The 72,089-nt window shown below is 38.9% G+C and overlaps 1 protein-coding gene and 1 pseudogene across 9 annotated transcripts; both read right to left on the reverse strand.

Annotated features, from left to right (window-relative positions):
- Window positions 1-2,910: 2,910 nt before the first annotated feature.
- Window positions 2,911-60,092, reverse strand: CMKLR2 (chemerin chemokine-like receptor 2). 9 transcript variants are annotated; one of them, XM_049887953.1, is made up of 6 exons: window positions 59,961-60,092; window positions 57,048-57,200; window positions 42,868-42,922; window positions 18,065-18,137; window positions 14,496-14,663; window positions 2,911-5,946 (listed from the first exon to the last, which is right to left on the reverse strand). In XM_049887953.1, exons 5-6 carry the CDS (start codon window positions 14,657-14,659, stop codon window positions 4,851-4,853), a joined length of 1,260 nt encoding a protein of 419 aa, XP_049743910.1. In that variant the 5' UTR covers window positions 14,660-14,663; window positions 18,065-18,137; window positions 42,868-42,922; window positions 57,048-57,200; window positions 59,961-60,092; the 3' UTR covers window positions 2,911-4,850. The 9 variants fall into 9 exon arrangements, with proteins under 9 accessions (XP_049743910.1, XP_049743909.1, XP_049743914.1 ...); XM_049887952.1 differs by lacking the exon at window positions 42,868-42,922; XM_049887957.1 differs by lacking the exon at window positions 14,496-14,663.
- Window positions 60,093-67,699: 7,607 nt separating this feature from the next.
- On the reverse strand, window positions 67,700-68,319 carry LOC126078453 (60S ribosomal protein L13-like; annotated as a pseudogene).
- Window positions 68,320-72,089: the final 3,770 nt, after the last annotated feature.

Here is a 72,089-nt window from a genome sequence, read left to right on the forward strand (position 1 = left end):
TTTGACGACTTCCAGTTTCTCTAGATCCATACTTGGTACCTTTCATGGTTCAGTTATTAATGGATGTTTGCAGATGTTTCTTCTCATTTTGAGTTGTTTTGGTTTGGTTCTCTTATTCTTACCATGAGATTTTTACATTCATCCAAGAGGAGGAAGTTACCTATCATTTACTGAGCAACTACTATGTCAGGAAGTGCCAGGTATTGCATTGAATAAATGTAATATCAAACCATTTACACCAGCCAGGGACTCCTTTATGTGCATTAACCCATTTAGTTTTCACAGTAACACTATGTGGCAGGAACTACTATTGTTATCACCATTTTACTGATGAGTGAAACTGAGGTCTAGAAAGTTGAATTAACTTGCCCTATGTCACAGACCCAGGGTGGGTTGGAGCTGTGATTCATATTGGCATCCTGCTCTGGAGCTCGACATCTGACCTCCTCTAACTTCATGAAGTGAGAGAATAATCAAGATCAACAGCCGAAGGCTGATTCCTATGAGGTGGAGGTCAAAGATATTTCCACCCTTCAACCTTTTCACTAATCCTGACATTGGCCATCCCTCACGCGGTACTCTCTACTTCTCTGCTGTGTTCGATAATTTGTTGCAATGGCCACACAAAACTCGCACACAATATTCATGCTTATGGGTTTTTTTGGAGGAAGTAACAGGTTACAATTCCGGATCAGGAATGATTCAGGATACAGTTCTTGGCCAGGACAGTTTTTTTTTCAGCTGTGCTGGTAGGCAGTCCACTCCATCAGCTCCTGGGCCCCTTGGGCTGGCCTCAGGCAAGTGTTTCAAGTGTTACAAAGCTCTTCAGCTCCACTGATAAAATGCACAGGGGCATCCCACTCTGCCAGGAAGCCTCCTGCCAGAAGACACTCAGCTCTCTTGCTCTGTGGGCCATAGCTACCTTGCTCCATGGGCTGGGAAGCCCATTGTGCCATCTTGAGCTCCTTTCCTTGTTCTGCTACCATCGTTTCTCTGCCACTGCTTCTTGCTGTCTCTCACTGTCTCCAGTGTTACAGCTCCCTCGCTCTCTGTCTCCTGGGTCTAGGAGGTTCTCAGTACAGGGACCCTGGGTCCAATGGACACACTCCAATCCTGGTTCTTCTTGGTGGTAATAAGGATCCCCTTTCTACCTCTGGGGTGGATTGTTTTAAGCCTAGCAAGATGGTAAAACTTACTAATCCTTTCATTAATGTTCTGTGCACCTTATTTGCATGGTCCCACCCCTACAAGAATGCAGTGCACTTTATTTACATTATTAGCAATCCCCTTGGTGGGCCTTAAGCACCTTATTTGCATAGTCCTAATCATTTGGTGGGAGTTACAAGATCTCGCTATAAAAGCAATCTTTGGCACTGCAATAATCTTCACCAGTAAATCCATGAGGTAGCTACTATTTCCACGTTTTACACATGAGGACACTGAAGCAAAGCCACATTGGCCCAAAGCCAGGAAAGCTGAAATTCAAACCCAGATCTCACCAGCTAAACTGAGATTATCCCTGACAGCATGTGATCTTTCCTGAAGAGAAGATTAGCATTTTTCACCTTTGCATTTTCCACAGCACCTTGCACAGCACCTTGAACACAGTACGTAATTAATAATGATTTGTGAATGTAGGAAGGTGAAAAGGAATAAACTGCTTCTGCTTTGGCTGTGTTGGACTTTATGGACTGTACTCTGCTAAAGCACAAGTTGATCACAGAGAGATTTTTAAAAATTCATGTTCATAGTAGGAAAAAGAAACAATGAAGATATAAAAAAAGAATACAAACACCTTAATTTTGTCACCAACAGATAATCTCTGTTAACATTTTGTTGTATCCATTCTAGTCTTTATGTATAGGAGCGGGGGAGCTTTTGAGCCTATGTAGCCCTGAGAACAACCTTCCTTGAAGGCTGGTTGGGAGACTATCTCATAGTCAACACATTTACTCTCCATTATGATATAAGACCCTAATTTTTTGGCTTAAAGGAAAATTTAAATGTCAGCTATTTCTCACAGGTAGAAATTATCTTAAATTTCAGTAGGAAGAATTTAAATTAGATTATTTTGTTGAAGTTCTGGGATATCACTTCTCCTAGCCTTTAGAGAGATTGTGGAATTTACAATTTTATAAACAACATGGGCATAGTTAGGATAGGAATGGTTTAGAAGAAGCCCACCTGACTACAAGAAGCATGGGAAGCTTTTGATAGAAGAAAAAGAGAAGTTAAGAAAACTAGAGAGCCTACACTTAGCGCTGTATGTTAAATCACTTCAAGAAAAACAATTTGCTTTTTGAATTGTCCTTAGAGTCTCAGATATTTTAAGACATGCAAAATAATGTAAACCCAGGAATTTCATGTCAGAAATTGGCATCTATTAATCTAAAATCTAATGTGTCATAAGAGTTCTTCAGTTAGGACTCCTGAGTCATTAGGCAAATAGTTTATCGGCACTTTAATTACTTTAGAACTCTCTTTGAGTGAAGTTGGCTCTGAATCAGATATTGTCCTCATTTCTGATTTCTTAATACTGATTGAAAGTGTCTTAACACTCCACACTAATATTAGCAACAAGAAAAAGCCCCTATTGATTATATCCATTTGGTCTTCAGCCGCTTCAGGTTGGAACTACTGAGATGGCTACTGGGAAGACAATTTCTTTAAAAGTATTAATATATGAGGTCAGAGTTCATATTTGTTTCTTCTGGCAAAATGAATACAGGCAAGCAAGTGGTTTCTTTCACCAGCATAGGTACTTTGTGTTTAGAATAGTTTAGAATGTGTTTAGAATTGTAACATATGAATGATAGAACATGAGGTCTCCAAGGGCACTCACAATTACTTAGAACACTGTATTAGTTTCCTAGGGCTGCTGTAACAAAATACGACAAACAGAATGGCTTACAAGAACATAAATTTATTGTCTTACAGTTCTGAAGGCTAGGAGTCTAAAATCAGGCTGTTGACCTTCTGAGGTCTCTGAGAGAGAATCTGTTTCATGCTGCCCTCCTAGCTTCTGAAGATGGCCAGCAATCCTTGGCGTTTCCTGGCTTGTAGATTTATCTTCACATGGCTGTTGTCTTGCTGTCTCTCTGTACCTTCTTTTTTATAAGGACACCAGTCATATAGGATTAAGATCCACCCTATTCCAGTGTGACCTCAAATTAACTTAACTGATAACATCTTCGAAGACTCTATTTCCATAATGGATCACATTCACATATCTTTTTTGGGGGACACAAGTCAATCCATAATGGCCACCGGTCCTTATCCTATAGCAGAGGAAAAGTAAGCCTGGAAAAGAATCATCACTTGCTTAGGCCATAGCTATTTTAGGGGCAGAGTCAAGACCATAATCCAGGTCTCCTGGTCCCAAGTCTAGAGTTTCTCAAAACATGGTATGTGTGCTATCAGTGGAAGAGGAGATGTTGTCAGTGGCACTGTATCTTATGCATCCCTCACAATATCTATCTTCTATGGTTCTGTATACCTCTTAAGTACTCATATTTGCTAGTGGGATAAATGCATAGAGGTCAAATACTATAATAGTTTAAAATGTAACAGATTTGCAGATTTACAGTCTAAAATGTAAAAGGTCACTAATTAAAAGTATACTTTTTTGGTCTTATGTTGAAAAAAAATGATGTTGAAGCATATATAATATAGGAATAGAAGGTAGAATGAGGTCACTACGTCATAAAACACTTTTTTTTAAAAAAAAAAGCATAATTCTGAGTGTGTTGGCCTATTACTTAGATGTTGGTGTTTTATGTTTATAGCAATCTTATATACACTTGGCACACACTTAGAATTTTCCAAAAACATTTGTATTTATAATGATACTGTGGAGGATTAAAATTTTTGACACTTTTCTCATTGAGAGGTGGAGTCCATTTTACCTCCCCTTGAATCTGAGTTCACCTGTGACTGCTTTGACCCGTAGAACTCAGTAAAAGTGACACCATGCTAGCATCGGGCCAAGTCTTTATGAGGAGTAGAAATTTCCACATTGGTCTTTTGTTGCTCTGAGCTGCTATATAAGAAATCTGACTACTCTGACATGCCATAATTAAAAAAGTAGTGTGGAGAGCAAAAGAAATTACACAAGAGGGAAGAGGAGGGGTGGAGAGGAAAAGGCAAAGGAGTGGAAGAGAAGGAAAGCAAGCTGCTCAGCCAGCCACCAGCTCTTCCAAACCTCAGCAGTGTGAGTCATCCCATCCAGTCTGGAGAGATGAACCTCCCCTCTGTACCTTATTTGAATTCCTGACCTTCAAAATTGTAAGATACAATAATAAATTTTTATTTTAAGCCATAAGGTTTTGGGGCAGTTTATTACATATAGATAACTGGAAAAGATGTTTTAAAATAATATAATCAACTGTAATTTTAATTCATAAATGCATATACATACGTTACATAAAATGAAGTATGCATGTGACATTTTAAGAATATGTAAAATAGATTACTTGTGCAAAATTAAAATGATCTTAAGCAAACATATTTTAACATTTTTGAAGCTAGTTAATCGTATCTTTGATATTAAGGTTTATGGCTTTTAAAAAGTTATCAAGATTAAAAAATTAATAACTGATACCTCTTCAACAGTGGTGATTAATCCAGTATGGTATAATTAGCAAGAATGACACAGATAATCTAAGTTGCAGAAAAAACAAATATGAAGAGCCTTCCTAAGTTTTATGTCTACACAAAAATGTGATGCTGATAAACTGAACAACAACAATAACAAAAGGTCATCTCTGTATCTTGAAACAAAATCTTATCTGAAAGTATCTGTTACGGGACTCACACAAAAGCCTTTCGTTGATTTGCAGAAAAATAATAACTCATTGGGCTGTTTCCATGAGACACAGGTTCTTGGTTTCAGAGCTCCTGACCTGTTCACTCACCGTGCCAGAACAGCTGACTTCCCACAGCGTATATTTCAGTATCTCAGCAACTGAGGCACGGAAACGAACTTGGAACTTCTTGCTAATTAGGACATAAAGGATGGGGTTCAAGCAACTGTTGAGGAATGCCAAACCAGTGGAGAGGGGGATTCCAGCCTGCAGCATCTGGGAGAAGTAGCTATTGTGGTGCATCATGAGCTCCCAAATGCTAAACAGGTGATAAGGAGTCCAGCAAATCAAAAAGGCTATGACCACCGCCAGCACCGTCCAGAAATGCTTACTGGAGATCAGGATGCTTCGCTTCTTGACCTGGAAGATGAGACATGAGTAGCAAATGCTCATTGTTATCAAAGGGAAGAGGTACCCAATAATAAATTTCATCCAAGTCAGAGCATGGTGCCTCATCAATCTGAGGTCAAGGTCATTCTCATGGAAATTATTATAGCAAAGAGTGTGGTTATGGAGCTCCACAGTGTCCCGGAAGTATAGGGCAGGGCCGCCAATCAGGGAAGCCAAAAACCAGACTAATATGATAACAATCACGGAGTTTTTCAGGGTTCTGTGCTGGTGAGACAAGGCAGGATGGACCAAGTGGACATAGCGGTCTAGGCTGATCACTGTCAGGAAGAAAACACTGGCAAACATGTTCAACTGAGCAATGAAGGAATTGGCCTTGCACAACCAGATGCCAAAGGGCCAGTGGAAATTCATGGCCACGTAGGAGATGTAGAGGGGCAGAAAGAGAACAAAGATGAAATCTGCAATGGCCAGATTGAGGAACCAGAGAGTAGCCACGGTCTTCTTCCACTTGAACCCTGTGAACCAAATGACAATGGCATTTCCTGGAATGCCCAGAACAAATGCTAAACAGTATAACCCCACGGAGATCCAATAAACTACTCCCAGGTGGACTTTCTCCTCCAATTCTGACTCTGGAAGGTAATATTCCATGGCGTAGGAATAGTTCTCAAATTCTTCAAATAATATTTCCTCCAGATCTTCCATGATCTTGCTATGTGGAGAATGAGGAAATCTATAGAAGCAGATTTTGCAAAGAAAGAAGAAATTAGAAAAAGAAAAGAAAAAGAACATAAATTCAGTGAGTGATAACGGACACGAGGACTTGATTTTATGAATCAGAAATAGTATATTTCTTGGTAGGACTTATGATTATGCTACAGATGTCCAAGTCTTGCGGGGCCTCAGTTTCACTCTGATGATCATTGTTAAAACTGTGAGAGCTCATTTTGGAAAAGTGTTCAGTAATTGCTAAATTAAAATGATTAATTTTACAGGTGCAATTCTTGTGTTCATAATGCTTATAGGGCTGACTAGAAAGAATCTAACATTTAACAAGCATTTAAGGTTCAAACTATGTATTATTATTTCATGAAGGATGCAAAACAAAACAGTTTCTGTGCTTGAGGAGCATGTAATCCAGCGATGATTAATATTTACACAGTGATGACTTCAAAATCTGTATCTCTAGCCCTAACTTCTTGGGCTCTAGACAAAGAGTTCCAACTGCTTCCTGGACCCATCTACTTGGATGTCACAGGCAATCACTGGAGATTTGACCCACTATCTTGCACCCAAGGATGCTTTGATTCTATTTCTACAAATAAAAACATGTGAATCAGAATTATATCAATGTGGATGGTTTTTCATCAAAAAGCTGTCTTGTAGCCTTTCCCCCCCTCTTACCAAGGCCAGTCTTTCTGGGTTAAGAAGACCTGAATGTCAGTTTTTCAATGAAAACAAATTTCATTGGGTGAAATTTGACTTCATCAATTTTATGTTGTATTAATTTTTTTTTTTATTAATTATTGCTATAGATAGTATTCAAAATCAGGTATAAAAAAGATAAATAGTTGTATTCCTCTCATTGGGTAATCAATAGGGCAAAGATGTAAAATTTGGGATAATATTTGGGCCACTATGAAGGGGCCAACACATCCTGTGTTGCTCACGGGCATCTCAAACTCAGCTCGACTAACACTGAATTCATCATCCTACCTGAAATCATTTGAGGACTCTGGTAGGGCATACATTAAAAAACAAAAACAATTTATTAGTTTCCTCCCAATCCCAGACCCAGCCAATTTCTTTTTGTTCTTCAGCATTCAGCTGAAATGCCACCTTTTCTTGAGAATGTTTTCTGACATCACCTTCCCTCAGACAATAATAATAAATTACAGCCAATGTTATTGCTAATTTGCCATGTGCCAGGAATATGTGATCTAATCTGATCCTCACAAAAATCTTATAAAGTAGGTAAGTACTATCATTATTTCCATATTACAAGAAAGGATACTGAAGTTTGGAAAAGCTTAGTGACTTTCTTAAGAACACATAACCTATAAATGTAGAGTCAGCATGTACACTCAGATCTGTTGGACCCAAAACCTGAGCTCTTAGCCACTATGACATTTCCCTCTTGGCTCAGTGGTTAAGAGCTTGGCTGCTAACCAAAAGATCGGCAGTTCAAATCTACCAGCTGCTCCTTGGAAATCGTATGGTACAGTTCTACTCTGTCCTACAGGGTTGCTATGAACTGGAATCAACTCGATGGCAATGGGTTTGGTTTTAGTTTTTGGTATAAAACACTATATTGTCATTGTTTTCTTTCTTCTTTTTCCAATTTCTCTCCTACCAGACTGTGAACTCCTTGAGAACAATGACTGTTATTTCTGTACCCCCAGTGCCTAGTACAATTCTCTTTTGTTGTTGTTGAGACTATACATAGCAAAATATACATCAATTCAACCATTTCTACATGTACAATTCAGTGACATTGATTACATTCTTTGAGGGCAGTCATTCTCACCCTCCTTTTCTGGGTTGTCCCTTCCCCATTAACATAAACTCAATGTCCCCTAAGGTTCCTATCTGATCTTTGGAGTTGCTGTTGTCACTTTAATCCCATATACATAGTTCTTAGAAGAGCATAATGCTCAAGGAAGACATTTCTTACTAGTTAAGCTAAACTACTCTTTGGTTTTAAGACTTCAGGGGATATTTTTGGTTTAACTTTTAAAGATCATCTCAGGACAATAGTTTCAAAGGTTCATCCAGCCCCCTTGGCACCAGAAAGTCTGAAGTCCACAAGAATTTGAAATCCTATTCTACATTTTCCCCTTGTTGATCAGGATTCTTCTATAGGATCTTTGATCAAATGTTTAGTAATGGTAGCCAGGCACCATTCAGTTCTTCTGGTCACATGGCAAAGGAGGCAGTTGTTCATGGAAGCAATTTTAGCCACACATTCCATATCCTCCTACTATTCCTGACTCTCCTTCCTCTGTTGCCTCAGGTGACAGAGACCAAGTGTTATGCCTTGGATGGCCTCTTACAAGCTTTTAAGATCCCAGGCACTACACAACGAACTATGAGGCAGAACAGAAGCACTAAACAGGTTATTAGGCTGATTATCTGGGATGTCCCAAGAAACCATGACCCTAAACCTCCAAATCAAGGAACCAAATCTCATGAGATTTTTGGTTAAACATAAGCAGCCTCAGCTTATGTTGCTGTTGTTGTATATATATCTATGACAAAACTTTTTCCAGTTCAGTGTTTTACAGGTATAGGACTTATTGACAGAAATTACAATAATCAACTGTGCAACCCTATCCTTAATCAATGCAATTTTCCCATCATTGTTAGCCTGTCTTTCCCCCCCACCCCCACCCTGGTAACCACCAATAAACGTTGTTTTCTCTGCATTTGCCTTTTTTTTTTGTCTTTTTATATAAGTGAGGTCATAAAATATTTATCTTTTTGTGATTCACTTATCTCACTCAGCATAACGTCCTAGTCCAATTCTTAACATATTACAGGTGTTTAACATATGTTTAAAAAATAACTGTCTCTGCTACTAATCCATTCAGAACCAAATATAATTTTAAAAGTCTCAAGTCAGAGCTTGTGAGTTCACCTCTAAGTCAGTGTTGCCACTAGCATCTCTCTGATCTTGACCCCATAGTTCTATCCCTGGGATTTTGCCTTGTTCTTTAGCATGTCCTACTGCAGTGACCAAGAACTAGCTTTTCTCTTGCTCTCCTATTTTTTCAGGCCTAGGACCTAATCCTACCCTCTCTGCTCCTGAAGGCTGATCCTCCCCATTGTAAAATCCTTTCCAGCCTAGTCCTAAATTCCTTGTCTTGGTTTTCTGCCTGCAAACTAGGACACCCTCACCTTCCTCCTGCCTGTGACCTGCTCTTTTAGGCTACTAGTAATTCTGAAGCCAAATGGCCCAGGTGGTTGTCTGAATCACTTTGCAAAACTCAAAGCAATAATAAGAAGGAATCTTATTCCCCAAGCACAGAACATCTCTAGAAGGTGCCTGTCTTAGGCTGGGTTCTCTAAAGAAGCAAAACCAGTAAATCATATATATATTTTATATATATATATATACACACACACCTATATATATCTCAAGTAAATGGCTCATGCAGTTGTAGAGGCTGTAATGCCCCAAGTCTGTGGGTCACAATAGAGGCTTCTACTGATTCACGTAGCCACAGGGGCTGGTGAACCCAAGACTGGAAGGTCGGAGAGCAGAGTTATTCACAGGCTGTGAAGATTGACAAATCCCAAGATTGGGAGGCAAGACCACAAGTAAGCTGCTACTTCAAGTCCCAAGAACTGGAGATCACATGAACAGGAGCCAGCTGCAGGATCCAGAACAAGCAAAAGCCCCTGAGCCCGGCCAGAATGTCTACCCACACTTGACGCAGGCCACATGCCCAAGGAAACACCCCTTCAATCGATTGGCTGCTCACAGTAGATCCCATCATGGGGGTGATCACATATCAGATCTCAACAGGGAAGTGAGGACAACATCACACCACTGCCAAAATGCTGAGAATCATGGCCAAGCCAAATTGACGCACAATCTTAACCATCACTGCGCCTAATTGTATAAAATCACTATCCTCATAAAAAGTCAGAGATGTCCTCCTTTCCGTGACAGAAACTGCTAGGCTGGCATGATCACAGGGCCTGCTGAAGGACACCGACCACTACTCTTTCATATTCTCTGTGGTAGAAGACAACCTTGAGGATGAATGATTTATCTGGACAGAATCCCTTCAGATAGGAAGTCCTGTACCTGAGAGGTTTCTGGTCTTGCAGAAACCGAATAAGTAGGTTAGATGAAAGGACAAGTTCAGAGGAGCATTGAGAAGGATCTTTAAGAGGAGGTGAATGGTGCCCAGCTAAATATTTAATGAGAAATATAAGCTAGGAATTCCGCTATGGTTTAGAACAGATGTTCTTAAGTGTGATGGTGATGGCAAGGGGTAGGAGTGGGTGGAGGAGAGAGAAAACTAAAGCAGAATTCAGCAACTTGTCCTACAAAGTCCTTGAGGAGATAAAGATAACACTTGAGGGCATATTTTTGTCTAATTACTATATCTTGTTTGTGTATTACCTTATAGTTTACAAGTGCCTCCATATTTAATTAAGTGTTTAAACCTCACTTAGACCCAACCAAGTATCTAGGGACCAACCCAGTGTTGGCAACCATCATTCCTGCCTGATCATTCATTCATTTGCCAAATTTTAAGTGCCTGTATTTGTCAGGCACTATTCTAGCTAATTGGGATTCTTCACTCAATAAGACAGACAAAGATTTCTTCCCTTGTGGACCTTATAGTCTAGCAGGAGGAGATAGACAACAAACAATGAACATAATAAAAAAGGAAATTACATAGTGCATTAAAAGGATGTAAGTACTATAGAAAAATGAAAATATAGAGCAGGATAAGGGGAACTGCGAGGTGGTTACAACTTTCAACAAAGCGTCAGGGAAGGAGTCATTGAGAAGGTGACAACTGCAAAGGCTTGAAGGAGGTAAGGGAGGTAGTCATGTGGATATTTCGGGGAAGAGCATTGCAGGCAGAGGCAACAGCCAGGGCAAAGGCCCTGGGGCAGGAGTGTGTCTGACATATTTCAGAAGCATAAAGGATGCCAGTATGTCTGAAATAGAAAGGGGAAGAGTAGAAGGGGAGAAGCTCAACAAAGTATGTGGGAGGTCAGATCATGCAGACCTTTGTAGGTCATTGAAGTACTTTGGCTTTTACTCTAAGGGAAATGGGAGGCCATTTAATGATTTTTGAGTGAGGAAAAAGGAAATCCGATTTATTATTATAGAGGGATTCCTCTGTCTGCTATGTTGAGAATAGACTGTTGCAGGAGTGGGGGTTGTAGAAGCAGGGAGACCAGTTAGGATACTATTGCAATAATTCCAGTTAGAGATGAGCATGACTTGGACCATGGTGGTAGCAGGGACGTGAGGAAAAGTGATTGGATTCTAAGTATATTTTGAAGATAGAACTAACAGTTTTCTTGATGGAATAAATGTGGGGTGTGAGAGAAAATGACCCCAGACTTTGGGGCCTTCTGAGCCAGAGTCCAGGCCCTCCACTATCTCATTTTCCTTCTCGTTGGCTAGAATATGGAAGCAGTCAAGAGCCATTTTGGATCACATGGGTGAGGGAAACATGGTATTTTCACATGACAGAAGAAACCTGGGCCCCTCATGACCTCATGGAGCAGTGCTTTCCTTCCTGCTCTGGTCCAACTCCTGAATTATAAAGAAAGAAAGAATTTCCCCCAAAGTCCTCTAAGGCTTTTGTTAAAGTAGCTGGACCTCTTTCTTAACTAGCCTGTCTAGGGCCTATCTTTAAGGACTACGGCAGAGTCCTGACAGTGGCCACTTCCTGTGACAAGATATTATAAGAAGCCTGAGGTAGGATCTACTGCTAACAATGGTCATGGCTTTCAGAAGCTTACTTCGAAGGAGAGAAGGAAGTTTTCCTTGGGGAGGATAGAAAGGGAAAGAAGCTGGCTCTGATGGTTAAGGTTGTGTGTCAACTTAGCTGATGTAATTTGGCAGTTATGTAACGATGTAGTCATTCTCTATCTTGGTTGTCTAGTACTGCTATAACAGAAATACCACAAGTGGATGGCTTCAACAAATAGAAGTTTATTCCCTTACAGTCTAGTAGGCTACATGTCCACATTCGGGGTGTCAGCTCCAGGGGAGGCCTTTCTCTTCTCTGTCAAATCTGGAGGAAGGTCCTTGTCATCAACCTCCTCCTGGTCTAGAAGCTTCTCAGCACAGGAACCTCGAGTCCAAAGGACTCGCTTTGCTCCTGGCACTGCTTTCTTGGTGGTATGAGGTCCCCCATGTCTCTCTGCTCGCTTCTCTCTTTTATATCTCAAAAGAGGTTAGAGACATGATCTAATCTTGTAGGTTGGGTCCTGCCTCATTAACAGAACTGCCTCTAATCCCATCTCATTAACATCAGAGAGATAGGATTTACAACACCTAGGAAAATCACATCAGATGACAAAATGGTGGACAATCACACAATACTGGGAATCATGGCCTAGCCAAATTGATACATACATTTTTTGGGGAACACAGTTCAACTCGTGACACCCTCCATGATGTGATCTGAAGTGATCAGCCAATCGGTTGTAAAGGGAGTTTCATGAGGGCTGTGGCCTGCATCCAATATATACATGGATGTCCTGGCAAAGCTCACTCACTTGCTCTGGATCCTGCATCTGGCTTATCATCATCTGTTCTCTGTTACTTGGGACTTGAGCCAGTGGCCTTCTGCACTGAAGGTCTGTCAAACTCTGCAGCCCATGAGCCAGTTCCCTGCAGTGTGACCTGCCAATCTTGGGTTCATCAGCCCCTGTAGCTTTGCAAGTCAGGAGGAGCCTCCAGCCTGACATCTAACCCAAGGACTTGGAACTTGCCAGCCTCTACAACTGCATGAGTCATTTCCTCGAGATAAATCTCTCTCCCTACATATATATTACATATATATACTTCACTCATTTTGCTTCTCTATAGAACCCAGCCTAAGACACTAATCGTGTGAAGGGAAACTGTCTTACCTAGCAAGGGAGAGGGAACTATTTAGGGGATAGCCTTTTTAACTGTGGAAACTGAGAATGAGGAAGTTTTTGCAATGGACCCTGGTAGAATTGAAGAGGTGCTGCTGGTAAGACTCATGCTTTCTAAAAAAATGGACAGACCTTGAGTCGTAATGTCATTAGATCGATACTGTTTACAATCAGTGGTTAAATTTCCTTTGCCCTTTTTTTCATAATGTAAATGCCCACGGGGTAGGAACTTTAATGGGTGAAACAGTCCAAGTTGGGGGACTGGTGTTTGGGTGAGCGGACAGCACTAGATTTGTCTTCACCAGACAACAGCTACTCATTTCTAGCCAATTGCTTCTATGTGGAAAATGAGGGCTTAGTGTTGCCAGAGCTTCTAGTTTTTGAAGGGTAGCTGGATATCTACATTTTTAATGTGAAACATTTCCAACTTTTAAAATACTGTTTTCAGACAAAACAGCTGTGGGCCACACCAGTGCATCTCCCAATTCGAGACCCCTGGGGCAGGCAGACTCTTAAATATCTTGAACTATTCAAGGACAAAAGAGGAAATTGTGCATAAAAATGGAAATAGAAACTCTGAGTCAGCCTTTTCAGAACAGTGAATGACTTTCTGCTTGTTCCCAGGGAGGCAACCATAAGATTTAACGCCACTCAGAAGTGTCTCCAGAGACCCTGGCTTCAACCTTCTCCTCAGATGACAAAGGAAACTGGCTAATAAAGAGTTGGGACACGGTCTACCAGTATCCCCAGAAAGGAATGCCATGGACAGGTCTCTGCCTTTACTGGGTTTCTGTTAAAGTTACAAGTAGCCTGGGTGGTGCAAGTGGTTTTGCCATTAGTCAGAATCAACTTGACAGCAATGAGCTTGTTTTTATTTTTTATTAGAGTTATAAAATATCAGTCCCAGGATCAGAACTATTCTCTGCAGCTGTGACGAAACTCCTGGTCCTTGAGAGGGAATGGTGAATTAGCCTTCTAATAAATGAACCTCATCTTGCTTTTTGCCATCTCTGCTTAGAAGGCCTCTATGTCCCCTGCTCATCATTGCTCTAATCCCTATAGCTTAGGTCTTTCAACTCCCACCTGTAAGATGTTTTCTGCCTCAAACTTGAACTCAAACATGTTCCTAGTTCAAAGTAGAACTTGGCAGTCATCCTGATCCATCATCCCACTTCTCTTCTTTCCCTGATTGGGGTAACTTGTTTATTGCCTTGTTCCTAGTCCTTGTTCCTGGGTTCTAGTCTTAGATTTCCATGCCTCTGGTTCTTTTCAGTCCTCTGGAGGCCCCTGACCTCTGTTACCACATCTCTATGACTGCTCACTTGCTCTCTCCCACTCTCCATGCTTCTGTGCTCCCACCTTGGTTACATCACTCATCCACTAACAGATGAGACAGCACCCTGACACCAATTCCTATTCCTTCTTACCGCCATAATCTTCAGCTGAGTGATTCTCAACCGAGGGCAATTTTGCTTCTCAGGGGACATTGGCAATGTCTGGAGACATTAGTTGTCACAGCTGGGAGAGATGGTGTTATTGGCAGAGGTCAGAGATGCTAAGTATCCTACAATGTGCAGGGCAACCCCTTACGACAAAGAATTATCCAGCCGAAAATGTCAATGGTGCCAAGATTAAAAAACCCCAGTCTACACATACCGAGCTCTGTGTGAACTCCTTTTTCCTATCTCCTGCTGCTGAATCTGCCCTTTTGCAGTGAGTACTCTCATTTTGGACTCCTGGCTTGGTCTGGTCTGGTCTATCCCATTACAAACCAATTGTGATTTATAGAGGTTGAAGACTGTTGGCCTGTAATGTTTCATTTGGCTGAAAAAGAATTCCAAATGTTTGATGTAGATACTAATATTTAAACATTGGAAGATTTTATAACAACATTCCAATTTTTGGCTTCTCTTGATAATCTACATTCTCTGTTAATAATGAGCCTGCATTTCCTATTTGTATTCATCTTTAGACAAGATATGTACTTTTCTGTTTGCCATAGTCCCTACCAGCCCCAAATTACTCATTTATGATTCTTGCCAAGATGCTCTAGGCACTGGTTTGCAACACTTGCTAAAACAGTGCCTTGAATATTGTAAGAAATACAATTATTGAACAGATAAAAACTGTACACATATTGAGAGAGAAAACAAATGAGGTGTGTGATAATGCAAGCTTTAAACATTATCTGCGATCTCAAAGTAAAAATATGGCCTACAAGGAAAGCTTACTGTCTTGTGCATTTCTGCTACTTAAATTTAAGGGCCTGTAGATATTTATCTTTTTAATCTTTTAAAAGATTGGTATTATGCTGTATAATCAATCATGTGGTATTATATCTGTTTATTCTTGATGGAATAGAATAGAAAGTGCAAAAAAAAAGATCTTGAAAGAAAATATGGAGAAATCTGTCCCTAGTTCCCTAGTTTAACCATGTGGATACACACACACACACACACACACACACACACTCCTACACACATATTTTTTGAGAGGTGATGGGAGAATGTGAATACTCAGAGGTGGAACTGGAAGAATTATGGGCAACGAAAGAAGTCTTGTTGAGCAGTAGCCAGAAAGGAAAATGGAGAGCAGGCAGGCATTAGGTCTTTAAACCCAGATTTAAAGGAAATATTGTCATCTATTAAACAGGCAGGGTTAAGCCCATCTTAGCTGGCAGCAACTTTCCACTGTGATATCCATATGGTTTTCTCACTTTGGAAATGCTTTGAAGAGCACGATAACAATGCCAGGATGAGGCTCTTGACTTTGACTGAAAAGAGAAAAAAGCTACTGCATTTGTCTTAAACCATATGTGCTGTTGAAAAGGAAATAAATAATAATGACAGAAATAAAGACTAATAAAGATCTACATGATCATAAAATCTTTGAGGAGCCACTTGAGTAACTTCCAAGCTTGCAGTGGTAATAAATAAGGTCCACCCAAGTCTGTTAGAAGTGTGTGAAAAATGCTTGGTGTGGAGTAAAACTCAGGGAACCATCCACGAGGTTAGTGGTTTGGTTCCCAAAGAATGTGAAGAGGCATATTTACTTTGGGGATTCAACTGCTGTGAGGACCCAAGTTATACTCCTGGGTTACATTTGCCCAGATGCTCTAATGACAAATGTCTAGTTCTAGAGCACAGGACTATTGTATTAAACAAATTGGTTTCTGACCTATTTAGATGTCAATAGATGGTAAAGCTGAAACTCCTTCTGAACAAATAAATTTCATTGCAAGAATTCTGCCAGAAAGTGTACTGACAAATAGTCTATAAAATCCAGATGATTTGGAGGAAAGATATCTGGTAGAAATATGTACCATTAAACTTTTAAATGTAGCTTTAAACGAGACTTGGCTATAGAGGGAAATGCTTTGTTCATCTACCTTGACAAAAACACAAAGATTTCTTCTGGCAGAACATTCGGTGAATGAAGAGAGGTTTCATCTCGTTCCATAATGTTGAGTTAGATGGGTTTTCACAGACTGTTGCAAAAATGTATACCTTCCAGAATCTTAAGAAAGCATAGGCTGCAACCTACATTGAACAGAGGGAAGGATTTGATGTTCCTGACCTTTGTCTATGTAGATCGCCTGTGTAGAGTTTCCCCGTAAAAATCAAACCAAACCAGTTACCTTCTAGTCAACTCCAACTCAGGGTGGCCCCATGTGTGTCGGGGTAGAACTATGCTCCACAGAGTTTTCAATGGTTATTACCTTTGGAAGTAGATCACCAGGCCTTTCTGCTGAAGTGCCTCTGGGTGAACTCAGTCCACCATCCTTTTTGTTAGTAGCCAAGCACTTAACCGTTTGCCGCATTCGGGGCCTCCAGGGTGTTCCCATACATCCTGGTTAAAAGAACTTAAGAGCAGAATATGTTTCCTGTGAAATCCATGACAGCCCCTGTAAGAACATGTATTCTGCCTTTGATTGGATGACAGGAATGAGTAGAAAGAATCAGTGGACATGAGAGAGAACTCTCTAGGGAAAGCACAGATCTGTGACCCAGCAAACATGTATGGTCAGCAAACTATTTTTCGAGGGCTGACTTCCTAGGAAAGAGAGATTGACCTAGTGTGTGTTTATGTGTGCATGCGGTTAATTAGGGCCATTGTTCAGTTTTTTTCCACTAACTTTCAAACGTAAACTATATACCCCACCCCAGAATGTATTCAAGATGTTTGGCACTAGTAGAATATTTTGCTGCCCTTTGGATGAACGATCTCTGCTTGGAAGGTGTTGAGGCACGGCAATGTTGTATAAAGATTTCCTGTTTATTCACTGAAGGGGAGCAAATGGGGATTTCAATTGAAACTGAAGGTTGGGAAGTGATATTGACAGTACCTGCTGGTTGGGAGATGGTAGCTTTCGTAGGAACAGTGATTATCAGATTGCACCCTCCCACTACAAATCTTGGAATAGCCCTAACCTTTAATAGAGAAGGCATCTTGCCCATCTGTAAGTCCCGTATCATTTATCAATTAATACCAGAATTCAGACAAATGACAATATTCCTTTGCTTACTAAGAAATATGAAAGTATTTTGGTTTGACTGGAGAAGCATCAATAGAAAAGGGAGTGGTGGAATGATGAAGACTTTTGAATGTTATTCTAAGGGTTTGGATTTTATTCCATTGCCAGTTGGGAGCAAGTAAAAATGTTTGTAGCAGGGAGTGGCATGATCAAATCTTTATTTTTGTAAAGGCACCTGGTAGCAGTCTGGGAGATGGATTGGAAAGGGATGAATATGGAAGCAAGGTGGTTATTTAGGAAACTATTGCCACAATCAAGTCAAAGACGGAAGATTCTTAGAACGGAGGTGACAGAGATGTATTTGAGAGACACTCATCTAGGAAATTAAAAGAATATAATCAACTAATCAGGAAGATGAGTCAAACTGAGTATAATCTTCACAATAGCTTCTTGATTGAGTTGGAATGGAAAAATCTACCTTGGACAGAAAATTTCACTAATTTTAGGCATACAAATATTTTATTCAGCTTCAAAGGCAGTGTGGTTGGGAGATAGAAAGAAAAATTTTCCTCCATTCAAACAAAACACACAATCTAATCAAGGGGAAATGAAATGATACCTATTATCACTATGCTGAGATTAAGCTCTTTTCATAAAAGGCATTTGTAGACTGATCTGTATGTCTAACCCACATGCTCCATTTGTACAGTTTGAGAAAGAGGACATATTTGGAAAGTCAATGCCTACTTACGTACTGGTTGTTGTAATGCTCCACCCAGAAGTTAGTGTCCCAACTTGTACAGTCTGTACGACTCTGTTGGTTGCTGGGAGTAAACAAACTGCATGATTAATCTTGGGTCAGAGAGAAACTTTTAGGCTTAAATTCTTCAAAAAACCTTAGGATAATTAACACATAGGTATAATTTAAGTATCAGGCAACACAGAGTAGTGGTCAATGGGCTATGGAATTAGACTGCCTGGCTTCAAATTCCAGTCCTACCTCTTTCTGGCTGTGTGATCTTGGGCAAATCACCTGCTTCCTTGAAACCTCAGTTTCCTCACTTGTAAAAATGGAGATGGTAATAGTACCTAACTCACAGGGTTGCTGTCATCACAAGAGAAAATCTTCAAAAAGTGGTTATCTCAGTGCCCAGTACATAAAGCATGCCCAATAAATGTAGCTTTGATTATGATCAGTGTTGGACTAAAATCAGTAGACCATGCAGGGAGGTGCAGGGAAAGTAGAAAGAGAGTGGGATTATTTTGAGTTACTTCAAGACAAGGATGAAAATATTTTAAGTAGAGATTGAAAAACATGTTTTGTTTTGTAGGCTTCATAGTTTTAAAAATATCTGAATCTGTATGGAGTTCACACATTGTTATTTGTCCGGACTTGGGAGGCATTTGAGTTGAGGTGTTCAGCTAATAAGATGGCACCCCAGTGTCTAGCCTCAAAATGCCAAGTTTATCTCCGTATCTAAGACTGGTGAGAAAATGGAATGCTGTATAGTACCATATTTCCTTTATCTCTCTCTTTTAAAAAGGCTATTTATTCACATTTGATTAAAGAACATAGTCTGGGTCTTTATCACACTTTTCTCCAAATTTTATCTGGTGTCTGGGAAAGAATCACTACCCTCAATGATGTAATGTTTTAAAGGCTTTGGTTATAGCAGAGAAAAATCTCCTAGTCAGTGTAACCCACCACCTGCCCAGTGGGAGAAAGATGTGGTAGTCTGCTTCCGTAAAGATTACAGTCTTGGAAACCTAATGAGCAGTTGTACTCTGTTCTATAGGGTCAGAATGAGTCAGACTCGATGGCAGTGGGTTTGGTTTTAGGTATGCAAATTAATTTCCCTGGGTGGTGCAAACAGTTAATGCAATTGGCTGCTAACCAAAAAGTCAGAGGTTTGAGTCCACTTTCGAAAAATCAGCCATTGAAAATCCTATGGAGCACAGTTCTACTCTAACACACATGGGGTTGCTATGAGTCAGAATCAACTCAATGGCAACTTTATATATATATGTATATAAAATGAATAATTAAAAAAAAAAAACGGCTTTATTGAAGCTAGCTAGCAGCCATCTAAGATGTGTCAATTAGTCCCAACCCACCTGGAGCAAAGGAGAATGAAGAACACCAAAGACACAAGGAAAATATGAGCCCAAGGACAAAAGGGTCCACATAAACCAAAGATTCCATCAACCTGAGACCAAAAGAACTAGATTGTGCCTGGCTACCCAATGACTGCCCTGACAGGGAACACAATAGAGAGTCCCTGACGAAGCAGGAGAAAAGTGTAACGCAAAACTCAAATTCTAGTGAAAAGATCAGACTTAATGGTCTGACTGAGACTGGAGGAACCCTAGAAGACATGGCCTCTGGACTCTCTGTTAGCCCAAAACTGAAACCATTCACGAAGCCAACTCTTCAAGGATTAGACTGGACTATAAGTCATTAAACGGTACTTGTGAAGACTGTATTTCTTAGCTCAAGTAGATACATGGGACTAAATGGGCAGCTCCTCTCCGGAGGCAAGATGAGAAAGCAGAAAGGGACAGGAGTTGGTTGAATGGACATGGGAAATCAAGGTGGAAAGGAGGAATGTGCTGTCACGTTATAGGGAGAGCAACAAGGGTCACATAACAATGTCTGCATAAATTTTTGTATGAGAAACTAACTTGAACTGTAAACTTTCATTTAAAACACAATAAAAAAAGGAGGAAAAAAACTGGCTTTATTGAGATATAATTCATATTCACAAAATTCATACTTTTAAAGTGTACAATTCAATGGTGTTGAGTATTCTCACTACTCACAGATATCTGCAACCATCACCACAATCAATTTTAGAACATTTTTATCACCTCAAAAGGAAGCCCCATACCTTTTAGCTATCACCCCTGTATTTCCTATACCCTTCACATCCAGCCCTAGGCAACCACTGATATACTTTCTGTCTCTATAGATTTATTTATTCTGGACTCTGGATGTGAATGGAATCATATAATATGTAGTCTTTTGTGACTGACATAATGTTTTCAAGGGTCATCCATGTTGTAGCATATATCAGTACTTCATTTCTTTTTATGGCCAAATACTATTCTGTTATATGGATTTACCACATTTTGTTTATCCATTCTTCCATTGATAAACATTTGGCATGTTTCCACTTTTTTGGCTGTTAAGGATAGTGCTATCATAAACACTGACATATAAGTTTCTGTTTGGACGTGTGTGTTCATTTCTTTTGGGTATGTACGTTGGAGTGGAGTTTCTGGGTCATACAGTAACTATATTTAATTGTTTGAGAAAATGCCAGACTGTTTTCCAAAGCTGTTGTGTCATTTTATATTCTACTAGCAGTGTATGAGGGTTCCAATTTCTCCACATCTTCTCCAGTCCATGTTGTTGTCTGACTTTTTGATTCTAGCCATCCTAGTAGGTGTTAAGTGGTATCTCACTGTGGTTTTAATTTGCATTTTCCTGATTTTTATGTGTTTATTGCCCTTTGTGTATCTTCTTTGGAGAAATGTCCATTCGGATCCTTTGCCCATTTTAAAATTGGGTTATTTGTCTTTTTATTGTTGAGTTGTTAAGATTTCTTTGTATATTCTAGATACAAGTTTTTCAGACATACGATTTGCAAATATTTTTTCCCATTCTGTGGGCTGTCATTTGATTTTATGGTGTTCATTGAAGCACAGAAGCTTTTAATTTTGATAAAGTCCAATTTATTTATTTTTCTTTTGTTGCTCATGCATTTGGTGTCCTGTCTAAGAATTCTTTGCCAATCTAAGTTCATGAAGACTTACTCTATTTTATTTCAAAAGTTTTAGCACTCACATTTAGGTAATTAATCCATTTTGAGTAAATTTTTACACATGATGTAAGATAAGGGTTCAATTTCATGCTTTTACAGTTGTCCATTACCATTTAAAAAAAAATTCTTTCTTCCATTGAATGGTATCGGCCTCCTTGTCAAAATCAGTTGACTATAGATGTGTGGGTGTATTTCTAGACTTTCAGTTCTATTTCATTGGTCTCTATGTCTATCCTTGTGGCAGTACTACACTGTCTTGATTACTGTTGCTTTGTAATAAGTTTTGAAATTGAGACGTGTGAGCTTTCCTACTTTGTTCTTCATTCTCAGGATTGTTTTAGCTATTCTGGGTCCCTTGCAATTCCGTATGGCTTTTAGAACTTGCTCGTCAATTTCTACAAAGAAGCCAGCTGGGATTCTGATAGGGGTTGCATTTAATCTATTGACAAGTTTGGGAACATTGCCATCTTAAGCATATGAAGTCTTCAATCCATAAAAATGGAAATTTCCCCATTTATTTAGATCTTTAATTTATTTACAAGCAATTTTTTATCAGGAAGAATGTGGGCACTGAATTTGGAAACTGTGATGGCATAGGACTTCTGAAACTTTATCTTTGCAGAGCATATGACTGGAGATCTGAATTGTTCGATTTATGTTGTGGATATATTCATCCATATAAACAGTCAAAGCTAAAGGTTAAGTCTTTTTTAGTGTCTTCTGGGCAATGCTACATCTAGTGAAGAACTAATTTTGGAAGCAACAGTCAACACAGCAGGGTACCCAACAGATTATAAAACTTCTCATAAATAGATACCACCCATGGTTTAAAAAATAAAAATGGCTGAACATGGCTAAATTTGTCTGATTCTAAAATATTTAACTGTGACCTGAAATTTCCGCAGACAAAGATATGCTTCATGAAAGTCAGGGGCACACAGTGGAAATTTTGCTGCTAGCATAATATACCTCTGCTTTCTATTTCATCATTACTTGGCACTACAGATGTTTTGGTTCTTAATCACATATTGTCAATGACATTTACTAAGTTCAGGGGGAATCCTCAGTTTAGGGTGGAAACTGGGCCAGGAACCATTATTTTTTATTTTAATTTAGATCAACGTATTTTCTCTCTTAAAGAAAGAGAAGGCTATTCTCCTGAAAGGGAAGGAAAAAGAGTCAGGGAACTTGAAGAATATATTGAGGTTGCAGGCATTTTACAAAACAAAACTATCCAGAGAGGTAATATGTGAAAGTGGTAAAGGGGATGCAAAGGAACTCAATCTGGTAGCAACAGCAATGCTTTTTCAACATAGCAACAAAAAAAGCAGAGGGAAAGAAGGACGGTAATTCTAGAACTTCCTCACGTTCATGCAAGACAATGCTTGAAAATATTTTTTGCCTTTTTTCCCCTTAAGAGAAGCGAAGGGAGTAAGGGATACAATGTAAAATGAAATGTGATAGTGAAAGATAAAATACAGCACATATTGAAAGACTAACTCATTGATAATAATCAAACAATTTGGGTGTCAGAACTATTACTGTTTTTTAGGGACATTCGTGATGAACACTCTTAATTATTTCAAGGTAGTGATAACTAAACTGGCAACCGCAGCACTCCATTTTGTCATGGTCAATCTGTACTAGGAGTAGCTTGTCGAGTTCTGCAAAGCAGGCTCAGAGAAAACTATCAGAAAACTGAAATAGTGCAAAAAGAAAAGAAGCAGAAGAGTAAGAGGACTTGAAATTATGTCTTTGTTGGAATAGTTGAAGGAACCAGTGAGAAAGGAAAACTTAAAGAGTTTGATAGCTGTCTTTAAATACTTGAAGACACGAGGAAAAAGTAATACATTTATTGTGTGGTTCTGATTTGGGAGCTAGGGCAAAAATGTTGGCATTATAGACAGAAAAATTTTGGCTTAGTAGAAACAAGAACAAATTAGTTGTTTAAAATGGAGAGAGTTGAAAGGCAACCAACCAACATATCAAACAAACCGAATGTATTGCTTTGGGTGGGCACTAAGAGGGTTTGGGCACAGTCTGGATGGCTGCTGGATAGGAATACTGTAGAAGGCATTGATGCATGAATGGACTTGAACATCATCCTTAAGGTCAAGAATACATGCTAATAGACATCAATTTTTGAGCATTTTTTCTTTTCACAGACGGGGAAACTGAAGATCATGAAAATTACAGAACTTGCAAAAATCATTCAGCTAGTAAAGTGGCATGGTTGGGATTTGAATCCAAATTTGTAAATCCTTGTATTCTTTACCACTGGGCCCTGGGGTGCAAGAATTTTTTTCATAAGAGTATTCAAAAGACACTGAAATTAGAGAATAATACTGCTTTCTTTTACCAAAGTTGCACCTGTGACTGATTAAAAAACAAAACAAAAAATAAACATCTCTTCCCTGTAACTGAGGAGTCTGGATAGGAGGAAGCTCAGAATGGTACAGAGACAAGAAAGCTAATTTAGTTCTTTCTTAGATTCTTCCTCACCACTCCCCACCTCCCACCTCCAGACCAAGTAGAGCTACCTCACGAGAACATTTTTAACTTTGAGCTCCTGTCATGAATACATATTCGTACTGGGGATTACTTTTATGCCATGGGCTCACATTTGCCCAGAATCTGTCCTATTCCTAGGGCTGTTTCTGACTCTGCTGTTAAAATCACTGCAAGATGTGGAAAAATGAAAAACCAAGTTGCCAGACCAGAAACCTAAACCAACTCCCATCCAGCCCATGGCAGCTGGTTTCTGAGAAATGAGTGATGAGAGGACACCCAGGCAAAGGCATATTCTTTACTGCTCCATAGCAGGTTAAATCTCTAATACCCTTTTGGTCTCTTTTGGTGAACTGTGCCACATGTGAGCCTCAAGGATTGGATTTACTCAAGAGCCTCTCCTTTCCCTGGCCCACAACATAATTTCCTCTTGGCCTTCTAAGGGCAAAGGTACTTTCAAAGGGTATATATCCAGGGCCAGGCTTAACACTTCATACGCAGGACATGGATGAAAAAGTACAAAATACAAAAGAGTAAGAAAACTTTTAACCCACTTTCTTGCTTTGATCAAAGCCCTCCAAAGAAATTCCACTGTGGGGACTCCATTTTGTCCTCTACCCTAGTGGATTCCTTGAAGGGAACTTGGTTCACCTAGCAGTGCCCCCTAGAGGGTGACATGATCCACTGCCACATCTCTAGTTTTTTCCCCTATGCTCTTCAGTCTCAGTTCCTTATTAAAATAACTGAGAGCTGTTTTATATCAACATACTACTGTGGATAACGTTATTTGGACCATTTTGGTTGGGTTCTGAGCTGGACATCTAGGCATCTCACTATATACATTCAGGAATTCCCTTAAAATTATCCCACCCAAGGGAGTATTTTCCATGTAGTGGTTCAGTGCTATGGCTGCTAACCAAGAGGTCATCAGTTCAAATCCGCCAGGCACTCCTTGGAAACTCTATGGGGCAGTTCTACTCTGTCCTATAGGGTCGCTATGAGTTGGAATCGACTCGACGGCAGTGGGTTTTTTTTTTTTTTTTTTTCTCCTTTAGTCCACCCAAAAGTTCAGGTTGCATGATGCAGGGCAGAGATTAGGGTGATGCAAATGGGGCAGGGGCATGCGAATGCAGAGTTGGGTCCTGTCTTCATTTAAAATTTTGATACTTGGTTTATCATTTTTTGCTTTATTAATTTTTATTGTAAATACATATGTCTCAAAATGTTTGCCATTCAACATTTTTTACATGTACAATTCAGTGACATAAATGTTCATCGTGTTGTTCAGCCATCACCGCTATCCATTACCAAGTTCATTCATGACCCTTTACAAAAATTCGGTGTCTTCTAAGTATTCAGTGCCCCTTTCCTCCTCATCTTTGCCCACCCCTGGTAACCACTAATAAACTTCGGTCTCCAAACACTTGCCTATTCTAGATATTTCATACAAGTGGGATTGTACAATATTTATCTTTTTGAAACTGACTTATTTCACTCAGCGCACTGTTTTCAAGGTTCATCCATGTTGTTGTATATATCAGGATTTCATTTCTCTTTAAGGTTGAGTAATATTCCATTGCATGTATGTACCACATTTTTTTTTATTCATTTATCTGTTGATGGACATTGATGATTTTTGGCTTTAACTTTGATTACTGAACTTTTAGGTGTCTCCTTAAATTTTGCCTCAATCACCTTGTCCTGGTCCCGGTCCTGCCATGACTCCATTTAAGTCTGTGGGTATTAGGTACTCTGGTGTGTTAAAAGAGCACTAGAAATCAGGAGAGGTGGTTCTAAGTCTTAGCTCTGAATGTCACTAGCTGCATGATTCCGGATAAGTCACCTCCCCACTCAGGACCTCAGGTGTCTCAACTAGAAAATGCAGATGATACCTAGTTCTAAACTCTTATGATTCTGCCCTTAGGCTTTTCTAACTAGATGAGAATCTCAAAGTTGGCAGGACGATGTATTCTAGTTGTTTTACTATCCTGTATGCCTCCAAGTAACTCCAAATCCAGTGCTTTGCACAGAGTGGGCATTTAAAAAACGTGCTCTAGTAAATGTTTTTTGCACGCTGGAATAAAAATGTGGACCAAGGCCCAAAACAAAAAGTACATAGAAATTAAAACATTCCGCAGATGAAAACAAAACCCCCCCAACGAGAATATTGTCCCTCCCTCATTCCTCCCAGAAAAAAGAATAAATTCGAAATCATGAATCTTTCTGATTCATTGAAGTGTGGCAAAATCTTATTGCCTATTTTTTCCAGGAAATATTCTATTCAAATATTTCAGGTTTTAAGTGAAACAGAATTGGGTAATTATCTAGCCCTCAGGGATTTCTTTCCATCTAAATATACTAGTACCACCCTAATGAGTCATATTTCATAAAATGTAACATCTGTGAAAAAAGAGTATAAACATGCAGCAGTGCCCCAAACAGTGGGAGAACTATAGAAGAAACAGAATTTCCACTTTCTACCTAGTTCTTCATATTTAAGTTTGCATAACTAGAAAGCAGAGAGAGAGAGAGAGAGAACATATGTGCATACTGCCCAAACCCCTTTTTCTTTTCTCCTCTTATTTCCTTGACCAAAAAAAAAGGAAAAGAGAAAAGGTCCTGGCTCAATGGTAAAATAAGAGCTCTTTTCTTTATGCGTAGCTCATTTTCCATTATCGCTTCTTTTCCATTTTCTTACTCTCTGACCAGTGGTAGAAATGCAATCTGAACTTTTGCATGGACTTAGGGGGAAAATAAACATGGAACCACTTCTGAGGCCCCCTGGCTATACTATTTTGCAAATTGTTTCTGGACACAAAGGATGTCTAGCAGTAACTGTGCAGTAAATAATTTTAATTTATTTAAAATATTTTTTTCATATTTGTTATTAATTCCTCTGTCCTAGAAACAAGGTCTGATGCTTGAGGGAAATGAAGATGATCTTCTAATGGTTATGAAGTATGGCAGTTCACGAGAAAGGATAGATGTAGGCACATATCTGCAATGTCCCTATGGTCTCAGTACTTTGAGTAACTCAAATGCCAGGTGCTTCTCCAGGTACTCAAGTTTAAGAAAGCAGTCAGAAAGTGTCTTTGCACCTATACAAGTAATAAAGTATACCTTCACTGAAACATAATGCAAGCAGTTTGTTTCCTGACAAGAAGCTTTGAAGGAACTCAACAAGAAACCACTTGATACAATAAAACTTCTTTTTCAAACTTCTGCTTTTAGAACAGCTTCCCGTATCTTTTCTGCTCACCACAGGTTTTCTCTAATAAGGCAAAGTCAGACAAACCATTTCAAGCCTAAAACCTGATTCCCTGAAACCATGTTTAATAATTTGTGTGACTACTTATAAAAAGCAAAAAACCTTGGCAATTCTAAGTTCATCTTTAAAAACACCTAATAATTAATAGTCATGTTAATAGTAACCATGGGTATTTTGAGTTGAAGCCACTTTGATTTTCCTCACATCCAGGATAGCAGTTTTGACAATTTTCAAAAGAGAAATTCACAGTGGCCATTCCATTTTTTTTTTATTCCATTATTTCTGAAAAAAAAAAAAAAAAAAAACTGATTCCACCATAAAAAAAAAAAAAAAAACCACCATACTAACCTGGAAAATGGGACTGAAAGGCAGGGTCCAGAAGGCTCTTTAATTTCACCTGTCTTCTCTCACATCAGAAATCACTTGTTAAGTAACATCTGCATGGAACTCTATGCCAGGCCTAGTACAAAGCCAATAATCTTCTCTGACAGGTTTGCAGCAATTACATGCCCTGAATTATTTCCTTAAGATGGGTACGGTAAGTGTACATTAAAGAGATATGTAATATTTACCAATTGCTTATTCAGTGCCTTTTTACCATGAGAAAGGAGTCGAGGTGGTGGGCCCCGCCTCTAACTTGCATTTACACCTGTATGTGCACCATTCTCTAAGATTAGTGCCCTGTTCTGTCATTTAAACACGCTAAATTTCTGCCCAAACAAGCTTTTTCCTTGACCATGAACTCAGCGTGAGTCAACAAAGGAATGTGACCTTCACAAAAAAAAAAAAAAAAAAAAATTCATCCATGGGCTGTATTAATAGAAGTGAGGAGTGTTTCTCCAACACTACTTGAGCTGGTCAGACTGCACCTGGGGGTATTGTGTTTCTTTCTGGGAATTATAATTTAAGAGGAATAATGGTAAACTGGAGTGTGTCCAGAGGAAATGGAACAGGATGGAGAGAAAGGCTAAAACTACATCCTGTGAGGAGCATTGAATAAATTGGTGGAAGCTATTTATCCTGAAAAAGAAAGAGCAAGGTAACATTTTTCAAATGCTTCAAGAGCTCGCATACAGCAGAGGGAATTGTTCTATCCAGAGAGTAAAACTAAGAATATGAAGGAAGCAGATTTTAGTTCACTGTAAAATAGAGCTCACTAAAGATTTTAGTCATTAAAAAATGGCATTTGTTCATTTAATAAATACTTACTGAGCACCTACAATGTGGTCTAGTTCCTAGAGAAACAGAGTAAACAGGACATAGCCCTTGTTCCCATGGAGCTTTCTTTCTAGTGCAAAGCTGTGTCAGAAGATGATATATTTCTTATACCTGGAGATACTGAATGAGACAACCTACAAAACCATAAAGTTTTGTAGCAGAAAATCAGGCATTAAATGTGACTGGACTTGAAGGCATCTAAAGCCTGCTAACCATGAAACTCTATGGTTTAGTTATTCTAATGCTTTACCTCATACAGTTTGATGGTTCTCCTGGCCATTGCTCTGGATGTGTAGCTCTGATTCTGCAGCTTAGCCTAAGTCTCCTTCCATCAGCAACACATATATACAGTGCTGCCTCTGCAAAAGTTTTTAGAGGGATGAAGTGACATGAAGGGTGAAGAGAGAAGACACTATAAAATTTCTTTTCCAGAAGTGCCTTAAAAAGTACATTTTAATCAGTCTGGAACAGTTTATATATGAGTTTTCTCAAGCATGAACATTTGGAAATGTGGCCATTAAACACGACAGTGTATGAAAGTGAAGTGCATGATAGCATATGCTAGTGTATGAGATGAATGGTAAAGGTAAACAATTTTCTTATGTCCAATATTCACCACCAAAGCTCTGTCATTTCTATTACTGTCCTCTTTTTAAATTGTCATTATCAGTTGGGGAATGGGAGTTCCACCTTTACAAAACAATTTCTCATTTTTTCATCTCTTTGAAAGGGGGTGAAGTTAGGTAGCTTGATCATAGAGACATAGTTTGTTAAAGTTGGATGGGATTCTTAGAGATTTTTAATCCATTCCCATCATTTCATAGATGACAAAACTGAAATTTCACAGAACAATCAAAAACACTTGATAGTAAAGACAGAAGCATGAATAACTACTAGAATTTGGGAGAAGAATCTATATTGGGCCAGGGAAGTTTTATAAAGAATCAACTAGAATTTCTAGAAATCACAAAGATAATATTGAAACTTAATTAATGGATATGTAAAATAGTAACTTAGGCCCAGCTGAAGGCAAAATGTAAACTAGAGGATATATCTGAAGACATTATCCAAAATGTAGCACAAAGAAATAAACAGATGGAAAATACAAAAGAAAAGCTAGGAAGTGAGGAATAGAAAGCAAGAAGGTCTAACATCTGTCGAATAAAAGCTTTACAAGGGGATAAATGAAGATTTAGTTGAGATTTGGATGTTTTAGTTACATAATAATAGAGGATTAGAAAATAACGCCCATAATGTTTCTGATCAGGTCAGAGGGTGATTGAATTTAGTTATCATTCAGTTGGGTGGTTCTCAGAGGTGCAAAATATCCTCTAGAGAGGAGAGGAACACCTATTGTTCTGCCTTGTTAGCATTCACAGGCTTGGTTGTATCCTTAGTCTGGGAAGAAGGATAATCTTTGAAAACAAAGTTCCCGTAGTCTTCATGTAAATATGGAGAAACTCCTTAATAGAATAAAACTGGAAGGCAAAAACTCATCTTAGGAGGAATCAGGATCATGACTGTGTGAGCCTTTGTAAAATTATGGAATCTTTTGTAGATTTCTCGTGTTGATCATGCTTCCGTTATCTTCTATGTCTTGTAGTAATTAATAGTAAAAGCCTTAAAATGAAATTAAAGCCTGTAGAGCAAAGAATATGAGAGTTAGAGAGACTTGTGACGAGGAAGACTGTAGAGCCAGTTATGAGGGAGAAGGAAGTGTCTGAGTTCCTGGGGCCCCTTAAGCAAGAAAAGAGAAAGTGGGAGCTAGATCAAGCCTAGCTCTGTGGCTGAATGGTAGGAAAAAACAAAAAAGGAGTAGGATTCCCCAAAAACACAATCGCTGTAGTCTATATAACCCTTTGCTCGTTAGTATGTTCAGATGCAAAATGATACTGTTGTATAGACCCTTTGTAAAGATGACAGTGGGAAAGTATGGCTCAAAGCTAGGGGAAATTCTGTCCTTGGCAATATAATATTCTGGATATTCTTTAAAAAACTTTTATTACAGAACTTCTAAAAACACAGGAATAAACATAAAAAGTCATCTTTTTAACTGTATGGCTGAACTGGCAAGAATGTAAGAAAAATCCGTAGTGACCTGAACTGAAATGGAAGTAGGAAGCCAGAGATACCAATGGTGTTGGCTGCCCTATGGCAACCAGCCAATCCCATGTGACCTTGTTCTTTGGTTCTTATCACCATACAAAAGTTAGGAAGTAAAATATAGGACCTGGGCTAGATAGGCTATACGACCAGGGACCCCTGAATAAAGCTGAAACCCTTGAGTTTTAGCAAAAAGTCAACTAATGAAGCAGTATGCCCTGCAAAGGGAAACAACAGGTAAATGTGCCAGTCTTAACCTTAGTGCTGGGTAACACCCCAGTGCCGTCGAGTTGATTCCAACTCATAGCGACCCTTTAGTGCTGGGTAGAGGTTAAAAAAAAATAAGTCTTCCTTGGAAATTTGTAACCATGAACCTGCTCTCATTCCAACTTATGGCTATAAAAACTAAGACTAGAACATAGTTTGAAGTGGTCCTGACTTGTTAGTGTCCCGGGCTCCTGCCAAAAAGCAAAAACAAACGCTCTCTGGAAGAACACATTTTCAACCCATGCCTCAAATCCTTGGATTAAGTTCAAATGAACATAAGCTCATGATTAAAAATAAATGCAAAATTACATAAGAAAACATGACATCATTAGTGAAAGTGAATGGAAATAATTAACAATGAATCAGACTCACAAAGTTTTCAGATATTGGAATTATCAAACATAAAATATTAAATAACATAGTTATTACACAGTTACAAAATATTAAATAACATACATAAATAAGAATTAAAACTGCTAGTAAATAATAAGAGACTGTCCGCAATGGCCAGCCAGGTTTTATAAAGAATAAGTTTACAAAGGAAATATTTGGAATTTAATTCAATAAGCAGGTAAAACAACACCTTAGATCTAGATGAAGGGAGGCTTGTAACCTAGAAGGTAAATCAGAAGAAATTGTCCAAACTGCCATGCAAAGAGACAAAGTGACAGAAAATACAAAAGAAAGTCAAGGAATGAGGAGGAGAGAGTGTGAAGCCTTAACATACATCAAATAAAATTTAAGAAAGAATTAATAGGCATGATGAAAAGAAGGCAATACTTAATTTTATAGTTTGAAAAATCATCAGATTTAATAAAATCTTAAAATTTTCAGCTTCAGGAAGCACAAGCAGAATAAATGCCCAGAAGAATAAACAAAAAGAAATCCTTAGCAAAGCATATGGTAAGAAAATGCAGATCATCAAAGAAAATGGGAGACTTTTAAAAGCAGACAGAGAAAAGAGACTAGCTACAAATGAGAGAATATTAAACTGACAGCTGACTTCTCCATAACAATAATGGAACCCAGAAGACAGTGGAGTGATTTCTTCAATGCACTGAAGAAAATAGTGGTCAGTTTAGAGTTGTATATATAGAAAATTACCTTTCAAGAATAAGGACAAAGCAGGGATTCTCAAACAAACAAAACTGAGACAGTTTACCCCTGACAAACCTGTAGTAAAGGGACTTCTAAAGGATGAACTTTAGGAAAATGAAAAATGAGCCCAGAAAAAAGATCTGAGATGTAAGAATGAATGATGAGAAAAAAGGTACACCCATAGGTAAGCCAGAACAGATATTGATTTTATAGAATAATAATGTAATTTATGAAGTTAAACTGTAAACAGAGAGAGGCAAAGGGAAAAGAGAAAGAGCTAAAACATAGGATAAAGAAAGCATGTAAATGAAAGGCAAGTGATCGGTATTAAAGTATTACAAAATCTTAATATTTCAGAAAGGAGTTAACGTGTTAATTAAGTTTAGATTTTTCTAAGTATGGATGTTATAATTTCTAGAATAATTATGAGTAATAAAAATAGAGTGTACAACTTCCAAACTGGTAGAGACCAAGAAAGAAGGACAGAAGACATGTACAAAAGGAAGATAATTAGAATAAACAAATTAACATTGTAAAAAAAATCCATATATATCTATAATCAAAAAATTGCAAATGGACAAAATACTTCAAGTAAAAGGCAGTATTGTAAGATTGTGTAATGAAAAAAAATCTAGCCGTAAGATGTGGCTTGCAAGAGAACACACAAAGACACAGATAAATTAAAAGTTAAAGGACAAAAAAGATACACCATGTAAAGTCCAACAAGAACAACAAAATTTCTGGTATAGCTATGTTAATTTCAGAGAAAATAGACGTCCTAGTAAAAAGCATTAATAGAGACAAAAGTGAGAGGAGAGAAATATTGCTAATGAAGTTCTTAGAAAAAAAGCCTCTGATTGGATTTGTGACTGGCAATGGGTGGTTATTAATAACCTTGAGTAATGCAAAGGCTAGTGGTATTCCTCCTGCATCTCTTTAGACCTCATCATTAAAAGAGTACCTGAACCTATAAAACAAACAATAACACACATGAGGAAAGTGCTTTTTAGTCCAATCAAGTATAAGATCAAATGAGCAACACCTGCCCAAGAGCAAAGACGAGAAGGCAGGAAGGGAGAGGAAAACCGGATGAATGAACACTGAGAGCTCAGGGTGGAAAAGGAAAGGGGGAGAGTGCTAACACATTTCGAGAATTGCAACTATTGTCACAAAAGAATTTGTGTTTAAATTTTTTGAATGAAAAACTAATTTATGCTGTAAACGTTCATCTAAAATACAATAAAATTTTTCAAAAAGTATTTGATCCTGGCGGTCATGGTCCCCAAACCTTCTGTTGGCCCAGGACAGGAACCATTTCCGAAGATAACTCATCAGAAATGGAAGGGACTGGACAATGGGTTGGAGAGAGATGCTGATGAAGAGTGAGCTACTTGTATCAGGTGGACACTTGAGACTGTGTTGGCATCTCTTGTCTGGAGGGGAGATAGGAGGGTAGAGAGGGTTAGAAACTGGCAAAATTGTCACGAAAGGAGAGACTGGAAGGGCTGACTCATTAGGGGGAGAGTAAGTGGGAGTATGGAGTAAGGTGTATGTAAGCTTATATGTGACAGACTGACTTGATCTGTAAACATTCACTTAAAGCTCAATAAAAATTATTAAAAATAAATAAATAAAACAGGAAAAAAAAGTATTCGAAGAATTGTTTCCTCAGTCACTACTGTTCACCTAACAAGTAGAATCAGAACCTGGTATCTGCGGGTGTCTAGGAAGACAGAATGAGGTTGGTAAACAGACTGTCAAAACAAGATCATCCAAACCCCAACCAAAAACTGGAAACAGGGGTCTCCTAATTGTTGGATGGACGAATGCCTGTTAGAACTGTGTCTATGTATAATATACTTCAGCCAACTCTATGGATTGGGTGGATAGGTGTGGAGCACAAAGCAAAACTGAACAATAAGCTCCCACATTAGATTTATCTGCTTTCAGTGATGGAATCCTGACTACCATATTTTTATGCAAATAACGTGTACCTTCTACGTTTGTTTACCAACCATGCCTCCCTCCCCATGAGGTATTTTTCTAAGCACTGCTATGCCCATTTCTTTACATGTTGTTGTAAAAAAATTAGCGTAGCACTGCTTACAAAAATACCTCATGGGAGGAGGGTGTGATTGGTAAACAAATGCAGAAGGCACATGTTATTTTTGTAAAAATATGGTACATTGGCTTATTTGCTCACTAGCGGGTTTCACGTGTCTGTCAGTTTATAGTACTGTGGTGGCTTTCATGTTGCTGTGACACTGGAAACTTTGTCACTGGTATTTCCAATACCAGCAGGGTCACCCTTGGTGGACATATTTCAGTGGAGCTTCCAGACTAAGACAGAGTAGGAAGAAGGACCTGGCAGTCTGCTTCTGAAAAAAATTGGCCAGTGAAAACCTTATGAATAGCAGCAGAACACTGTTTGATCTAGTGCCAGAAGATGAGCCCCTCAGGTTGGAAGGTGCTCAAAATACAACTGGAGAAGAGCTGCCTACTCAAAGTAGAGCTGACCTTAATGACATAGATGGAGTAAAGCTTTCAGGACCTTCCTTTGCTGATGTGGCACAAATAAAAATGAGAAGAAACAGCTACAAACATCCATTAATAATTAGAACGCAGAATGTATGAAGTATGAATCTAGGAAAAATGGAAGTCATCAAAAATGAAATGGAATGCATAGATTGATAGTGAGCTGAAATGGACTGTATTATCCTTTTTGAATTGGACAATCATATGGTCTACCATGCTGGGAATGACAGATTGAAGAGGAATGGCGTTGCATTCATCGTCAAAAACAACATTTCAGCATCTATCCCGAAGTACAATGCTGTCAGTGATAGGATACTATCTATATATCTACCAGAAAGACCAGTCAATACAACTACCGTTCAAATTTATGCACCAACCACTAAGGACAAAGATGAAACTGAAGATTTTTACCAACTTCTGCAGTCTAAAATCGATCAAACATGCAATAAAGATGCATTGATAACTACCGGCGATTGGAATGCAAAAGTTGGAAACAAAGAAGAAGGATTTTTAGTTTGAAAATATGGCTGTTATGGATTGAATTGTGTTCCCCCCAAAATATCTGTCAACTTGGCTAGGCCATAAATACCAGTATTGTGTTGTCCACCATTTTGTCATTTGATATGATTTCTCTAAGTGTTGTAAATCCCATCTCTATGATGTTGATGAGATGAAATTAGAAGCAGTTATGTTAATGAGGCTTGACTCAATCTACAATATTGGATTGTGTCTTGAGCCAATCTCTTCTGAGATATAGGAGAGAGAGGCAAGTGGAGAGACATGGGAACCTCATACCACGAAGAAACAAGAGACTGGAAGACAGCGTGTCCTTTGGACCCAGGGTCCTTGCTCACAGAAGCTCCTCAACAGGGGAAGGCTGATGACACAGACCTTCCCCCAGAGCCAACAGAGAGAGAAAGCCTTCCCCTGGAGCTGGCACCCTGAATTCAGACTTCTAGTCTCCTAGAATGTGAGAGAATAAATTTCTCTTTGTTAGAGCCATCTGCTTGTGGTATTTCTGTTACAGCTGTACTAGATAACTAAAACAATGGCTTTGGTGATAGAAACAATGCCAGACACAGCATGATAGAATTTTGGAAGACCAACGACCTCTTCATTGCAAATACCTTTTTTTCACCAAAATAAACAACAACTATACACGTGGACCTCGCCAGATGGAATACACGGGAATCAAATTGACTACATCTGTGGAAAGAGATGATGGAAAATATTGTCAATCAGAACAAGGTCAGAGGCTGATTGTGGAACAGACCATCAATTTCTCATATGCAAGTTCAAGCTGAAGTTGAAGAAAATTAGAACAAGTCCATGAGAGTCAAAGCACGACCTTGAGTATATCCCACCTGAATTTAGAAACCACCTCAAGAATAGATTTGACTCATTGAACACTGAAAACCTGGTGGGCTGTGGAATGACATCAAGGACATCATTCATGAAGAAAGCAAGGGGTCATTAAAAAGACAGGAAAGAAAGAAAACACCAAAATGGATGTCAGAAGAGACTCTGAATGTTGCTCTTGAATGCACGATAGCTAAAGTGAAAGGAAGAAATGATGAAGTAAAAGCTCAAAAGAAGATTTCAAAAGGCGACTTAAGAAGACAAAGTAAAGTATTATAATGACTTAAAACCAAAAGGCAAGAACACACTTGCGATTTCTCAAGCTGAAAGAACTGAAGAACAAATTCAAGCTTCAAGCTGCAATACTGAAAGATTCTATGGGGAAAATATTAAACAACACAGAAAGCATCAAAAGAAGATGGAAGGAATACACAGAGTCACTCTACCAAAAAGAATTTGTCAACATTCAACCATTATAGGAGGTAGCACGTGATCAAGAATTGATGGCACTGAAGGAAGAAGTCCAAGCTGCACTGAAGGCACTGTCGAAAAATAAAGCTCCAAGAACTGAAGGATCACCAATTGAGATGATTCAACAAAAGGATGCAGTGCTGGAAGCGCTAACTAGTTTATGTCAAGAAATTTGGAAGACAGCTACCTGGCCAACCGACTGGCAGAGATTCATATTTGTGTCCATTCCAAAGAAAGGTGATTCAATAAAAAAAAAATGCAGAAATTCTTAAACAATATCATTTAATATCACATACAAGTAAAATTTTGCTGAAGATTTTCCAAAAGTGGTTGCAACAGTACATCAACATGGAACTGCCAGAAATTCAAGCTGGATTCAGAAGAGGACATGGAACAAGGGATATCATTGCTGATGTCAGATGAATCATGGTTGAAAGAAGAGTGTCATGGATTGAATTGTGTCCCCCGAAAATATCCGTGAACTTGGCTAGGTCACGATTCCCAGTATTGTATGATTGTCTCCATTTTGTAATCTGATGTGATTTTCCTATGTGTTGTAAATCCTATCACTAAAATGTAATGAGATGGATTAGTGGCAGTTATATTGATGAGATCTACAAGACTAGATAGCGTCTTAAGCCAATCCCTTTTGATATATAAAAGAGAGAAGCGAGCAGAGAGACATGGGGACCTCATATCACCAAGAGAGCAGTGCCAGGAGCAGAGCATATCATTTGGACCTGAGGTTCCTGGGCTGAGATGCTACCAGACCAAGGGTAGGCTGATGAAAAGGACCTTCCTCCAGAGCCAACAGAAAGAAAAGCTTTTCCCTAGAGCCAATGTCCTGAATTTGGACTTCTAGACTAGACTGTGAGAGAATAAACTTCTCTTTGTTAAAGCCATCCACTTGTGGTATTTCTGCTATAGCAGGACTAGATAACCAAGACACAAAGAATATCAGAAAGATATTTACCTGTGTTTTATTCACTATGGAAAAGGATAGGACTGTGTGGATCATAACAAATTATGGATACTATTGTGAAGAATAGGAATTCCAGAATGTAGTGCTCATGAGGAACCTGTACTTAGACCAAGAGATTTGAACAGAACAAGGTGAAACTGAGTGGCTTAAAGTCAAGAAAGGTGTGTGTCAGGGTTGTATCCTTTCAACATACTTATTCAATTTGTATGCTGAGCAAATAATCTGAGAACCTGGTCTATATGAAGAAGAACATGGCATCAAGATTGGAGGAAGACTCACAAACAACCTACGATATGCAGATGACACAACCTTGCTTGCTGAAAGTGAAAAGGACTTGAAGCACTTACCAATGAAGATCAAAGACCATAGCCTTCAGTATGGATTACACCTCAACATAAAGAAAACAAAAATCCTGACAACTAGACCAATAAGCAACATCGTGATAAACAGAGAAGAGATGGAAGTTGCGAAGGATTTAATTTTACTTGGATCCACAATCAACAGCCATGGAAGCAACAGTCAAGAAATCAAAAGATGCATTGCATTGGGCAAATCTGCTGCAAAAGACCCCTTTAAAATGTTAAAAAGTAAAGATGTCTTCTTGAAGACTAAGGGGCTCCTGACCCAAGTCATGGTGTTTTCAATCACCTCATATGCATGTGAAAGCTGGACAATAAATAAGGAAGAGCTGTTACTCTATTACATCTTATCCCAGCCATAAAATTGAGTCTTTAATTTTATATTTATGACATATAAAATTATACAATCATTTATATTGAGGATTTCCCACTTCCTTTAATTTTTATGAGATATAGCTTGAGTTGGGGGAAAATGAGTCCTATAATGTAGTTTTAACAGTAGATGCTTTTCGTAATAGAAAGGAAGAAAGGAGAAAGGGGTGGAAGAAAGGAGGAAAGAAGAAGATACTCTTGTTGAGGTGGTGGCCGTTGACAAATTTTGAAACTTATTTTGACTAATAGCTAACAGGGATATAGTTATTTTCCATCAGACAACTCATAACTAGTTGAATTAAAGGACATTAGTTAAAGAAGCCACTTAGAAAGTAATTGGAAAAGATTCTTGGGTCTCTCCTAAATTATAGTAATGAATGAGGTATACTATATTGAGAGAACTGGAGCTTTAGTAACAATATATTAAGAGAACTGGAGCTTTAGTAACAATATAAAAAAAAACATAAGAGTGCTTTAATAACAATATAAGAAAAAAAATTTTTTTTTCTTTTAGTAACAATATAACATGATTATAATATAATATGATAATATTGGAGCCCTGGTGGCACCACGGTTAAGAGCTCAGAAGCTAACGAAAAGGCAGGCAGTTTGAATCCACCAGCTGCTCCTTGGAAATCCTAGGGGGCAGTTGGCAGTTCTACTCTGTCCTATAGGGTTGCTATGAGTTGGAATAGATTTGATGGCAAAGCCTCAATGGGTTATGATAACATAACACAATTCTTTCAGTTCCTATTCTCAGTAGCAGATTACAAAAGGCTAAGTAACTTTTTATTTTGTTTCATCCTTTGTCAGAGAAGATGTGAGGGTTAAGCACACACACACATACATACACACAAATACTGTTAACTCAATCATAAATGTGTAATAAAATTGGTTAAATAAATTATCTCTTCTCTACAACTCTCTTTGATTAATAATGACTATAAAACCAGGCCTTCAATTACTATTCTAGCAAAGATAGTCCATATCTTTCAAAAATTTTTTTTTCTGTATTAAATACATAAGATTGTCTATGAAACAGCAAATGGTATTTTCTTCAGTTCTTGCGACATTAAGGCTTGTGACTTTCAAATTTGAAAAACAGAGACATTCTTTAAGACATCAGGCCTGGTCTCTTTAGAAAGTCTTTGTCATGGAAAAATAAAGTGGAAGATATTGTTTTAGACTAAAAGAGAAAAGATGCGAAAACCAAATACAATATGCAAAACTTGATAGATACTGATTTAAAAGAAAAAGCTATCAGAGATATTTTGAGGGGAATTTAAATACTGATTGGATATTAGATATCATTAAGAAATTGTTTTTCATTTTCTTAGGTATGCTAGTAGTATGGTTTTGTAGGAGAATATCCTTTTTAGGGGAAACCCTAGTGGTGTACTGGTTAAGTGCTATGGCTGCTAACCAAAGGATCGGCAGTTGGAATTCGCCAGGCGCTCCTTGGAAACTCTGTGGGGCAGTTCTACTCTGTCCTATAGGGTCCGTATGAGTCGGAATCGACTGATGGCACTGGGTTTGGGGTTTTTTTGTGTATCCTTTTTAGGAGATGTATACTAAAATTTTGAGGGTTGACAACACAGTAGTTGTCCACTGAGGATGTATAACTTGACTGTAATTATGAAATGTGATGAATGGAAGCACATTGCTCAGATCCCCCTTCTTGGAAGAACTTGTTGCCCCAACTGCTGTCAGAGTTGTCAGAAGACAGCCTCCAGCCAGTAGCCCTTCAGGGATTGCTGCAACTACAGAAAGTCCCTCTACCCAAAGCCATGCCCTTCTTGGGATGGCTCTCCTCCAATGACTGATCAGGTGGGGATATAAAAGCCAGGCTGTTTTGGCTCAATGGGGGATAATTATCTTCCAGCCATTCTAGCTTCAGAGATCCCCTTACAGCTGGCTGAGGCTGTCCTTTTTGTATCACAGCTCTTCTTCCCTGCCCAAGCAGCCCTTCACCCTTCCACAGGCATTGATTCAGAGCATTTGTAATAAACATATAAATATTAAACTCTGTCTCAGAGTTTTCTTCCAGGAGAGCTCAACTTGCGACATGAGATGGACATTAACAACCCCCAAATGAGGAATATTCTTTTTTTTTTTTTTCATCAAACATTCTGTGTTTTCAAAAATGTCAGTGTCATCAAGGGCAAGGAAAAGCTGTGGAAAGGTTCCAGATTAAAGGGGACTAACGTGACATGACAACTGAGTGTAATATGTGATGTTTCATGGCATCCGGTACTAGAGAAAAATAAAATGCTCTCAAAGACATTATTAGATCAATTAACAAAATAAGAATATGGATGATACATTAAATAAGGGTATTTCATCAATTTTAATTTCCTGAAGTTGACAACTACACAACGATTGTGTAAGAGAATGTCCTTGTTCTTAGAAAACAGACACTGAAATACATGGGGGAACAGGGCCATGATGTTAGCTACTTATCTTCAAATGTTTCTGAAAAAAACTACATACACGCATATACGGAGAGAACAAAAACCAAATGGGACAAATTTTAACAACTGGTAAAGCTGGGTAAAGGGTATGGGAGAGGATTTAAAAAAATTTTTTTGCAACTTTTCTGTGACCTTGAAATTATTTTCCAATAAGAAACTTACAAATACATATATAATTACAGATCAATCAGAAGAGCAAAAGTGTAAAACATTGATCTAGATTATAGGTATTTAGTCACTCTCTGTACTATTCTTTCAACTTCTCTGAATAATAAAAAATTTGAGGAAAAAATGGGCCAGGATGTTTGCCATAACTTAGCTCTTTAAGGTTTGTAAGACTATCTTTTGCGGCACTATGCCTGTATTTTAGGTTGCTGCCACAAGTTTAATGGTTGCTTGACCCATAGGGTTTCCAAGGAGTGCCTGGTGGATTTGAACTGCTGACCATTTGGTTAGCAGCCATAGCTCTTAACCATTGTGCCACCAGGGTTACCTTGATCTTAGGTTAATAATTTTTACCTATCAAACACCAATTGCTATTATTATGGCCAAAATTAAATTTGGTTTTACTTTTATGCTTACTTTTCTCTCTTTCTTATTGCAAGTTGGGAGACGTCCCACCTCAGAATTCTGAATAATTTCTGCAACCAAAGAGCTAATCTAGAAGAACTAGAACCAGGAAGCAGTTTGAGGTAGTGCTCCTGGGTTCCTGAAGGGGGAAGCAGAGAGCCTTTTGAATGCAAGCCCATCAGGGCGCTTGGAGAAAAGAGGTGCAGCCCTGAGGACCTAAGAGGGGAGAACTCACCACACTGGATCAAGCTAACTTGAAACCAGGAGAAATGATGCTCAGACACAGTTTCTACCACACATGGAAGAATGAAGTCAGGAACTATTTGAAGCTATGGGTTAGAGAATATAGCTTCTTTATTAACTAAGTATCAGTTCTCACTAAATGAAGGCTGAATAAAGCTGCTAGAATCAGAATGAAAAAATCCGGGTTGCCCCGAGAACCATGTGGCAATAGGGTATGTCAGTCTGGGACACCAGTTTTGTCTCGTTTCGGTGTTTGCCCACATTTGGCTAGTAGGAATTGTTAAACACAAAACACCAGCCTTCCTGTATTTATGGTCTCCCTTTTTTTTTTTTTTAGGAGTCCTGGTTTCAGCTACTAACCAGAAGGTTGGTCGTTTGAATCCGCTAGCCATTCCTTGGAAGCCCTATGGAGCTGTTCTACTCTGTCCTATAGGGTCGCTACTGACTCCAGGGCAATGAGTTTTTTTTTTTGTTGTTTTGGAGAACCACGGGGAGCTTGCTAATGGTGCTGGTGGGAAATCAGGGTTTAGCCCTTTTTCACTGGCAAATATCACCCTGCCCAACCCTGCTGTTGTTTTAGGGCATCCGTTATGCCATGCTTCTCTGTATTCACTATTTCCACTTCCAGTTCAGAATCAGAGAAAGCTGAGGAAAAAAAGTATAAACAAGAGTCTTCAATGTTCCATCTTTAGCCTCCTGTCCAGGATCTACCTTCTCTTGTTGAAATCTACAGAGTTCGTTCTTTAGGCAACTTTTTAAATTAAAAAAAAAAAAAACTGTTTAAATTTTTAATAAAAGTATTTTCATTGAATAAAAAAAAAAATTATCCTTTTAACTAGCAGCCCAGCAAATATTTAACATGTTTTCAAGGCTTAGAAAGGACCACCCGCCTTGGCCTCTTGACACATTTGAAGGAGAACGTTAGAAGGAAGATCAATACAGTGGTTTTAAACACAAAGGTGCCCTATAAGACATGACCTATGATATGCAGAAACCCTGAAAAATATGATTTATGGTTAGTTTTTATTTTAGATATTTTACTCATTTACGTTGACAATATTACATAATTTTTCGTCCATTTTCTTCTTAGAGTTATTTCATTAGGAAATAGCAGTTGGTCTATACTAAGTAAGGCTTGACCTATCAGCCTTATCGGTGGGCTTTCCTAAAGATGTCACCAGTGTGGACAAGGACTAAGTTCTCTTTCAGGCACTTGTGTTAGAAACCAGGTCCTTAATATGACTAGAAATAAGAGAAGCCAATAAGCAAGATTAATATAATTATTCTACCCAGCCAGAGCATTAACACAGTATTAAAACATGTGCAGCTTTCCTTTTATCTCCTTTTTTTTCTAATTAGACTGAGGCCACTTTAATCTCTGCTGCAGCTACTCAGAAAGAGGAAGGGAGCCAAGCCAAAATTCTAGCCATCTTTAAACTTCAAAATAATTGGTGTGATGTGGGGCTTTGCCTGATCAACACTGCAGTTTGAGAACACAGTATGCCTTCCTAAAAAAAAATGCCTTCCTAGGCCTAGGGAAATACTATCTGCCTCACCAAATCAAGATAAAGACAAGTCACCAGACCCCAAAGAAGTTCCAGTTTTGTCCAATCTGCAACAGCATTTGCCTCAACTCTCCCCTGGGATATTTAAAAATATCTGGAGTTTTTTTTTTTTTTTTGGTAGAGCTTAGTTTTTTCCTACATTCCTTTCTCCAGTTTTCTGTTTTTCTTCCTTATCTTTTTGTCATCCTGGTCTTTGCATTTCTTAAACTTCCCTCATTCCTACCATTCTACCCTCCCCCAAAGTGCTTCAATGTAATCCTTAAAAAATTACAAGCATTTCTGGACAGGACTTTATGGTGGTTAACAGATAGGGCCCTGGAGCTAGTCAGATCATTTATTACCTATCTTTGCGGTCTTGGGAAGTTAATCAAAAGCTCTGTGCCTCATCTTCTTTATCTGTAAAATAGGAATAATAAAAATATCTACTTTATTAGGGAGCTGGGAGAATGAAATGAGGCAATTAACTTTGCAGCACGGTGTCTGACACATAGCAATCCATAACTACAATAATTTTCTTCTCGTTCTAATCTCTGCCTCCTCCTATTTCCTATTTTCCTTCTTCTATTTGTAGTCCCTGGGTGGCACAAATGGTTAAGCACTTGACACTAAAGCCAAGGTTGGGGGTTCAAACCCAGCCAGAGTCACTTCAGAAGAAAGGCCTGGCAATCTGCTTCTCAAAGTTCACAGCCTTGAAAATTCTGTGGAGTGCAGTTCTGTTCTGCAACACATGGCGTTGCCATGAGTCGATGGCAACTGTTTTGGTTTCTATTTCCTATTTCCTTACTTGTAGGTACTAAACTACCTCACATTTTTTTCTTAACCCAGCATAGATACCAAACCCCAAAACAGGGGTCACATGTATTTGTGTATATGAAAATATAAGAGAAGATATACCTTATTATTTCTAAGTGTGTTGTTGTTATTAGTTGCTGTTGAGTTAATTCTGACTCATGGCGACCCCACGTGTGCAGAGTAGAACTGTGCTCCACAGGATTTTTAAAGCTGTGACCTTTCAGAAGATCGTCAGGCCTGTCTTCCAAGGTGCCCTTGGGTGGGTTCGAACTGCCAAACTTTTTGGTTAGTAGTCCAGTCCTAACCATTTGTGCCATCCAGGACTCCTGTATCATAAATTTTTTTATTACAATTGATTCCTGTTTCTTCATGTGCAATCTAGAGAATATGCATCTGTAAACCATTTTACTGATAATATATGTAAGCGCCTTTTTTTTTTACCCCAAAAGTAAGAGCTCAATAAATGTGAGCTATTGTTGTTATCTTACTTTCTAATCCTTTTTAGGGTATATTTTGAAATGATTCATACCATTAACACATGACTGTGTTGTAAGGTAGCAAATTCTTAGACTTTCAGGTAATTTAATGATCAATGGCTCTAATCAGAAAGCTCACTTAATGAGACATTATTTGTGGTTGGTCTAGCTAACATTAGGAGGCCTGGTGACTCAGTGGTTAAAGAGCTCGGCTGCTAACCCAAAGGTCAGTGGTTCAAACCCACCAGCCACTCCTCGGGAAAAAGATGTGACAGTTGGCTTCCAGAAAAATTTACAGCCTTGGAAACCTTATGGGGCAATTCTACTGTGTCCTACAGGGTCTGTATGAGTCGAATCAACTTGACAGTGGTGAGTTTTGCTTTGGTTTTATATAACATTTGGATCCATGTTTAATCCTGAAAGAAAACATCAGCTGAAAGATACCACTGTGAGCAACAAAATAATGGTTTCCTGATGTTATAGTAAAGCTAGATTGTGCTCATTTCTTTCTTTCCAAAGTAGGACATTCTGATCCTGTGATAATGTTCTACTAAAGGAGTTTGTTTATCTTGCACCAAATGATTCGTCTAGATGAGTTCATTTCTTGTGATGAATGTTGGTGCAGCATAGCTGGGCTTCTTGCTATAATCTCACCGACCTGCTTGCATTCCAACCAGCTAGAGGACAGATCCATTGTTGGCCTCAGTAACGGGGGAAAAAGCAGCTTTTCCAAAGACATTCTAAATAAGTTATTTCCTGACAGCTTGAGAAAAAAGATAAAAAGGAAGAAATGGTTGTTCTTTAGGAAATTATTGAAGACGACCCACTGAATTTGCATCATTCCAATAGTCATAGCAAGAAAATCAGTCTATTAAAAAAAAAAATCAGGTTTCTGGTTTGTTTAAGGCTGAAATAAATGAGTCAATATTTTTGTAAATATTCTAATAAAAAGTTAAAAGGGCGAATCATAATCTATTATTATTATTCTTGTAGCTAGAGATGATCCTAGGTATTGTTTGGCCAAAGTAGAGTCGTGTATTACAGAGGTTAGACAGATATTCAAGCAAAGGAGAGAGCCCTGGAGACCCTCCCTCCCTCCCTCCTTTTTTTTTTTTTTTTTTTAATTTTTTCTTACTTGTGTTTTGAAAGATCTGAAAATACTCCTTTTATATATTGTTTGGTGTATTATAATTCCACCCGTGAGACAAGCAGCTTTGACAGTATGCTGAAATTTCCCTTCCCCATTCAACGTCTGAAAAGAGCAAGGGCAAACCATGGAGAAACTCCATGTTCATACAGGAAATGTCTTTCCAGAGCCAGGTGTCTCTCATAGACAAGGTACAAAGAACTTCTCTAGGGCGGTTTTCTATCATTTAAACTTTCCTCAACATCTTGGCTAGTGCATGAAAAGAATTGTAATTAAGGCACTTCACTGAAGAAGACATTCAGGCAGCTAACAGATACATGAGGAAATGCTCGTAATCGTTAGCCATTAGAGAAATGCAAATCAAAGCTACAATGAGATTCCATCTCACTTCAACAAGGCTGGCATCAATCCAAAAAACACAAAATAATAAATGTTGGAGAGGTTGTGGAAAGACCGGAACACTTATACACTGCTGGTGGGAATGTAAAATGGTACAACCACTTTGGAAATCAACTTGGCATTTCCTTAAAAAGCTAGAAATAGAACTACCATACGATCCAGCAATCCCACTGCTTGGAATATACCCTAGAGAAATAAGAGCCTTTACACAAACAGATATATATACACCTATGTTCATTAAAAAAAATTGCAGCACTGTTTACAACAGCAAAAAGATGGAAGGAACCATGGTGCCCACCAATGGATGAATGGATAAATTATGGTATATTCACACAATGGAATTACTATGCATTGGTAAAGAACAATGATGAATCCATGAAACATTTCATAACATGGAGGAATCTGGAAGGCATTATGCTGAGTGAAATTAGTCAGCTGCAAAAGGACAAATATTCTATGAGACCACTATTATAAGAACTCGAGAAAAAGTTTAAACACAGAAGAAAATATTCTTTGATGGTTATGAGAGTGGGGAGGGAGGGACAGGGGTATCCACTAACTAGATAGTAGACAAGAACTGTTTTAGGTGAAGGGAAAGACAACACACAATACAGGAGAGGTCAGCACAACTGGACTAAACCAAAAGCAAAGCAGTTTCCTGAATAAACCGAATGCTTCAAAGGCCAGTGTAGCAGGGGCAGGGGTTTGGGGACCATGGTTTCAGGGGACGTCTAAGTCAATTGGCATAATAAAATCTATTGAGAAAACATTCTGCATCCCACTTTGGAGAGTGGTGTCTGGGGTCTTAAATGCTAGCAAGTGGCCATCTAAGATGCATCAATTTGTCTCAACCCAACTAGAGCAAAAGAGAATGAAGAACACCAAAGACGCAAGGTAATTTTGAGCCCAAGAGACAGAAAGGGGCACAAAAATCAGAGACTACATCAGCCTGAGACCAGAAGAACTAGATGGTGCCTGGCTACAACCAGTGACTGCCCTGACATGGAACACAACAGAGAATCCCTGGTGGAGCAGGAAATCAGTGGGACACAGACCTCAAATTCTTGTAAAAAGACCAGACTTAATGGTCTGACTGAGACTAGAAGGACCCCAGAGGTCATGGTCCCCAGACCTTCTGTTAGCCCAAGACTGGAACCATTCCCAAAGCCAACTCGTCAGACAGGGATCAGACTATAAGATAGAAAATGATACTGGTGAGGAGTAAGATTCTTGGCTCAAGTAGACACATGAGACTATGGGCAGCTCCTGTCTGGAGGGGAGATGAGAAAGCAGGGGCGGCCAGAAGCTGGCTGAATGGACATGGGAATACAGGGTGGAGAGAAGGAGTGTGCTGTCTGATTACGGGGAGAGCAACTAGGAGTACATGGCAAGGTGTATACAAATTTTTGTATGAGAGACTGACTTGATTTGTAAACTTTCACTTAAAGCACAATTAAAAAAAAAAGAATTGTAATTAAGTAGACATTTTTATGTGAGTGTATTTATGTGCTAATAATGATAAAATCCCTCCAGAGGTGAATGTTTTGACTTTGAATACAGTTAAAGAAATAAAAGTCCTGTGGCGCATAATGACAATAAAACAGAAAGTTCATGTTTGATATTATGAATACAATTGTGTAATAGACTAAGTCACTTGTATCAGGTTAGCACTTTCTATAAGGTAGCTGCACAGTTGATTTGACTAAAGTTTCAAAGTTGATTGTGGATCCAAGTAAAATGAAATCCTTGACAACTTCTATCTTTTCTCTGTTTATCATGATGTTACTTATTGGACCAGTTGTGAGGATTTTTGTTTTCTTTATGTTGAAGTGTAATCCACACTGAAGCCCATAATCTTTGATCTTCATCAGTAAGTGCTTCAAGTCCTCTTCACTTTCAGCAAGGAAGGTTGTGTCATCTGCATATCACAGGTTATTATTGAGTCTTCCTCCAATCCTGCTGTCCTGTTCTTCTGCGTATAGTCCAGCTTTTTGGATTATTTGCTCAGTATACAGATTGAATAAGTATGGTGAAAGGATACAACCCTGATGTATGCCTTTCCTGATTTTAAACCACTCAGTTTCCCCTTGTTTTGTTTGAATGACTGCCTCTTGGTCTATGTATAGATTTGGCATGAGCACAATTAAGGGCTCTGGAATTCCTATTCTTCACCATGTTATCCATAATTCATTCTGATCTACACAGTCAAATGCCTTTGCATAGTCAATAAAACACAGGTAAACATCTTTCTGATATTCTGTGCTTTGAGCCAAGATTCATCTGACATCAGCAATGATATCTTTCATTCCACATCATCTTCTGAATCCGGCTTGAATTTTTGGCAGTTCCGTGCCGATGTACTGCTGTGGCTGCTTTTGAATGATCTCCAGCAAAATTTTACTTGTGTGTGATATTAATGATGTTGTTTGATAATTTCCACATTCTGTTGGATCACCTTCCTTTGGAATGGGCACAAATATGGGTCTCTTTCTGTAGTTGGCCAGGTAGCTGTTTTCCAAATTTCTTGGCATAAATGAGTGAGCACTTCCAGCATTGCATTCATTTGTTGAAACATCTCAGTTGGTATTCAGCCATATCCCGGAGCCATGTTTTTCACCAATGTCTTCGGTGCAGCTTGGACTTCTTTCTTCAATACCATCGGTTCTTGTTCATATGCTACCCCCTGAAATGATTGAATGTTGCCCAATTCTTTTTGGTAGTGACTCTGTGTATTCCTACCATCTCCCTTTGCTGCTTTCTGCATCATTCAATATTTTGCCCTTAGAATCCTTAAATATTGCAGCTTGAGGCTTGAATTTTTTCTTCATATCTTTTAGCTTGAGAAATGCTGAGTGTGTTCTTCCCATGACTAATAACTAATATTTATTTTTTGTTTAAGAAGGCAAGGGTGAATTTGAGAAGAGAATTTAAGTTCCCAATTATTATCATATCTATAATTCCTGTTTTCAGTTCTCTTATTAAAGGTGTTAAAAGAATGCTGAGTACCTAGGAAAGCTAGCCTCACTCTTGAGAAATGTGTTAAATCTGTGCAGCCACTTAATTAGATCAGGATTTTTGATGGAAAACAGGACCCATTTCTAGGCAAAAGTGATGAGATTTTTCTTCAAGCTATTATCAAAAACAAACAAATCCACTATAAACTTTTATGGTTGTCTAATATTAAATATAGCATGGACTGCCAGGAGAATGAACAAACTTGTCTTGGAAGAAGTACAGCCAGAATGCTCCTTAGAAGCGAGGATGGTGAGGCTTCATCTCATGTAGTTTGGACAAACCAGCAGGGACCAGTCCCTGGAGAAGGACATCATGCTTCATAAAGTAGAGGGTTAGCAAAAATCAGGAAGGCCCTCAACGAGATGGATTGACACAGAGGCTGCAACAATGGGCTCAAACATAGCAAAGATTGCGAGGATGGCACATACTGGGCAGTGCTTCGTTCTGTTCTACATGGGGTCTCTGAGTTGGAACCGACTGGAAGGCACTTAACAACAGCAACCATTTGTTGCTTATAATTCAAACTAGTTTACCTAACTATATTCAAAAGGGAACAAATATCAAAAAAAAAAAGAAAAAAAAAAAAAACAGTGCTGTCAAGCACACCTAAATTACATAAGTAGCATTTAACACGTTAAGGTAATGCTAACATTTCCTGAGTATTTGTTAAGTACAATACAACGCCAAGCAGCTCTACAGGCATTTCCACATTTAATTCTCACAACAGTCCTGTGAGGTACTATTTTTATTTCTCTGAGGCTAAGAGAAGCTGGGCAATTAGCAAAAGTGGTGGACCCTAAACGGGGCTTGAGTTTGTGTTTGACTGCAGGACCTTTTTTCTTAATCCCTGCATATACTTCTTCTATGTAGTAATTATCTGTTCATATGTTTATCTCTCTCATTAAACTATGAAGCTATGTTTTACTCATCCTTGTATCACAAGCACAGAGCAGACTGCCATAAACATAATAGGTACTCAATAAATGTTTAAAGAACAAAAGAGAAAATGCTTTCTCAATCATCAAAACATGTTTAGTATGATTTCAATGTTGTTATTATTATGATATTTAATATTATTAACTATTCACCATACTGGAAACCCTGGTGGAGTAGTGGTTAAGTGCTACAGCTGCTAAACAAAGGCTTGGCAGTTCAAATCCACCAGGCGCTCCTTGGAAACTCTATGGGGCAGTTCTACTCTTTCCTGTAGGGTTGCTATGAGTCAGAATCGACTCAACGGCACTGGGCTTATTCACCATACCTATTCAATCTGTATGCTGCAAATAATCCAAGAAGCTGGACTATATGAAGAAGAATGGGGCATCAAGATTGGAGGAAGACTTATTAATGACATGTGTTTTGCAGACGACACAACCTTGCTTACTAAAAGTGAAGAGGACTTGAAGCACTTACTGATGAAGATCAAAGACCACAGCCTTCAGTATGGATTACACCTCAACATAAAGAAAACAAAAGTCCTCACAACTGGACCAATAAGCAACATTGTGATAAATGAAGAAAAGACTGAAGCTGTCAAGGATTTAATTTTACTTGGATCCACAATCAATGCCCATGGAAGTAGCAGTCAAGAAATCAGAAGACACATTGCATTGGGTAAATCTGCTGCAGAAGACTTTTTTAAAGTGTTGAAAAGCAAAGATGTCACCTTGAAAACTAAGGTGCACATGAGCCAAGTCGTGGCATTTTCAATAGCCTCATATGCCTAGGAAAGCTGGGCAATGAATAGGGAAGACCAAAGAAGAACTGAAGCCTTTAAATTGTGGTGTTGGAGAAGAATATTGAATACACCATGGATTGCCAAAAGAACGAACAAATCTGTCTTGGAAGGAGTACAACCAGAATGCTCCTTAGAAGCAAGGATAGTGAGACTTTGTCTCACATACCTTGGACATATTATAAGGAGGGATCAGTCCCTGGAGAAGGACATCATGCTTAGCAGAGCATCAGTGAAAAAGGGGAAAGCCTTCAATGAGATGAATTGACACAGCGGCTGCAGCAATGGGCCTACGTATGACAATGATTGTGAGGATGGCGCAGGACAGGGCAGTGTTTTGTTCTGCTGTACATAGGGTCACTATGAGTTGGAATCATCTTGAAGGCACCTAACACAACAACAACATATAATAGTTTAAGTAAAATATTCAAAGAAAACAATGTTTATGTAATAGAACAGATAGGTAATTATATGTAAGTATATAAACATATTTTACTATTTTTATTAGAAATGCATATTGTATGTTGAAGCACAAGAAATTGGCACTTTATAGATAAAAAATGGTCAAATAATGGCACAGCACATCCTAATAAGAAAATCTATCAACTTAGTTAAATTTAATTAAGCAAAATGCTCCATTACCAGATTTTCCCACTCAAGTAGAGCTTTATCATTATAAACCACTAAAGAGGAAATTTTATGAAAAATTAAGGATGTCACATCTACAAGCATATTCTTCAGGTTCAATAATATAACTTTATACACAAATTATTTTTCATGTCATTAGGGACAATTTGATCCTCATGAAAATTCAACCCGGCACATATTTATTTGACTTGGCTTGTATTTTGCCTTTTCCAAGCTCCCAAGTTGCATGCCTCCTTTCAAAATCCTTCTCTATGAAGTCCTCCCTTTTCAATATTAATTATGCTTTTTTTTTTTTACCCCAAGCCCTCACCTACCGCCTAGTGTTTCTAAAGCACTTTTGTAATGATTATATTAACATGTAATGATCACTTTTTGTTGAATAATGATTTTTTACTGTATGTGATTATGGGGCCCTGGTGGCATAGTGTTTAAGAGCTCAGGCAGCTAACCAAAAGGGTTGGCAGTTTGAATCCATCTGCTGCTCCTAGGAAACCCTATGGGGCAGTTCTACTCTGTCCTATAGGATTGCTATAGGTCAGAATTGACTCCATGGGCAACGGGTGTTTTTTTTTTTTTTTTTTTTTTTGGTATCCATTCATGTAAGGCCTTTGAAAAGGAGGTAAGGTACTCAAGTTACTAAGTTATTATACTAGGTGACTGACTGGTTGACCACAGACAATTCTTTAATACCTTTTTTGTTTTCTGCATGAAAAGAAACTCAAAAATTAGAACTTCAGAGAGTAGCTGTGTAGTAAAGAATTAACCTTACCCAAAGAGAGGTCTGGCCCTTGTCCTCATCTTCTGGGAGGTGATCTCTAGGGAGAATGTCTTCATTTACCTGGGGACCCTGGGCCACACAGGACAGTCTAACAATGCGAATTGTGATGAGTGCTTTGAACCTTGTAGCATCAGCTCTGTTGTGTCTGAGGAGCTGGACACTAAAGGTATCAGCCCGACTTCCAGAGGGGCTGGAGACTAAAAGTCAGCCACGTGGACAGTCAGCCATGTCTAATGATTAAGCCCAGTAAAAACTCTGGACACCAAGGCTCGGGTAAACTTCCCTGTTTGGCAATAGTCTGTGCATATTGTCACACTTAGTTTCCAGGAGAGTAGAACTCTCCATGACTCCACTGGGAAAGGACAACTGGAGGCTCCTGGACTCTGCCCCATTCATCTCTTCCCTTGGTTGATTTTAATCCGTATTCTTTCTCTGTAACCATGAGTATACTAGTTTTCAGTGAGTTCTGTCAGTCATTCTAGCAAATTAAGTTTTGTCTAAGGGTAGTCTTGAGGGTGCCTGAACTTGCAACTGACCTCAGAAATGAGAGCGTTCTCTTCTGGACTGTTCACTAACTCTAAAGTAACATTGGAGATCATTTTAAGAACATTATGAGATCTGATTTGCTTCTGTATAATTCCTGAGGGAAGATGATAACCTTTCCTTTTTGAACTCTTTATGTGCTAAACTTTATGAAATGAATTACATTCTTGATTTTTTCTATTTGGTAACAAACTGCGTTATTGCTTAGAACTTTATCATTGAGGGATTACCTTCTTGAAAGCAGGAATGCCTCCTGCTAATGGAATTCCAAGAATGTCTGCTTTATCCACTGGTTAAATTTTGCTTGAGTATCTGTCTAATCTCTGTATCTCTTTTCTTACTCTAGTCTTCATTTTAAAAGCTGCACTCAAAGCAGAGTCCCTTTGGACTTTGAGTACAGCTGTATTATCTGGCTTGTTAAATTCTGAAATACTATATCTAGATCAGCAACACTTGTATTACAGGTTTTGAGGGTTTAAGTAAGAACCATTATTGCAAATATGTTCTAAGTTAGATGTAGATTCCTTAGAGCACCATAATTGCCAGTGTTACTGAGAAGACCATAATGAAAACTGTTAAGTGCTATATAAGTATATTTTTATTGTAACCGGAAAATTTTCCCAGATGACAGTAGGTAGAAATGAGGTCATATTTAGAGTTTTAAGTCAGGATTCATCGGGGTGTCCCCATTGGCTGAGGCAGTATTCACTGTGTTTGGCCAATAAATATATCACACTTGAGAAGAGTTCTCTTAATGTATTTCTGGAGTCTGCAGAAGATGAATTACATGTGTTAGTATACAAGCCTACTCCTCCTGGTCACCACAATGTCTCCATCAGGTGTGCTGCCAGACTACTGAGTTACCTGCCTTGGCAAAGCTGGGCAGAGATTTTGGATTAAATGAGGGTAGAGGGTTGAAGAATTCTCTTCCTTTATGATATTTTTTTGTTAGAGGAAACCCCAAGTAGGGCTGCTTATACCCTGATGTTTTAGTGGAAACAACTCCTTCTATTTTTATTTGCACACTGCTCTCACACTTCTTCTTTCAGAGGTCAAAGGCTGTTATGGCTTCCTCCCTCAAAGTTCTTCTAAGAAGCTCCTCAGGCTATGCAGAACTTCTGGTGGTTCTGCCCATCAGCTTGCCAATTAAGTCCAGATCTTTTCATCTTATTTAAACTCATGATGGGATATTAATACCTGCCTCTGTCATTGTCTCGCCTTCTTCACGAACTGTTAACCTACATACTCCAGTTCACATTCATTGCTCCCCTTTCTGAACTCTATGTTCTGTAAAAAGAAAAGAACAGTTACTGTAGAGGCGATTTTGACTCACAGAGACCCCATGTGTGTCAGGGTAGAACTGTGCTCCATAGGGTTTTCAATGGCTAATTCTTTGGAAGTAGATTGCCAGTCCTTTCTTCTGAGGTGCCTCTGGGTGAACTCAAACCTCCATCCTTTCAGTTAGCAGTGAATGCATTAGCCATTTGTACCACTCAGGCACTCCCATATTCTGTAGGTACTACAGGATTTAGATAAAGCACAACTCTAAGCTTACTGAGGGCAAGAACCTCCTCTGACAATCCTTGTGTCTTCTCCCACCACACTAGCTGAGGGTTTAGTCAGTATTTGCTTGAATGAAAGTAATACATGCAAATGGAATCTCTTAGTAAAAGATAAAAACAAAAGAGAAAAATAGCAGACTCCCAAATAAGCAGCTGAATTTTCCAACTTCTACCTTCCTTTGCTTGAGCATGGTGGTGAAAAGAGTAAAACAAAACAAAAAATAAACCTTTCAAAAAGCCCCAACATACTTCATTTACTTAATTTAATGAATTCCTTTATTGAAAACCAAGTCTTTATTTGCTCTTGTCCTGTAGAGATTGCTGCATGCAGTGTTTCACACACACAAGTTTACATAGGTCAATTGAATTTATTTGCAAAACAAGTGGGCAGTGAGACTAAGGATGAATGGTTGGCTTTCCCCGGGTCAGTTTGCTTCACATGGAAGAGTTTGCTTCACTCTTCTACAGCCAAACCCCTGGTACTAACCTCTGCCCTTTAATCAATCATTCCCCCTCTAATGATCAATCAAATACCCACTAATCACTCATCTGGCCAATATGTGTGCTTGACTGAAGGAAGGACTGGATAATTTCCAGCAAAGAGTTTTTGCCTGTTCCAGCAGAAACCGTTTTCTTGAACAACGGAGAGCATTTTTCACCTTGTTTGACTATCAATGGAATAATCAGAACATAATAAGATAATTGAAGAATATAAAAACATAAAGCCTGGATAAAAGGTTTTTTTTACCAAGTACTTACGGTGTATCCTAGGTAGCCATTACGTATATCATAATGAAAATGGCTTAATAAGCAGAGGTCAAAAAAAGGGATTGGAGAGATGAAATGAACCTACTCCATCAGGTTGATTTTGAGGGAAAGGAAACTGAGGTCGAAAGAGTTCGCTCTGCCTCGGGCCTTGCAATAAATTAGAGGCAGAGCTGGGATTAGCATTCTCGGGTGACTTGAGCAAAACCTAAGTAGCAAGCATAAAGATGCCATGAAACCAAGATTTGACACAGATTTGGCAATTGTCCAGGTTTAAGAGAGTGGTATATTAGTAATTTTCATTTAATTAAAAAGCAAAAACCAAACCCACTGCTGTCGAGTTGATTCCGACTCATAGTGATCCTGTAGGAGGGAGTTGAATTGCCCCACAGAGTTTCCAAGGAGCATCTTGGTGGATTCGAACTGCCAACCTTTGGGTTAGCAGCCATAGCTCTTCACCACTATGCCACCGAGGTTTCCTTCATTTAATTAGTTATGTTTTTTCTATCATTTTTATTTCTATACTATCGGTTTTATTTTTTTACTACTGGCCTTGGCTTTTTATTACTTTCATTAAAAGTTTTATGAGGCAGAAGCATTTTCTAAAGTTAGTGTTACCAAAGAAACCAGGTGAATTAGGACTGACTAGGCACACAATGGAAACCCTGGTGGTGTAGTAGTTAAGTGCTACGACTGCTAACCAAGAGGTCAGCAGTTTGAATCCACCAGGTGGTCCTTGGAAACTCTATGGGGCAGTTCTACTCTGTTGTATAGGGTCGCTATGAGTTGGAATCAACTTGACGGCAGTGGGTTTTTTTGGTTTTAGGCACACAATGGAGCCCTGGCAGAATAGATTTGATTTTTGGTTTACCCCCACCATAAGGAGCCCTGGTAGTACAATGCTTAAACTCTTGGCTGCTAATCAAAAGATCAGCAGTTCAAACCCACCAGTTGATCCATGGGAGAAAAGACCCTCAATTTTACCAAGTATGATGTTCTTTTTCAGGGACTGGTCCCTCCTGATAACATGTTCAAAACATATGAGATGAAGTCTCGCCATCCTTGCTTCTAAGGAGCATTCTGCATGTACTTCTTCCAAGACAGATTTGTTAATTCTTCTGGCAAGTTCCCTGCTGAGAATTTGCATTTCCACCCCAGATATACTGAATCAGAATCTACATTTTAAACAAAATCCCCAGGTGATTCTTAAGCATAACTTTGGAAGAACTTGTTAGAAATGCAAATTCTCAGCATGTTTGAACCAGAACAAACCGGTTGGAAGCCCTGGCATAAAGCCTTTCTCCTTTTTAAATTACTTCTGTAGGTTACTTTCACAGAAAGGGGACTGCTGGGTCAAAGAGAATACATACATTGCCATATGCACACACACATTGTCAAATCGCTTCCTGAGATGATTACTTCAAGTGGTGTGGCGTTTGAAAAGGAAATGTTGGGTAGTGGTCAAGGTACATAGAAAATGTACTTGTATAAACTAAATGACGTAAATCTGAGAGAAAATCATAAGCATAATGTACTTGTATAAACTAAATGACTTAAATCTGAGAGAAAATCATAAGCATAATGTACTTGTATAAACTAAATTACTTAAATCTGAGAGAAAATCATAAGCATAGCTGTGAAAAAAACTTAAAAATCATTTTAGTGCCTGGAAGATGTGCAAACATGATGAGAATTATTCGGTTGGAGGAATTACTTGTACTAGGTAACTTGAGATCCAGAGAAAAGTCCCTTGGTCTTCTTTACAAAATAAACAAAAAACACTAGTGGATTACATTAGCAACAGGTTTGTAGATTTTTGAGGGAATGCTTTGTCTCAAGTGAAAAGGACCAATTTAAGAGAGTAATTGCTGGTGAAAATTCTTTGTTTTTCATTAGTCTTTATTTGTTTTTCATTATGTTTCATTTGGAGACAAAGGGCAATTGGTGTTCACAGTTATCTGATTACAAAAGCAGTAATCAGATAGCAGAACCCTTCCCTTCCAGCTACTTTCACACACTTAGCCACTTATCCCCTCATTAGGAGAGCCCAGGTACCAACAATTCTAACAGGTAATGGATTATGAGATTTCAAAAATGCAGCAACAACAAAGAAATGGGAGAGTACTTCAAAAGAAACACCAGGTTTTCATCTTTAAAAGAGAAAAAATAAAAACAAACCCACATTACAACTCAATTAAAATCTTTTTTTCCTACCTTGTAATCTAAGGAGGCCACTATCAATTTTCATCACAGAGTACCATCTTTGCTTACTAGTTTTCTCAACAATGGGCTTTCCATAAATGTTGTTTGACTATTCTGGGTCACAACTATTTAAAGTCCAAGTTTATGAGTTGTAATTATCTAGGTAACAGCTGAGATAATTACTGAAAGTTCTTCCTTGTCCCCTCCCTCCCCAACGTCCTCATTTTCCTTCTTTCAGTGTTTTAATCTGCAGCTGTGGTGAACCTTGTATGATCACTAAACGCTTTAGATAGGACCAAAAATATAAATCTGCAGATAGAGCTTTTTGTAAACTGTCAGGAGTCCTTTTCGTTTTTTGCCAGCTGGTCCTTAGTCAAACTGCTGTTTTGTAAATAAGTCATCTGCAAGAATCAGCTGCAAATGGGTCAGTTTGAGGCAAACAAACAGGAATGCACTTACCAGATAACTTTCTGTGAGGAGAGAAGTTGTTGTGATGCCTGGGTGTAACCTCCGGGCTCCAGAGTGAAACGGAGGGTGGTTTTCAGAACGACTATGTTGTACACTCTTTTCCCAGGCTCCTCGGTTGGCTTTTATCTGGCTTTCGAAATGACCCTGTGGAGGAGAATGATGTTGGGTTTTGAATGTGGCTCTTTCCTTCCTCCACCGCCCTCCATAAAAATTCACCATGTATTCTAGAAGAAAAGTAAGCAATGAACATACTGTACAAATTAATTCTTTTGTTCAGCATGTATGTGCGTGTATAACTGAGGTTTGCTTTCTGAATAGAAATCATTATTATAAGCTGCCTACTGCAAGCTGAAAAGCAGTCATTGTGGCGGGGGGGACAGCAATTCCTCCTTGGTCTAGGAGGGCTTTTGCTTATGAAAAGTCAAATTAGCAGTCATGGAATGCAAAGATGCCTTAAAATGTCAATAAGAAGCTCTTCAAATGCACACAAAATACAGCACTCACTAGGAGGGAGATTTTATTTTCCATTCCCGATTATCTTGGATTCATTTCAAAGCCAAGCAGGCGTATGTTTCAACTCTGTTTTAGGTGGTGACTAAAACATAAAAAAAAAAAATGCATACACTTTCAAGCCATATCCTGGATTCACTGTGTTCTGACGGTGAAGAAATGGAATCATATATTAGTTAGGTATGTATCTTAGTTTTTAGTTCTTTGCCTGGGTAGGTTGAGAGAGAACTTTCCTGGTTATGAGGAACCTGGAGATTTGATTTTTATCCCTCATTATGTCTGTGGCCCTGGCAGATGTGGGCGTATCTATTTACCTGTGTCCTGCCTCAGAATTCAGAAATTCAAAGCATGAAAAATGCAGAGGACGAAGATAAATAAGCCTTGGTGTGGTTAGCTTCTCTCTGCAGAACCATCTTGATTTTGAGACCTAACATCAGCTAGACCGTGTGTTATTGGAAACTGAACATTTTCATCTCATGGAAAGCTAGCTCCAAAAAAAAAAGCACAATATTTTGTATTTTAATTCTTCCATTGTTGCTGTTACAGACAAAATCTAGAAAATCTAAATCAATGGGGGTGGGGGGCGAGGGCAGGACGGGATTTTATGGGAATAACTGGGAGGAGCTGAGTATGTTTTTTCACATTATAAATATCCCTTGGCCCTATACTGATGTTCACTGCTCCCATGCAGAGCTAACTACTATTAACAATCTTGGCATACTTAGGTTTTTTTCTAAGTATAGGTGTGGCCAGTGAAGGGGTAGCAATAGAACTCTCTGCTAGAGACCCACATCTGCCTAGCTACCTGTCCCGGCTTTGTTTCCTCACACTGTTAATATTTACTAATAGTTCTATGCCATGTGCTGTAATCAAACAGAAGCACAGTTTCCAACAGGATAAAAAGATTTCAGGACGCTCTCTCAGTCACTGCAAGTTCACTGAAGCCTGTTGTGGGTAGTTATTTCAACCAGTCTCTCAAGAAGTGCATGTATATGTGAGCAGGTCTGTAGGGCCAATGTGGCTCCAAGGGGAAGATACACACGGCCTCTATCATATTATTTCAGGGAAGAGGATCTCCTTTTCTCAAAAAATAGCTTTATCTGCTGATGCTTGAAATTTCACTTTAGAGAATTGTCCTTTTTGAAGATACTACATTTTAAAAGAGAAGATTTTTATTAATCTAAGGAAGCTCAAATAGTTAGAATACATTGGGTGATTAGGTCATTCCCTTTCCCCACCCCCATTAGAAAAAAAATTGGGGTCAGCGACTTGGTCTTCCATCTCTTGCTATCATCAAAACAAAACAAAAACCTGTTGTCATCAAGTTGATTCTGACTCATGGTGATCCCACGTATTAAGGAATAGAACTGAACTCTGTAGCAATTTTTGGTAATCTTTACGGAAGCAGACCAACAGGCCTTTCTGCCGCGGTGCCTCTGGGTGGGCTTGAACCACCGACCTTGTGAGTAGTTGAGTGCAAACCGTGCCAGCCAGGGATCCTTGATATGATCAAGGATGTAATTATTATTTCTCTTTCTTTTTTGATGTTAGAATAGCATACTTGTCCCAAACACTTAAATACCCTGATGATAGGAATTTCAGAAATAGACAAGAGAATTCGGTCAGATCATATAGATTTTTGTTAATGATCGGTTCTATTCTTTTCTGTGTGTGAAAACAAACCAGCTCAGAAGGAACATAACCACTAGGGAAGACACAAAATACAAACAGGCATTTTCTTAGGAAAGAAGCTGATTTGTGAAAACTGAAAGACATTCACTTTACATTGTCTTCCTCTTGTCATACAGGGAGATGACTGTCTCGTTGTGTAAGTGCTCTTCTTAAGTCTATTCCTCAGGGTAGGTAGGGTCAGAGAGTAGGCTTAGGGGCCTTTATTTGGTTGAACTGTGAGGCTGGAGCCATGCAAAGCTTTTCCCAGGGCCTGAAATGGACTCACAGTTACAGTACTCAGTGGGGACACAGAAAGGAGCCATGCCAACCCAGCACTACGGGGAAGTTTTTATGCCACTTAAACCAGGGAATTCTTAAAAGCCACTGAGCCATCCCCAAATTCTTGCTTTTAAATCTGTATTGCCCCCACAGGAAGTGAGCCTGAAGGATACTCAGTGAATGTCTGTCAGAGGACTTAGCTCTACGTCTTCTTTTTCACTAAGACACACAAAGCTCCACTTACTTGTGGAAATAATGGGAAACAGCTTCTGTCCTTGTGGCTAATTTGAATAAAGCTTCTCTTTTAACATGCCAAAGGCCAATTCAAATGAGATCTAGGTACAGAGGTTTATAACTTTTCCCTTCTCTGGGAACAGAGGTTCTGGTTTTCCTAACTACAGGTGCGTGCCGTGTGAAGCTTCCACGGGCAGAGCAAACACTCACCTGTCAGAAGGTGGCTGTGCCGTGTGGCTGCAGGGAGGAGCGTGAGCAGAGTCTTCAGGGTTCTGTGCTCTGAATCTTCGTGGTTTAGTGATTTCTCTGAGAGAGCTGCTCACAGCTACCTTGAGTTTAGGAAGAAATATTTCCTGTCTCTGTAACCAAATGAGGTAAATAATCTTTTAATTTACTGCCCAGGAAAAGGAAATGTGGTTGCCAGTGGTTAAATAAATCTGTTGTATATCACTTGGTCAACAGGCATCTGGGTGACACCATCCTTGGTCCTGATCCCAATCTCCTTGCTTTGGAAGTTTAGTCCACTCCCAACTACCTACTCTAATTATGCTACTTTTCTTGTTAAACTACACATAATTATAGATATGATGTAAGTGTATTTGGAGTTTTCAGACAAATGTCACATTTTAGGAAAAAAAAAAAAAGATTGGAGAATAAAGCACGTTTTCTCAACGTTTTTAACCTGGTCACAGTCTTCATTAGATAGATGCTGGCAGCCTGGAGAGCTAATGCAGCCTGCGTGTATGTTTTGTTGGCACTGCAGTGTTTTCTAGACTTTGAATTAGTTTCCAATATTTAAAAATCAGATCTTATATAGTCATCCGTTTTTCTCAAGAAAAGTCAGAACATCTGGGTAACACTGGGCCGGCATCCCTGTAAGGGTACAATTGGAGGAGACTGAGTGGTGGCTGCCCCCAACAGAGCCTGTGCACTTGTGGCAGTTCCACACTTTCCCACTTTCCAGTTCCACGCCTTTCTCCTCTGTTCTCCTTACTCATGGACACCATCCTCATAGGCCAACCAGGAATTTGTACTTTTGACCCTGGAGTCCCTTTCTCATGCTTTCCCTATTAAGTTTCTTCAAATGAATTTTCCTATTGAGTTTCAATTGAAGAAAAATCTAGTACACAGAGATATGTCATCGAGTAATCATTTTTATTACATAAGGAAGTGTTTTAAAAAAATTTGAATTCTCTATATTTCCCTAGAAAAATATGACTGCATTATAAAGTATGATTCAGTTAACAAAACCAACTTTAACCAGCGTTAACTACGGAACAGTCATGTGCCAAGGGAGGTGCAATGGGAGTGACCCACCCCAAGGGCAGACAATTTGAAATCGATATGTTCAGCTAAAAGTCAGTCTGCTTTTTGTTATCATCATGTGCCAGCAATTCGAAACAATGTCAACGATGAGATATTCTGCCCCTCAAAGAAATCTTTTGCTGTGTTAAGTCTAAACAATTGCCGTGATTACTGTTTTAATTATAAGTATGTAGATATATCTTATTTATTTTTAATAGACAATATATTTTTACTTGAAAGTTATTCTTTTTTTATTATTCTTTAATAGACAACGTATTTTACATAGAAGTTAATTGGGAAAACTCACAGTTGTTCAGTGGGCCCAACGACACACATGGACTCAGTTACCTATTCCTTTTGAGATTAAACTAATGATGATTCTGAACCATTGGTGCAATTTGTGTCTCCACAGCTGTGATGTTACATATTCCTGGATTTACATAAAAAAAAAATGAAGAAATACAGGATGACAGCACGATCAGGGTAAAGATGAAGAAACAGAACTGAAACCACTCCAACTTCTTCATTCCATGTGACCACTTAGAGTTTTTAATTCATATTTAAGATTTAAAACAGTGAAACAAAGTGTGAATTGCAATGTGGAATATTTTTATTTGAAAAACGTAAAGTCTAGTCCATACGTGAACTTTTTTGGATAGTATTTTTAGACGTGATTACCACTCTTTTTACATTTTTTTTAAAACTAAAGGCTGAATCAAGAAGTAAAAATACTTCAACAATGATGTATTTAAACAGTTACCTAAGTTGTATATTTTGCAGACATTTCAGTTTTTTAAAAATTCAGTTAGTAATTGCTGGACAATTATTTCTATGAAATGTTATTATATTCAACTATACGCAAGGGATCTATGGTCAAATTGTTAGCTAGATATAAAAACTATTAAAAAATAGTTATTCACTTTTCATTTTTTGTACTGTAAATATATATTATTTATATTTATTTTTATTTTGTTTCATACATAATTAAATATACAAAGTACTAAAACAAAGTACAGTAAATGAAAATTCTCACTGCACTTTTTTCCATTTCATGACATGATTTTTACTGAAAATGGTTTTGTCATAATGAGGAGAGGGATGCTAAAAATGGATCTGCTCTAGGAGTCGATGTACGTGGTCATGGCACACAAGGATGGTCACAGAAAACTCATGAGCTCAGCAAGGTGTGTCCAGATCCCCTGGGTTTATTCCATTGTGTTGGAGCTGTCTGTACTGAATTTTTAAACAAAGATTTCAACTGACAGGTTAGGCAAAGGAAGAACCAAGGCTATGCAGCTAGCCTGAGGAAAGACAGGGAGAAGGGCAGTGTGAGGGGATGAGGAACTGACCTCATGGTGGCAATTTGAATAGATAGAAAAGACAATACAAGCAGGTCCTGACAGGAACAGCCTGACCTGGCTGGAGGGATGAATGTCCAGGTGGAGTTCCTGAAAGTAGGTGGCTATTAAGGGACCCAGGTTATTGTTTTACCACAAGCTTTGAAGATCTTGGTATTCTTGGACTGAAACTACGCACATAATGAGATGGCAGCCATTTATTTGGCTTTATTGCCCTTCAGTCAATGTCATGATGAAACACCTTCCACCTACCCATTCAAAAGTAACTTAAAAATAACAATTTCCAATAAGTGGTAACTTTGGTGAAGGGTAAGATGGTACACAATACTGGGGAAGTCAGCACAACTTGACCAAGGCAAGTTCATGGAAGCTTCATATATACATCCCAACTCCCTGGGGGACCGAATTACTGGGCTAAGGCTGGGGACCATGGTCTCAGGGGACACCTAGCTCAATTGGCATAACATAGTTTATAAAGAAAATGTTCTACATCCTACTTTGGTGAGTAGCGCCTGGGGTCTTAAACGCTCATGAGCAGCCATCTAAGATACTCTATTGCTCCCACCCCATCTGGCACAAAGGGGAAAGACACAAGGGACAGAGTTCAAAGGACTAAGGGACCACAACTACCACAGCCTCCACCACACTGAGTACAGCACAACGAGATGGAGCCTGGCTACCACCACCAGCTGCTCTGACAAGCATCACAGTAGAGGGTCCTGGACAGATTGAGAGAAAAATGTAGCACAAAATTGAAACTCACAAAAAAAGACAAGACTCACTGATCTGACGGAGACTGGAGAAACCCTGAGAGTATGGCCTCCAGACACACTTTTAACTCAGTACTGAAGTCACTCCTTAGGTTCACTGTTCAGCCGAAGATTAGACAGGTTCATAAAACAAAATGAGAGTAAATGGGCACACCAGCTCAGGGGCAAGGATGAGAAGGCAGGAGGGAACAAGAAAGCTAGTAATGGGGAACCTAAGGTCAAGAAGGAGAGAGTGTTGACATGCCGTGAAGTTGGCAACCAATATCACAAAACAATATGTGTATTAATTGTTTAATGAGAGACTACTTTGCTCTGTAAACCTTCATCTAAAGTACAATGAAAAAATGGTTTAAATAGAAATAAAAAATAATAATTTCTTTCAATTAAAAAGTAGCATGTTTATAATATTCAGGGAATATAAAAAAAGCATAAATACAAAAATTAAAATAATCTTTAACTCTACCATTTAGAGAAACCTAAGTCTTGACACTTTGCCATATTTCTATATCTTTTAAACATCTACGGAAAATTAGGCTAAATACATGAAGTTTTATAACTTGCCCATTTTACTTATAAAAAACACCCAGTGCCTTATACCACGACCATTTTCCCATGTCATTCATTATACATTATTCAAAAACATGTCTTCAATGACTGCATAATAACACATTCTACAGATGTTCTTCAAGGCATTTTAAAATGTGGCAACTTTATTGCTGCCCTAGAACACAAATGTTTCAGTGCTGTCAAACCTGCAATAAAGGGATTACTGGTACACCTTATGCTGAAATAAAGCACTATCGAGCTGGATCCCAAAGGATAAGCACATTTTAAGAGAGATTAAAGTGAGATACAAAACCCTGGCACAGGCTACAAATCAGGCAAAAGAAAGAGAATGCATTATGCTCTGTCAACAAACAACTTCGTAAGCTTTTCCATAAAATTAAATAATGAGGAACACTGCATCGGTAGCAGCAAAATTACAATAATGAGACTTATTTAATATAATGAGACTCATATTTTTAAAATGTTAAGTCATACCAAGCACGCTACTTGGTGTTGCTCTGCTATTAAGCCATTTAATACTTCCCGTTTAAAATTTATGAGGTCCAGGAAGCAAAGTGGGGCAAAATTTTTGTTGAATTATAAGCATATTGAAATGAAAAAAGAAAGTTCCTCTTGCATTCCCTGAAGTCAGTTAGCAGCAGAGTTACAAGTCTGTAGCTTTAGCAAGAGTCCACAACCTCTCTCTGATGAACACGAATTTATAGCACTGCGAAGTATCATAAAAAGAGTGCATTTCATATTTTATTTCCTTTCTTGTCATTTCAGCTATCGAAAAGGTGCAACAAATGTCATACTTGGAAATTTACCTGGAGAAACAAAACCCCTAAATTATTATGGAACCAATGCACATAAAGGTGATAAATACAAAGAGCAGGGCTCTCTTGCCCAAAGTAGAGAATGGAAATGGCACTGAAGAAATTACTTGTTGGGAGGAAAAGCAAAGTCAGATTAACTAATTGCACTTTGGAATGAAGGGCATAGTCCTGAGAAAGGCACTGACTACACATTTTCCAGGAGAAGTTTTTGCTTCCTAAACAGCGACTTTCCATTTTCAATTTTGTGATTAGTCACTTGTTCAGAGGGAGAGCGGAAACCACCATATACTAACAGCAAAATCTTGGACTTTAGAGGACTTGGATTCTAATCCTGACTGCTCCCCCACTGGCTGACTGAATAACCTTAAGCAAGTTCCTGAAATTCTCCAAGGCCTGTTTTTCTTATCTGCAGAATGGAGATAATGATAGTATATAGACCATAGTGTTATTGGGAGATTTGAATGAGATAGTATATGTAAAGCACATAAAGAGTTAGTCTGCAAAAAATGTTTGTTATTATTATTAGCCATGAATTTCCTGAGATGCCTTATGGTTATATTTTCTACGGATGAGGTGCTGTCACTGCCTTTGCTTTGTGGCAGGCAACCACAGCTGTCTCCTCAAAATCCATTTCCTCTTTTTTTTCTTATCATCAGAATCACAATTTCATTTGAGGCAGCCATATACCCAAACAAAAGACTACATTTTCCAGTTTCCACTGAAGCGGAGAACAGCCACTAAGATTTAAGTAGAAAATACTGGCTGTGCTTCAAGAAAAGCCGGTTCTGCTTTGGAGGTATGCTGTGGGTCAACAAGAGGACTGGAACTTCAACAGCTTTTAGGGAAGGACAAGTGCAGGAAAGAAGTTACAAAAACTCCAGAATTTAGAGATCTCAACGTTGAAATTCTTTTTTTTTAATAATTTTTATTGTGCTTTAAGTGAAAGTTTACAAATCAAGTCAGTCTGTCACATATAAGCTTATATACACCTTACTCCATACTCCCACTTACTCTCCCCCTAATGAGTCAGCCTGCTCCCTCCTTCCAGTCTCTCCTTTCGTGACAATTTTGCTAGTTTCTAACCCTCTCTACTCTCCTATCTCCCCTCTAGACAGGAGATGCCAACACAGTCTCAAGTGTCCACCTGATGCAAGTAGCTCACTCTTCATCAGCATCTCTCTCCAACTCATTGTCCAGTCCCTTCCATGTCTGATGAGTTGTCTTCAGGAATGGTTCCTGTCCTGGGCCAACAGAAGGTTTGGGGACCATGACCGCCGGGGTCCTTCCAGTCTCAGTCAGACCATTAAGTCTGGTCTTTTTATGAGAATTTGGGATCTGCATCCCACTGTTCTCCTGCTCCCTCAGGGCATCTCTGTGAAATTCTTTTTTTAAAATTAATTATTTTATTGTACTTTAGATGACGATTTACAGAGCAAATTGGTTTCTTGGTAAACAATACACATTCAACCTTGAAATTCTTAAGCCACTGAAGTAATACCAGCAACTTTCTATCTCCAAACCCCTTGTTCCTTGAGAAACATAAGCTCTTATGTGTTCAGGTCACTGTCACTTTGAGTTTGTTGTTATTATAAGCTGCCAAATCAAAATGTAACTCACAGACACCATGGCATGTTAAATTCCTTGAAAAGTGGTGACAACTTCATTATTCAAAGTATCATTATAATAAAGTCTCATTGTGTGAGGTAACCTAGATGAGTCTGTTTTTAAACACCCTCTACCCCAAACAAAACAAACAAAACTTGACTAAAAACTTTAACTCACAGTGTTGTTGTAAGGACGAAATGAAAAGAAAGCACGAAATTGAGTTGCTTAATATAGTCCCTCAGTGCAGTCGAGTCAACTCCGACTCATAGTGACCCTACAGGACAGGGTAGAACCGCCCCACAGAGTTTCCAAGGAGCGCCTGGCAGATTCAAATTGCTGACCCTTTGGTTAGCAGCTGTTGCGCTTAACCATTACGCCACCAGGATTTCCATTATATAGTCCCAGCATGTAGTAATTACTCAGTTCATAGTTGCTGACAATATAGGACTATCATAGAGGGAACTAAGCCAGAGAAAATCTTGTCCTTGGAATAGAAACCAATGACATTGTTATTGCTCAGCAGTTGGCATTCTATATTACTATTATTTTACTATGTTCTTTGTCTGGCAAGTTCGTTATTCAGAGGATTTTAGCTCAAGTGTGATCAGGGAGTCATAGCTTAAAGAAAAGTCAATGGACCTCATGGAACTGGAAGCACAAAAGAGGTGGCCTTCTATTTGAAAAGTGTGACAGGTAACAAATTATAGTCTCCTGATGCTGTGTTAAGGAATATGAGCGAAATCAAATAATTGTGCCCACTACCCAAATTCTGAAGCAATCATGGCATTTTTCAATGCCAAGGCAGGATGTATATTCACAACTGTACAGCTGCCTCTGGTGCTGAGGGCTTGGCTCCTCATTCTCTGATTCTCTAATCCTATTTGCTAGTGATACAACCAGTGTATCACAACATAAAACAGGAGTGAACTCAGTGGCTATCTGTAAAGTTTTCAATGATGCAAATATCTGCAAGGGCCTTCACTCCAATCGAGGGAGGTCAATGTGACTAATAGATGACTTTGAAAATTTTGGATAGATATCATTGCCAGATAACCCAAGTAAGGTCACTATTCACATGGGAGGAGGATTTTGTTATTGGCCCAGTTCGTTTTAGCAATAAAAGTTATTACGTTGTAAAAGAGCAATAAAAGTGAAGTTGTAAAAGACAGCTCCCAGACAAGGCCTACTTACCTCAAGTTCATTCTCGCTGGACTGAGGAGAGAGGCTTCTCTGAAAATTGCTGGCAACGTCCTGAGGATATTAGTGTCACAGACAGCTTACTGAGCAGCCACAGTGCCCTAGATGATTTATAAAACACACAGGAGATAAGATGAGTGCTTCCCAGTGATCTTCTGCCCTACTCACCCAAACTACGACCTAATTGAAGTGGAAGGAAATATTTTCAATGGCAGCCACTCACAGATATGTCATACATACACACTATAGGATTAGTACCACAGTCTTTTTTTTTTTTTTTTTTGGTGGGGGGACAGACTTCACCGCCTTTATTAAAGGTCTCTGACAGAGGTTTACCTTTTCTTCTCCACACCCTGTTCTGCGGCTTCCTTGGCCCTATTTGTGCGGACCCCCAAGAGCCGGGCATTGGTGCGGGTCATGCGGAGACTGGCAAACGCCTTGAAGTCCTCTTCCGGGTGATGACCGAGCTTTCTCCTCCTTGTAGACTCTTCGGTTGGGCATCACTGGTCCGGTCAGCTGAGTGGCCAGTTTGAGTTCCTCGAAAGAGCTGTCTTGCTTCTTGGGGGTGGAGGGCTTCGGGGGAATAGGGTGAGCTTGGCGCGATACTCCTTCAGCCGCTGCACGTTGGCTTGCAGGGACTGGGTGGACTTATTCCTGCTCTACGGATCCACAGAGATCCTAATGGTCTGGGCCACCTTCTTGTGGATGCCAGCCACCCTCAGCTCCTCCAAGCTGAAGCCCGGACTTTGGTGTGATAACGAGCTGTGGGACTCCGAACTATGGGCTGGATAGGTCCTGATGCAGGGCGAGGGGCAATGTGGTGTGCTTTTGCTTGTCTGGCTTTGCATCTGTGGATCATCCGCGCCAGCTGGTTGAGCCATGTGGCCATGCACCGCTGCCAGTCCTTGTGGAAGTGGGGCTTCAGGATCCTGCTGTTCTGGCTGGGTGCCATGGCTACCTACGGCCCTCCTCAAAGCAGAAGTGCCGATCAGAAAGGTACTACAACATTCTTAAATTAAAAATCTTTTTCAGTGACATTAAAAGACTAGCTAATTTAACTCTATGCTATATATGAGAGACAAACCTAAAATAAAGATATAGCAGTGCATTCATAAAACGGAGTCCTTTGCAAGTGAGAAAGGGGTAAAGAATTATCTCTATATACAGATGTAGAATGATCTCCAAGATATACTTTAGTGAAAAAAGAAAGCTGCAGAGCCATGTTATAAGATGCTACCTTTTGAGTAAAAAAGAGTGTGTGCGTGCTGTTGTCCTTGTTGGTAGTTGCTGTCCAGTCCATTCCAATTCATGGCGACTCCATGTGTGGAGAGAAGAACTACTCCAAAGGGTTTTCAAGGCTCTGGCCTTTCAGAAGCAGATCACCAGGCCTGTCTTCTGAGGCACCTTTTGGCCAGCAGTCAAGCTATTAACTGCACTATCCGGACTCTCTCTGCACACACATACACACACACACACAGACACATACACACACCCTTATATACACTTATGTAAAAATTAATATGATTATGGATGAGGTAGGATACAGGGTGGAAAAGATGGGTGAGGGCTAGACTTCTCTAAATATGGCTTGATATAAAATTTTTGTCTTTATAGCTATGTTTATTTTACATTACTAAAAAAATTAAATCAAAACCAAGAGAGCAATCCTTAAAAATTTAAAACAAACTGAAACTAATGAACCTACATGTATACCAATTTGGTGGCATATCCATACAGAGAAAAAAAATTACTTTGAGTGACTTTAAAATATAGTATTTTGACTTGACATCCTTGTGGGATATAATTTAAGAACAAAATAACTGCAAAGAAATTTTAAACTGCAGTCAGTAGTTATTGTTAGTGTAAGTACTGGCATTGCTTTTTGAAAATATTATACAGAAAAATAAAGTAAAAAAAATTATGTTAATATCATTTGAAACCAAGCTATTCAGTATCAGCACAAAGAGATACTGTATAAAATTCAAGGAAGCTAAAACCCTATAATCTTATATTTGGACTGGAAATAAAAGAATGAACTTAAAATTATTTTTCTTTTTTAAAAATGTACATCCTAGCTGTCTCCTCTGAAAGACCTAGCAGAATAGTGAAAATCCAGTAGCCATGAGCACCAATAGCACCCATAGTGTGGTCTCCAAGTACCCATTCTTTTCAAGAAGTTCTCAAGCTTCCTTGGGAAAAAATGACAGGAAATGTACAATATGAGCTCTGGGCCTCTGGTGCTGGAAAACAAGGAAGCTATAGGGTCAAATCAAAAGGACAAATGAGCCATCTTGAAGGGGTTTTTCTCTAGCCTGAGAAGCGTTTTTGGGGAGAGGAAATCAAAATAGTAATGACTGCAACACATCACATATATTTAAAAAAAACTATGAGTTTGTAATGATACTTAAACACACACACACACACACACACACACACACACATTGGTCACCATTTGGAGGTTGTTAGGGCACTGCTACTCATTACTCTAAAAGTAGGGAAAGAATAAAGCATTTTTCTTGTTATTTCCTGTATATACTTCATTATGGAAACCCTGGTGGCATAGTGGTTAAGAGCTACAGCTGCTAACCAAAAGGTCGGCAGTTCAAATCCACCACGCACTCCTTGGAAACCCTATGGGGAAGTTCTACTCTGTCCTATAGGGTTGCTATAGGATTGCTATGAGTCGGCATTGACTCGACGGCAATGGGCTTGGTTTTTGGTTTTGTACTGTGCTATAGAATAGCCAAGTAACTAAAGGAAAGTTCTTTTTTTACATAAAAATTTCAGCTAATAATCACAAAATGAACACCATTTTACAAGTCCTAAAGACAGAAGGGACCCAGGCAATGATCTTCAATGGATGTTAAAACAATTAAGTTAAAGGTCAATGGGGGACCTTTACAATTGAGGGATCAGGCTGTTACTACCTAAACCCACTGATCAATTTTAGCATCACTAAAAGTGTAGAACCACTAGACATAACCGTCTCCTGACATGATGCAATAGAAAGGGCACAGTACCGTCTGAAGTAAGTTTGCCTAAAATAAATAGAACCAAATTTAATTGAATCTATTCATCTACCTACCATTTTATAGGAAATGCCAAGATGGAGGAAAAGTTAAATGACATTATGAGAAAGCAATCAGCCATCTCTAGACTGTTGAACATTCTAGAGTATAAATGATTCTCTAACAAATCCATGGTATAGGAAAGAGAGGAAGGTAAGGACTATTATAAAATAAAAGCAATTTACCAGAGTATGACCAAATAAAATGGTTGGAGCTTCTTTGAGTCCTGATTATCTTTGTGATAATCACGGAAATTTTCATATGCACTGGGTATTAGACAAGTAATTGATAAAACCAAGCTCAAAGGCTGTGCTGGACCCTAGAGCCTAGAGCATGGAGGGATTAGTCTGGAATAGGAAGTGGGATGGCTCTTTGTTTTACTCTTCCTTTCACAGAGATAGGAAGCAAGATGGTCAGAATTGATTTGGAGAATGAGCCTGTAGATGAGGTGGGTATAGAAAATTGAGAGGTTCCCACCTCACTGCTTCTATTTTCATGGTGAGATTATCTGCTTCAAGGAGACATGATGAAAGTAGTGAAGTCTGATGTCTGTTGGGAGGAATGAGATAAAGATAGTACTAACTAGGGACACATAGAAGGATGCTGGCACTTTTCCTCTGACAACGATTTCAACAGGTATTTACTGGCCCATCTAGGGGCCGGCCTTGAAGTTGCATGTGCTCCTGGCAGCATTTCACAAGGTTGTATGATTGTTCTGTAGCACCAACAGTCCTGGTATAGTGTGGTTAAAGGAGACAATTAGTTCGATTCAGAATTGTGGCAAAACCAAATGGCAATAAAAGTAAAAAAGTGGCAACAGAGTAGTTGAAGAGATGGTTGATTCTAAGCTGGTAAGGAAAATATTTAACAATGCTTCAAGGTATTCCTGGTAAATCAAATCTAGTTCTTATTACAGAGTAGCAGGTTTTCTGTGCTCAGCAATCCTTGGTTGACTTTATAAATTCCTGAGTTAGAGGCCTTTAAACCAAACCAAACCAAACCCAGTGCCATCGAGTAGATTCCAACTCATAGCGACCCTGTAGGGCAGAGTAGAACTGCCCCATAGGGTTTCCAAGGAGAGCCTGGTGGATTTGAACTGCTGACCCTTTGGTTAGCAGCCGTAGCACTTAACCATTAGGCCACTAGGGTTTCCTAGACCTTTACTGTTAAATATGTTTCTTAACGCTACTTACCAAATATTTCTATTCCTCCTTTTGGGCACAGGGTAGAATTGTACTCCCCTGCTCTCTTGGAATTAGGTTTGGCCATGTGGCTTGCTTTGACCAATATAATGTGATCAGAAGTGACATATATCACTTCTGTGCAGATGCTGTAGGAGCCAGTACTTGGTTTTCCACACTCTCTCTTTCCCATTGCTGGAGAGACTGGCAATATTCCAGAGAGTGTCTGCTCCTTCCTCGTGGTTCTTAAAGTGAGTAAATTTGGGGCAGAACTTCTAGCCAAGTATGATGGATATGTAATAAGAGTGAGAAACCTTTGTTGTTTTAAGCCACTGGAATTATTTATTATTGAAGCATAACTTAGGCTACCTGACTTATACTTTTTAATATGATAAATGTACAAGATGCCTAATGGAGTCTGATAGTTGTTTTCAATCAGCAAGAAATTGGTCTTGATACTTTACCAATGTGGT

This window comes from Elephas maximus, chromosome 6 (genome assembly GCF_024166365.1).
Source record: "Elephas maximus indicus isolate mEleMax1 chromosome 6, mEleMax1 primary haplotype, whole genome shotgun sequence".
Taxonomy (NCBI): domain Eukaryota; kingdom Metazoa; phylum Chordata; class Mammalia; order Proboscidea; family Elephantidae; genus Elephas; species Elephas maximus.

Coding starts and splice junctions, on each gene's coding strand:
- CMKLR2 (XM_049887952.1), bottom strand. CDS start 14,659: ATGAAACATTACAGGCCAACAGTCTTCAACCTCTATAAATCACAATTG. Junction 5,947..14,495: donor AGGAGTTCACACAGAGCTCG/GTATGTGTAGAC, acceptor CTGCTTCTATAG/ATTTCCTCATTCTCCACATA.